Below are 72,089 nucleotides of genomic sequence, written 5' to 3' on the forward strand. Positions count from 1 at the left end.
AGGGAGCTGCTTCCTCTTAGGTGAAGTGCCTCTTTTTTTTTTTTTTTCTTTTTTTTAAAGCAAAGAAAACTTTCTCAGACTTCCCCACCAGTAGACACCTCTCATCTCATTAGCCAGAATTGCAGCAAATGCTCACTGAAAAGATCAGTTTCTAGCAATGGGAATGAGAATAGCATGACTAGTTTAATAAAGCACAAGACTGTCTGTGTATACGTGTGTGCTCAGTCGCTCAGTCATGTCCGACTCTTTGCAGCCCCACAGACTCTAGCCTGCCAGGCTCCTCTGCCCACGGAGTTTTTCATGCAAGTATACTGGAATAAAGTGCCATTTACTACTCCTGTGGATCTTCCTGACCTATAGGGATCAAGACCATGTCTCTTGTGTTTCCTGCATTGGCAGGCAGATTCTTTACCACTAGCACCACTTGGGAAGCCTGTGTATAGTATGTGGGTCCAAAGAAAATCTGACGTTAGGAATTCTAAGTAGCCAACAGTCTGCTAAACTTGGGTGCGAGCAGATGTGACTGAATACAATGCTTCAAACAAAAGCAAACAAAATGCAGAAGATACTCAGTCTCCCTCACTCAGTGGTTGTTAGGTGCCTTAGAAGAAACAGATTTTCAGGGGCTTCAAAAGAAAGTGTCTCACCTTCTGTGAGTCCTGTAAGGAGCTTAGCTCCAAGATAGGAAGCAGGGAACTCTGGAAGCTCTGGGGGTGGTGGATGGGGACCAGGAAGTTTGGGGAGGCTACCAAGCTCCCAGAGGCCTTGTAAACCCCTGCTGGGTGAGGGCTGGGATTCCTGGGGAGGGGATGGAAGCCAATATGCCAAGAGGAAAGAAAGTGCTAAGTGAACAGAGCAGGAATGGGCTCTGAAGCCTGAAGTGGTTTTTATTATTTATTTTTCATTTATTCTCGGGAAGTTCAGGGAATTCTTGTACTTTAAAGCAGTATTTCTTGTACTGGAAAACAACTTTCTAGGAAGCACTAAATGTTTTTTCAAGTTTTGACTCTCTTTTCACTGTCTGTTCATTCTACTCCAAGGAAATGACTACCTTCTCCCTACCTGAAACTCTCACTTTCAATATTTGACTGGACTTGAGTTCTATTTTCTAGAAACTCACAGCAGAATTTTGAGGTACAGATGGTTTTTGAACACCAAGAATTTGCAATTTATCGAAAATAGGATGATAGCTCAGTTGGTAAAGAGTCTCCTGCATAGCAGGCAGATCTGGATCGATTTCTGGATTGGGAAGATCCCCTGGAGAAGGCAAAGGGTACCCACTCCAGTATTCTGGCCTAGAGAATTGCATGGACTATATAGTCCATGGGGTCGCAAAGAGTTAGACATGACTGAGCACCTTTCACTTTCACTTCACTTTCAGGACACGATTACACAATCAATAACTATACTGAGTCAATGAGCTGATACCCATGAGTCAGTTCTTTATCAGTCTTGAGAGCTCAAGGTCAGTGGTGACTGTATTATAGATATTCCTTGAGACATACAAAATTATGGGTTTTGATGTACAGCAGACAAATCAGAAAATGAGTTGTGGATCTTGGCTTTATTCTCACTGAGTGACATTTAGAATTAACTGAGTTTGGGGTTCAGGATTCATCATCTGTAAAGTGAATATTATTAATATAGATCCATTCAGTATGCTCAGTATGTGTTGGCTCTCTTTCTTTCCCAAATGTTTCTGTGTCTGAACATACAACAAGGGAAAGAACCCACTCAATTTATTGAACACTTGCAAAAGAATCTGTAAATCAAAGATATTATACATATGAAAGGGATACAATTATATATTCGTATATAATGTATAAATGTTAACACAAGATTTTTATAATTTATTATATCTTAGTTCAGTTCAGTTCAGCTCAGTCGCTCAGTCATGTCCGATTCTTTGCAACCCCATGAGTTGCAGCACGCCAGGCCTCCCTGTCTATCACCATCTCCCGGAGTTCGCTCAGACTCACGTCCATCAAGTCCGTGATGCCATCCAGCCATCTCATCCTCTGTCGTCCCCTTCTCCTCCTGCCCCCAACCCCTCCCAGCATCAGAGTCTTTTCCAATGAGTCAACTCTTCACATGAGGTGGCCAAAGTACTGGAGCTTCAGCTTTAGCATCATTCCCTCCAAAGAAATCCCAGGGTTGATGTCCTTCAGAATGGACTGGTTGGATGTCCTTGCAGTCCAAGGACTCTCAAGAGTCTTCTCCAACACCACAGTTCAAAAGCATCAGTTCTTCAGTGCTCAGCCTTCTTCACAGTCCAACTCTCACATCCATACACGACCACAGGAAAAACCATAGCTTTGACCAGACGGACCTTAGTCGGCAAAGTAATGTCTCTGCTTTTGAATATACTATCTAGGTTGGTCATAACTTTTCTATCTTAAGTTTTAAATCATGAAGTTATAATTTTTTTAGCTGAAAGAGTGTTATCCTTTCCAAGCTGAATGCCTACCCTGTAGTCAGTGTGGTTTTTCTAAACTCTGATCATGTCATTTCCCCGCTTTAACCTTTGAATGGATTCTTATGTCACTCTGTAGAAACAGGAACCTGTCTCTGGTTTACTCTTCTGGTAACCCCAAAACCTAGAAGGATGTGTGGTCCTTAGTAAGATCCAGTAACAGTTTCCAAAGGAAAGAATCAAGTCCAAACTCCTTTTGCTCATAGGCAAAGCCCCTAATGGTGGGTCTAGCTGCTTCCTACCTTTCCATCTCCCCTCTGCCCACTCTCCAACTGCCTCTTCACGAACTAGCCAGACTAAGCCAGTTTCACAAGGGGCCAGGGAAGGGCCCCTCAGGTTTTTCCCTGGCAGTTCTATCTGCCTGGGATGCGGCTCTATCCTCTGTGTATGCCTGCTTTGCTTGCTAACTCCTATTGATCTTTTATGCCTCTGCTTTAGATGTCACTCCCACAACTGTGCACCCCTTTAGTACCCCTAGAATGAACTGGAAGCTCCTCCATACACTCCCATGGCATCCTCTGTTTATCTTTTTACAGCAATTATCACACTATTGAAATTGTCATCTTGTTTATTTCTTCCGTCTGTGCGTGCATGCTCAGTTGTGTCTGACTCTTTGTGAACCTTTGACAAAGGCCCTCCAGCCTCCTCTGTCCATGGAATTCTCTGGACAAGAATACTGTAATGGGTTGCCATTTTCTCCTCCAGGGCATCTTCCCAACCCAGGGATGGAACCAGTGCCTCCTGTCTACATTGCAGGCAGATTCTTTAACCACTGATCCATCAGGAAAGCTCACTAGACTGTAAACATCATGAGGGCTAAGATATATTGATAACTAATAATAAGTATTTATTGAATAGACATAAATATTCTAGATCAATCCCTTCATTTTCTTCTTCTCTTTTAAAAAAATTGGTTTGGTTGCCCTGGGTCTTACTTGTGGCATGGAAACCCTTACTCAGCATGTAGACTCTAGCTCTCTGATTAGAGATTGAACCTCAGCTCTCTGTACTGGGAATGCTGCGTCTTAGCCACTGGGTCACCGGGTTAGTCCGCTTTATTTTCTGCTTGAGGAAACTGAAGGCCAGATAAGTTAGTAACATGTCTGATGCCACCAGCATTTTGGCCTCACAGAAGCTGGGCCCTGAATTTAGTTTCTCTGCTGTCTGCTATTTTCTTGGCTGACTTGCTCTAGTACTTAGCTAACATTGTTTCAGAAACTGTGGAACAATTGTAATTTAACATTTGAAAAATGTGGTTAAGAACTCAAGTAAATAAAATAATAATCATATAATTAATTCAAAGCTTCAGACACAAAAGATTTTTTTTTTGAAATCCTCTGTTATTTTAAATTACCCATGTCATTGTTTTCCTCCATTCTGGAGTTGTTGAAAGAATGTGGCATAATAGTGTGCTCACTGTCGGAGGCCTGGGTTTCTGTATGACAGCCAGGATGTAACTCCATTCTGGCAAAATCTGATGTTATCGCTCAGGTTTTTGTTGCACTGAAGTTAGGACATCTTCTTCTGGGAGGATCCTGGTGGGAAAAACATCCAGATATCAAATCGTTCTCTTCAGCAGTGCCAAATAACAGAGCTTGCAATGAAAATGAGAACAAAGCAAGCCTGGATGGTAAAAAGAGCAGAGGTTTTGAAACCATGAACACCCTGATTTAATTCTAGTTTATCACTTTGTAACCTTGGGCATAATATTTTCTCTGAGCATTTGTTTCCTCATCTGTAAAATGGGGCTAACTGGAAAGTTAATTTAAGGCTGAGTTTATATAAAGAGTCTAATCTACTATCTGGCTAAGGGCCCTATTGCAGTCACTCTACCAATTCAGGAATTCCTGCAGGACAAAGATCTTCACCACAGGGCCTGGTCGGAGAACCTGTAGGTGCTCAGTAATACGGAAAGATTCATGATTGTAAGAGAGGTGTATTATCACAGAATAGCTAAATTCTTGCTTCAAAGAACCTGAGGCTACTGTCTCTTCCTGTCTATTTTCTACTGGGATATGGGCAGATGTGTTTACTCATGTCTTTTAGACACTATCTTTACATGTGTATACCTCAGAAAGAATTGCAGTCTGGTTAGGCTTGTTACAATGATAGTGGAAGACAGAGCTGTGTGAAAAAATTAAAAATAAAAAAAGGATACAAAAATCTCAACAGAATGCAGATTTTGCCGTCTTTGCTTGCTCAGATGATTGAGCTGGGTTACTCAAATATATATATTAATTTATTTCATGAAGTGTCTGAATCACTTAAGGCCTTTATTGAAAAAGTGAAAAAGTTCTGTTGAATCCATGGGGACTTTGGAAAAGTGGCTGTATACCCTTCAGATGGGCTTTCCCATTGCCTCAACTGTTAATAATCTGCCTCCAATGCAGGAGACTCAGGTTTGATCCTTGGGTGGGGAAGATCCCCTCGAGGAGGGCATGGCCATCTATTCCAGTATTCTTGCCTTGAGAATCCTGTGGACAGAGGATCCTGGTGGGCTACAACCACAGGGTCACAAAGAGTTGGACACAATCGAAGCAACTGAGCATGCACCCACACACCCTTTAGATAATTTTCTTGAGCACTTTGGGGTGCTTTTGGGAAAAAGTATTACCACTGACTTGCTTGCTTACTACTCCAACCCATACCACTTTCTCCTAAGGCTAACCCATACTGCTTTTTGAAGTATACTCTTGGTGTTTAATTATATACTGTCTTGAGTCTGTCCTTTAGAATAAGATTTTGTTTCCTGAGAATGAGGACCAAGTCTTTTGCTGAGGCAGTATTGGAACTTCTAAGGAGATCAAAATAAATTGTTTACTAATTGCGTGAGTCACAACAACTTATGTTTTTCAGCAACTCAAGAGTAGGTATTCTCTCCATATTACAGATGAGAAAACGATTTTCATAAGCTCAAAGTCTTGAGTTGGAATTGCCATGAAGATCTTATCTCTTACCTTTCGGCAAATTGCTATTGTTCTAGGCCATTGCTTTGGCAGGATTCCTTTGAGAAATGTAAGAGGCATTATAATTTTAAGCCAAAAAACATGAATTCTAATTTGTTTCTTCTCATTTTAAAAAATGAATGTGGAAAGGAACACATGATAAGCAATGAAGAAAGATACAATATCAGGTGAGAGAATTAGGTGGAGAAAAACCAAAATCATTTAGCAAATGGATTGCAGCTAGCCAGAATTTCACTATGTTTTAAAACTTGAGCCCCACAGAACACAAAGGGATGTGTGTCTTACTGTGTCTTTACTGAAGGCCATTTAACACTGGGAATTTTTCCAGCAGTGTAGTTCAATAACAGCAGTCCTTACAACATTTGGGACTTGCCCTAGTGAAAATCAATATGTTCAGTGTCTACTGAAACTGCACATTTGTTCTCTGTGAGATGTATATAGGATGACCATATAAATTATCCTCCACACTGGGACATTTTTTCTGAGTGAAAGGGAGAGCCGTTAATTGCACCAGGACAATTAGTATAAGTTGAGACTATCCCAAGAAAACTATGATGACAGAATATGTCAATTATAGAAACATAGATTTGTATAGTCTCTTTCTAAGGAAGGTTATTACATATTTCCGTGAATATATTTCTGTAGGCGTAAAAGAACAGGTACCTAAGGTATTCAGTTCATGATGGTGGTGGAATTGACCTGAATCATCTACATGTTCTTAACAAGTCCTTTTTTTAAGCTGGGTGCTACTTGCTGGGCTGTTGCCTGCCTTTGCACACTCCAGTGCAAGCATCACAACTGGCCACTTGGAAATTGAACCCACAATCTTGCTTTCATCAGTTTAGTTTGTAACAAGTTTTAGATTCTGCAGGGCCCTATCAGTGGGTCATATGCTAGACTACAAGATCAAAGCAAAAACGCAGAGGGTTCTGGGCTTTTCCTGTAAGGCCCCAGATTCTAGTTCTTTGTTTATCAGTAACTAACTGTGATTTTTGGCAAGTCACGCAACCTGTGTTTTGGTTTCCTTATCTCTAATGCGGGGTAATGTGCAGACCTCAAAGGTTTATTAGGAGGACCCAGAGAGGTGATGTATGCGGAAGCCTTCTGGAAAGTGCTATCCATATGTGAAGTGTTATCATTCCTAGGAGAGAAGGGGCACATGAGATGTGAGGGGAAAACAGGGCTTTCAACTCTAACTGGCCTTGCAGATTAGGCTTGTGCAAACAAACGATGAAAATAAGGCCACAGGAGAGACATTGTACTCTCTTTTATGAATAGGAGCAGGGAGAGAGAAAAGTGAGGATAGGGACCGTAGCCAGCAAGACCCACGGACCATAGGGTGAGATGGCTTCCATTCGTTTTTTTATATCACTGTTGTCCCCAGGGCCTGTTAAGACTGCATCTAATATGGACTTATTGGAGAAAAAGAAGACAGCTGGGCTCCAAGGTTATGAGGATACATTAACTCATTCCTGATTGAAGGGGTTGGCTTTATTCTATAGTTCAGTAGGAAGCAAAATATCATACTTGCCTTTCTTCTCCTGTTGACTTTTTGTTAAGATTAAACAAAATCATTTATGTAAAACTGCTTTATGGACTATAAATTCCAATAAAAGAAAAAATAAGAACTTCACAGGATGAGTCTGTTGATGATAGTCATTATTGGGTTGGCCAAAAATTTCGTTTAGGTTTTTCCATGTGCTGGTATGTAAACCTGAACGAACTTTTGGGCTAACCCTATATTATAGTAAGAGTCAGGTTAATTTTTTTCTTCAAAACGATAATTACTTAAACATTTTTATTTTTAAAAATTCACATGTGCTTATAAAAACTTAGATATATGAAAAGGTATAATAAAGGAAATAAAAACCACACATAATTCTGCTACCAAGAGATAACCAAATGTTTTGGTAAATAGTCTTTCAGACTTTTTGACATTTGTATAAAATTTTTAAAAAATCAAAATGGAGTTTTTGTCTTTCATTCTTTAATTTGTTAATGATTATTTGAATATTGGTAGACAGAAATGTTAATAAGCTAGACACCAGGTCCTTTTTCATGTGGTTTATGTTTTCCTGGGGGAATACAGACACAGAACAGATAATTATAATATCATGTGAAGCACGTCACCATGGGGAAGCAACAGGTGTTTTGCAGCAGGCTTAGGTAATCAGGAGAGGCTTCCTGGAGGAAGAGATATTTAGGTTGAGGCCAGAAAAATGACTAGAGTTAACCAGACCGTCATGGATGTTGGGGTGAGTCACCCAGCTCCTCCTTAAGGATGCAAATAGTCCTTCCCCTGCTGGCAGTAGAGCTACCTTTTTGATGATTCTCAGCTGAGGTGTTTCCCTAGGAATTGCTCTCTGCTGAAGGAAGCTACCTTACTCAAGGTTATCTCAATCTCTGGGGGCAGCTGAGGTAAAAGGACTACCTTTTTACCTTCATTCAGACATCTCTGAAGGGCCATCTCAGCTCCAGAGCTCCTCAGAAGATCAGTTGAGGCTTCAATTGCCCCTGCATTGGAGATGAGCTTTTCCTTCTGCCCAATCCCACTTCCCTCCCTATTCACAGGTATTGGTCCTAGGCGCACTGCCCAGTAAAAATTCTGCACAAATAAACCATCCCCTATGAAGACAAAGAGTGCAGAGAGAGTGTTACTAAAAGATGGAACATCCTATATAAGGCCTAGAGGTGTTGGAGGAGTTAAATGTGTGTGTTTTTTTTACAAAGTCTGCAAAGTAGTGAGTGTAGTCAGTAGAAGAGACACAGTTCCAAAGAGGGAGTCATCTGTGTCAAGACGATGGAGAGACTGGACTCTATCCCAAGGCCAATGGGAAGGCCTAGAAGGTTATAAATCATGGGTGAGACATGGTCTGGTTTTCTAATTTGTGTTTTAGAAAGATCATTTTGGCCACTGTATGGCACCATTAATTAAAACTCATTACTGACGATCATCATATTTTTTTATTAGAATATTGGAGTGACTGGTGACCTCCTTGTGCACTCTACACCTTTACAGAATGAATGGTAAACCATATGTCCCCCAGCAGAATCATGTAATGATCACCAGTACTGTAGCAGTATTATTGGACCTTTAAAACTCTGAAGGGATTCAATTATAGTTCTTTGTTGTTGTTTTTTAACCTGATTAATACTGTTTTAATATTTATTGAGCACCAATGACATGCCAGAATGCACTGTGCTATTGCCGTGGAAGATCAAAGACAGAAGCTCTCAAGAAGAGGGCCATCGCTGTCTCATCCATCACTCTGCCACTGAAGTGCCTGCAAATAGTGAGTGCTCCATAAACAAGCAAACAAACAAAAAATGGAAGGAGGAGTCTCAGAAACATGTGAGAATTACTTAGTCCTCATGAGCACAAAATGGGGATAACAGTTTCTCACTTCCCAACATTGTTGTGAGAGTGGATAGGTAAAACACCTACTCCAGAAGCTTAAAATAGTAAAAATTGTATTTACTCAAATAGTTCAAATACTGTTTGCTATTCTTAGTATTGATAGAAATAAATCAAGGCCTTAAATGATTACAACCAAACTGATATCTATTTCTTTCTTGTTCTCTTTGTCCTGTAATATCACTTCAAAAAAAAATGTGATTTGCAAACAAAGTTAAAAGATTTAGTCACTCACTGATATAGTCAACAGATCTTTTTTTGAGGTCATCCAAAATGCCAGGCGTGGGTTATGCAGTGATGAGCCGAACAGACCATGTCCCTGTTCCTGTCGAGCTTATAATTTAGAAGGAGAACATTTAACAAAGAAAATCTCATCAGTTATTACCAAAACAATCTGTCACTAGAGAAAATATTAATAGAAGCTAATTTAGTAATAGAAAGGTAAATCTTCTCTGAAGACATAACCTTTAAACTGGGAACTAAGAGTAGGAGTTTCATTAAGAACAGGGAATAAAGCACCCTAGAAAATGGGAAAATCCTGTGCAAAGACCCTGTGGTAGAAAAAAGCTTGGCTTACTGGAAGGATGGAAGGAAAGCCAGTGTGGTAAAGTGAAGGGAGATGAAGCCAGGAAAAAGGCAAGGCAAATCTAGAAGGGTCTTGGTTGCTATGTGGTCTTCTTTTATCCAGACTAAATAGAATACACAAACTGCCTGAAATTTGTTCCTGAATGGATCAGTATGGTTCATGATGTCTGTAAAACAGGAAGATAGGTAAACTGCAGTCTCAATAGTCACATCTAAGCCTTGGGAAAGTTGATTATTTTTTCCCCTCTGGTTATCATGATAAATGAAGAGGCATATAACAAAGACACGTAGTTGTTTGTTGAGAGTGCTTATAAAAAAATACATTTTTACCCCTAGACAAAATGGAACTATTAGAAAGTCTTTCTTTTCTGCTTACCCCTTTTTTTCTTTGATGTGGTTCTTCCAAGGTAAACAACCAGTGGGATCAGTGGACAATTTAGAACAGAGATGCTGTGGTGGTTTCCCAGGAGACGTAGGACAATTCTGGGTGTCATCAGTGTTTGGGTGGTGGCTTACCCACTGGATTTGCTCAGAGAGGCCTCCATTTCCCTCTCAGTGATTAGAACAACCTGTGTTCTGGAATACAGTATTTAAACAGCAAGATTGGTATTGCTATCTTCCAGAATGGTGAAGGCTTAATTAACATTTGAAAATGCTTTGAAATCTTTGGATAAAAGTGTTCTGGAAGCATGAAGTGTTATTATCTTTGGAGTGATACAGGTCATGTGACACAGGAAGTGGCTTTGAAGGAAAGGAAAACCTTTCATCAAGCAAACTCCTTGGGGTGGTTTGAGCCTGTTTTGAGTGACTCAACATGCCCGTGTCATCTCTCCCTAGACTGTGAATGAAAGGAATAAGTTGGCCTATAGCTTAGCAACTGCCACCGTCATTAACTGAAAGAATTTAGTGAGCTTGTACATGAAACATACTACAAATTACACAGAATCCTAAAGCATATAGCACAGTTGTCTCTTATAAGCACTAAGTAAATATTAGCTGTTACTATGACTGTTCTCCATCAATATAGTTTAAAACCTCTGGACTTGTGTTTTCTGAACTTAATGCCTTTCAACCAGAGTTCAATATTCTTCTGTGATAAATCAGTCTTACTTTCATTTTAAAGACTCGGTAAAGAGCAAAATAAATGAAGACTGTTAACAGCTGAGGCCCTAATGTGGGAGCAACAGATAAAGCACCTTCATTGCCTAAGACCCTTCCTGGCATGTAACATTAGCTCAAAGCTGGATTCTAAGTCCTTCCCTTTCTCAACAAGAAGGACTCAAAATAGAAACTGGGTTTCCTAACTTCCAATGATTCCTCGGGGTCTCCAGTGAACAGGATTTCAAAGAGAACACTTTAAAGCAGTCCCAATTTATTTAATGGCAAAAGGGCGGAAAGATTTCATCTTCTTCCTTCCATTAACTTATATGTCTTCATAATACTTCCTGGAATAAGTAGAAGTCAGAACACGGGCGGAGAGTGAAGAATAGGAATATGGATCACTTGAGAAAAAAATATTTTTGAGCAATATCAAATCAAACCTGCCCATGTGTGTTTGTTAAATTAATTTTACTGTCTGGATGACCAGAAGTTTTTTTCTTTAAATGCACACCTGCCTCAAATATAATATTTTGACCACGGTATTTTGGGAAGTAGTACAGGAGAGAGAAGGAATAAGAGAAGGCTGTAGGTAAGAGGATATAAACCAAGTAATAATTGAGTAAGGGCCCCAGGGTAGCCGGGATGGTGAGGTCGCCAGGGGCTTGCTGGGATAGTGGGGCCCTCCAGGGCATGCTGGGATAGCGAGGCCGTGCAAGGCATGCTGGGAAGGATTCCGGGGCTGTTACCTGTACTACCCGTGAGTAGGCTCCTCAGACGCGGGCCCAACAGTTCTGTGTGGTCAAGCATCGAGCTGACCGAATTGAAAGCTCATTACACCAGCACATCCCCATTAACAGGCAGACTCTCGCGCAAATCCTTCAGAGCAGGAGCTCTTTCTGTTTCCCAGACACGGGGCCTGGAAACTCTGGCCAGTTAAGGGATCTCCACGTCTGTGACCATCAGGTACAGTTCCTTTCTGGCTTATTTCATATTCTAGTAAATTAGTTTTATTTGCTCTGAAACGTAACAAAGAAAGCTCTCCAGTCATCACATGGGTAAAAATAACAAAAGGATAAAAGAACGCGTACTTCACCTAATCAGAAACAAATAACTAAATCTCCCTGGAAAATGAAGCCTTTCCCGTCCCGTCCTTTTCGTGGGATTTTGAAATTTCCATTCTATAGGCATACGGTGGGTACTGGCCTTCCCTGCGTTGTATTTTGTATAACTGTTGCCCATCCTGACAGAAGATCTCAAAACTTCAGTATAAAGTTGGTAAATGATCCTATTGTTTGGGAGGTGGGGGTGGAGATGGAGTGGGAGCTGAGGGTTTATCTAACAAAAAAAAAAAAAAAGGAAAATGCAACCTAACCAGGCTCAAATTAACTGAAATGGATCAAAGTAAACAGAGACATCTAAAAGCTTTTGTGAGTTAAAAGTGGCTATCTGTTGCAGGTCTTGCCTCATTAACTGCTGATTGAAGCTCTGCTTGGCCCTCTGGGATACCTAACACCCTAGGCCTATCACCAGAGGAACCCTGGTTAGCTGCTTTTGCCTTTCCCTGTGTTGCTTTGCACAGCTCCTTGACCTCAACCTTCATACAGATCCTTTCTACCAGGCAAAGGGAGGAAAGTGTTGTCCTTGAGAATCTTGCTGGGAATGTCACTTCTAGCCAATGAGGACTTGTGGGAAAAGAGAAGTGGATGGCAAAGATGTGGTATCTCTGCAGATCTGTATTCTGAAAGGTCGACTTGCAATTCTGATATTTTAAGTAGAGCCTCTGCACAAGGTTATGTTGGGGAAAGAGCCCAGTTTGTTTTTCCCATAGGTGTTGGTCTCATCTCCATGTGTGAATGGTGAAAGGTGACGATTAGACCATATGCTTTAAGATGCAGATATCTCTTGGCTCCCATCATCCCAGCCCTTCAGCAGGTCATTCAGCTGGGACAGAGAGCCAAAACTGAAAGGGTTTTCTAGGGAAGAAAGAGAAAATAGTGGTGGGGGTGAGTTGGGAAGTTGGTGGGGTGGAGAGGGGGAAGGAGGAGCAGGGCTCTTTTGAGTAGGACCAGATAGGTCTCTGTGTAGAGTAATATTACAGCTCTTTCTCTCATAAACAAGCTGCATGCCTGCTTCTAAAGACCCATCTGGCATAGCTTTGAGAATGGCAATAATTACAAGCTGATGATGGACACGGAAAAAAAGCCCTGCTGAGCTAACTCATAAGGAAGTACAGGCCAGGACTGCAGGGAAATTACAGGCTGAAAACCTTTCTAGTTTAGGCCTTTTGGTGTTCTTAATCACAGACTTTAAATGTTGTAATAAACACTGTTGCATTTTATTGACCAACTCCCATGACAGGCAAATCTTTTTCATTTTATTTTATTTTTACCGTTTGCTCTTTGGAAAGCTGCTTAGCAGTGACTGTTTAGGCCATGACAATGTGCCTTTAGTTTTTCTGCTTATAGGAAAATTGGTGATCTTTATTTAGTTAATGGAAATGTGTATATATATATATATATACATATATATATATAACATTTTTTCCCCCTTAAATTGCTCTCTGCATTCTATGGTTCAGACAGACTCTCATATTCAATGCTTGAACTTTAGCTATATAAGATATGGTCTGGATATTTGAATCAAGAAAACTGAAGAGATAAAAAGAACAAACTTGGGAAGAATAATCTATAATTCTGTACAATCAAATAGTGTTTCTTATATAGAAATAAGTAAAAATCCAAGTTAAATAATGTACTGTTAGGTTCTGGCTTTGTTTGTAGAGATGATCCTTATTTCAGGGATGAATTTGATATGGAAAGGACAATCTTTCTTAAAAGTTTTAGAACCTAATATTTTACAAGGGGATCTAAGACATTTTGTCCTCTCAAACATTTTAGATCATTTAATGGAGCAAATGTTTTCAGGAAATCATCTTAGGAAGAATAAAATAGGAACGCTGGAAATTTCCTTTCCTCTGAAACATGATTAACTTTGAAATCTATAGCTTAAATATCATGGCAAAGGTGGTCTTGAGTATAACATTATTACCATTTGCTATTATGAGATTTTGATATCTAATGTAGGGTTGATTCTACTTTAACATGTTACCAGTTTCCATGAAAATAATTTGATCTTCATTTTATACATTTTATACATTATACATTTTATACATTAACCTAAGCCTGAGGTTAGAAATGGTGAGTAATGGTGTCAATCAGAGTTTTTCAATGATTTGATTAACTTATTATACAAATAAATCTTTATTCAAAAGATACCTTTATGGATTTTACAGCAGAGGATGTAAAGTTTGTTGTTCTTTAAGCACTAGGTGCTGCATTTGTAACTTATTTTCAAATCCCTTCCTTCTTTGCTACAGTTTCTCATTCATATTCCTTAAAGATTTGTATTTTATTCTTTGTGTTTTGCATATCGTCCTGGCCACCTTGGATGGATTATTTACTTCTGTCCTTTTGTATTTGATTACTTGTTCAGGGACATAAAGTTTTGAGGTCTATGAAGTTAAAGCTGTGAAATGGTTGTGTAATGGAAATTTACCAATATAAATTCAGGCTCTTGTCCTTTCATAAGCATTGCTTTACCTGAAGCTTCCTTGTCAATGAGAAATTATTTCTTTATATCTAACTGCTTCTTTTCCTATACAGGCTGGAATTGTTCCTAACAAAAGAAGCATGAATTGGTGGAAACTATACATTAAATGCAAGACTGTTTGTCTAGTTTTCATTAGGTTGCTGAGTGAAAAGCCTTAATTCCTGTCTTTTCCCAAGGTACTCAGATATCCATGAAGGCCCCCTCATCTCACACTATCATTTCTCTCACTGGGCACAATCCAGCTTTAAAGAATTCAACACTTACTAGTCTTTAGAGAACTGTCAGCAATGACAGCAACCAGGGACATGACATGTCTTACTGTTTACAAAGGATGAGCGCAACAGGGCCTCTCAGATAACTTGATAAGCCTTGCAGCTTCTCTCTCCCTGATTCTGGTCTCTCTGGGCCAGCTGCCTTTTCGTGGCCAGCTAAAGACACAAGTTTCCAAACTTGATCTAAACACTGACAAGGCAGCAGACACAGTGGCAAAGATAAACTAGGGCTGCTCAAGGTTGCTTTGTAAAACAGTGTAAACGGAAAGAGAAACAAGAAAAATCTCAGTCCCTGATTTCTTAATGCGTACAGTTTTCTTATATACTTAAAGTTTGGTGAAAAAATCCTGAAATAGCAGTAAAGTAAGTTCATGGATTATTATCGTGGTCTTGAATATTTAATCTCTTTTTCTCATTTCAGCATCCCTCCATCCCTCTAGAAATGTCAGACAATGTTATAGTTAAATTAAGTTCAACTTTTATTTCTCACTGTTTTGTTTTTAAGTATTTGGAACATACTCTTCTGTGTAGGGAATCCTGAAATGTGTTAGAAATTGTACAAATGCATGGACTTTTCTTCATTCCTACTTTGTGAAGAACTTTCTTATCAGGAGGGGGATGACCCCAGGAAGTTGAAATTCCTTTCTTCCTTCCCTTTTGCTGCCATTCAGCATTGAACAAATGGAGGAGGAAAGGAAAGTTTCATGTGCTTATGTTGCCCTTGCGTCAGTGCTTTCGTAAGTGGTATATATCCTAATTCCACCAACTCCATGGGGATTTAGGAGTATTGTTTTCCTTAACTTCTTTGTAACTGACTGGGACAATGCTGCTATCTTCTAAAGGTGCTAGACTGTTCCCAGAAGTGATCTCTTCCAAGGTGCTTGGACAAAAGATTTTTACAAATTGTACTCCCACCCCTTTGTTTCTTCTTTGTTATAGAAATGCCATTATTGAAAATAATGTATGCCACAGTCAATAGAGCAAAGCACCTTTCTTAATTTTAGTAGTTTAAAGGCCACATCGATCACACACGTTGTGATTTAGTGTTGCAACAGAAAGGGATTCAGTCTTAATTATGAGGCAGAATCTTCCTGGTTGTGGCTAACAATCTGCTCGGTTATTTCTGAACAGTTCTCATAAGATGATTGCCTAGTTTTTTTTTTAACCAAAGCATCATTGCTTATAAATCACTGCTTCATAGCTATTGAGTCTCAGGATGCAAGTGAAAATGGCTATTTCCTTTTTAATAGATGGGGCTTCCCTGGTGGCTCAGATGGTAAAGAATCTTCCTGCAGTGCAGGAGACCTGGGTTCAATCCCTGGGTGGGGAAGATCCCCTAGAGAATAGAAAGGCTATCCACTCCACTATTCTTGCCTGGATAATCCTATGGACATAGGAGACTGGTGGGCTATAGTCCATGGGGGTCACAAAGAGTTAGACATGGCTGAACGACTAACACTTTCACTTTTTAAACTTTTTTTTTTTTTAAACAGATGGTGAAATTACAGTTCTTGGAACCATCTTGCTCTATGTGATACAGTGTGAGTGACATCATGAACCCAGGGTTATGTGCTTTCAGATGTTTCAGCTGTGCTTTTTTCTCCTGTGAGCCCAGTTTGAAAATGGAGGCACCGTTCTAACTGGGACACTCAGAACAGTAGGCCCATTGGTAGAGGCTCTGACAGTGATAAGCAGTGGAATGCAAAACTGCAAGCTTATGGCTATTTGCCATCAATAGCACCGTCTGAAAATGCCGAGAACAATAGAGCAATGTGGCTAGGAAATGATACAAAAGAAGACTTTTCACTCCAGCTCAGTGTTTGAGCCTATAGAATTATTGAATACTGTTGACTCTGATGGTAACCTGTACCACCTTGATATGCTGGGGTGATTTTCATCCTAAACAAGTTAAGTGCATTTTTGTGATTTCACAGGCTAAAGTGTTAACTGTTACTGAAATATCTGTATTTGGAATTGTACAAATACTGTCTTTTCCATACACTGGGCTTAACTTTCTTAAAAAGTTATCCAAATAATTTATTGTCTCATCAGACCATCATTTTAGAAATACTTTTTCCTTGGTACCAGGTACAGAGTGAAGTGAAGTTGCTCAGTCGTGTGTGACTCTTTGCAATCCCATGGACGGTAGCCTACCAGGCTCCTCTGTCCGTGGAATTTTCCAGGCAAGAGTAAAGGAGTGGGTTGCCATTTCCTTCTCCAGGGCATCTTCCCGATCCGGGGATCGAACCCAGGTCTCCCACATTGCAGGCAGATGCTTTACCCTGTGATCCACAGGTACAGAGTAGGTAGAGATTTGTGCTTACGTAGGATGCCCTCTGCAGAGGTCTCCATGTGTACATGGGATACCAGTGCTACTTCTAGCAAAATAATAAAGCTACTAATAATTCTCAGGAGACCTCATGGTAAATCAAGGCTCAAAAATTGATATGCCACCTAAGGGATGTAGTATTGCATTTTTAGCCTTTCTTCTCAAGCTCAGGGCTTCCCTTGCTTCTCAGGTAGTAAAGACTCCACTTACAATGCAGGAGACCTGGGTTCAGTCCCTGGGTTGGGAAGATCCCCTGGAGAAGGGAAAGGCTACCCACTCTAGTATTCTGGCCTAGAGAATTCCATGGGTTATACAGTCCACGGGGTTGCAAAGAGTTGGACACGACTGAGCGACTTTGACTTTCACTTTTCTCAAGCTCAACTATTCCAGCTTCCTTTTGCTTCTTCTTTGATCTGGCTGTGGCTTTCAGGTATTTGTTCAGACCCAGGTTTTGTTTGTTTGTATGCTTTTAGCTTGAGCTTGGGGAGTAATTATGTAGCTTGAGGTCCTTCAACTTCTATCTCATCTTGAGTCCTTGTGTCATTTTCAAGACAGAGTTTCTTTCTCAGGTAAATTTATCGGCCTGCCTGCTTAGCTTTGTCACTGTCCGGGCCTCTATCTGCAGAGGTATGAGAACTTGAGATCTGCTAACATGCAAAACAAAGATAAAAGCATTTAAAAAAAATGTCTTCCTGCATACGGGCCTGCTTTATAATAAACCAGAACAGTGCATGAATTAAGATGTTGTTGAAATGCCTGAGTGTCTCTGCCCTTTTATTACATCCAGGGTGATGAGGTCATGGCTTACTGTTTAGCTTATATGGTGCAATTAAGAGATTCATTTCTTAACGTGATTCATCTCAGGAAGAGTTGACTCAAAAGTTTTAGAGTAGAGGCAGAAAGATGTTGGAAAATTATGATTTTCTTTTGGAAGTTTTAGTTTGTTTTTTTCATTCCAGGTGAGACTAAGAACTGCAATTAGTCTGTCTCAGGTTTCTTAGTAGCAGGGAATTTGATTACTTAATGCTAGTAAGGCTAAGGAGATGGTTTCAGTTCTTGGCTTTTTTCCCTTTTTGGAATGAAGGCAAAAATGTGAACTAAATATTTGTTTTATTAAGACATTGTTAGATCTCTATGTAGAGATGTTTAAATGAAACTGAACTCAGCCGTGTTTGTATATATGTAACATATATTATACTTGTATATTTATTATATTTGTATTATGTACATATAGATCATTTTTTATTGTGATGGTTATCTGTTGAACCTTGATTGTGAAGTAAAGTGAAAGTCGCTCAGTCGTTTCTGACTCTGACTAACCCCATGGACTATACAGTTCTTGGAATTCTCCTGGCCTGAATACTGGAGTGGGTAGCCTTTCCCTTCTCCAGGGGATCTTCCCAACCCAGGGATCGAACCCAGGTCTCCCACATTGTAGGTGAATTCTTTACCACCTGAGCCACAACGGAAGTCCAAGAATACTGGCGTGGGTAGCCTATCCCTTCTCCAGCAGATCTTCCTGATCCAGGAATTGAACCAGGGTCTCTGCATTGCAGGCAGATTCTTTACCAACTGAGCTATGAGGGAAGCCGTGAGCCTTGATTGAACCTCTTTTAAATGTAGCACTTAAGTCTTACTATTGAAAAGGAGGTGGTCTCTCCATTTGGTTAGGGTGGCAGTTCTCAATCAATGTCAAACCCTTCTCGAGTATGTGTGAATATAGAAATGTTGAGAAGAATGGATTAGGTCATTTCTCTTCTTTAATGAAAGATGGGTTTGTGGGCCTCAGTTTGGGTGACATTTACTGAGGTTCTGTCCTTCCCTCTAAGCCTTATTGATTGTGATTCTCGACTTAGTCTTTTATTCATGGTTTAGCTTTTAGTGAAAATTGATAATTTCTTTACTGGTCAACTCTAGTATAAGAGCCATTTATAAAATGCTTATCTTATTTAAGGCAACATGCTAGGTGTTCAGGACCACCTTCAGAGGGATTAACTGCTGTCTCTTTTAGGAAGAGATGGAAAATTAGTGTATGCAAGTCAGACTTCTTAATGTGATTCATCTCAGAAAGAGTTGAATTGTAACAAAGAGGTAAAAACACAGTGTTATATGTGCTTTGAGGAGGAAGCAGTTTATTTTTCCTTGCAATCAGATGAGGCCTTCTAGAGATCAGACATTTGAATTAGTCTTTAGAAGAGAAGCCAGATTTGAATAGATGAAGCTAGAAGAAAAATACAAAGTTCTAGAAGTGTGAAAGTCCATGACATGATCCAGGAAAGGAGATGAGTCTTCTTTGGGTAGAGCATTAGCTGTGTGTGAATAGAAAATGGCAGATAAGTTTTGAAGTATGGGACAGGTTCAGTTTATTAGTGGCCTTGAATACTATGCTAAGAAATTTGACCTTTGTTTCAGAAATACCCCAGAAAGCTAGTAAAAGCTTTTGGACAAACAGGATATGCCATGATTATAACTACACTGCAGAAAGGTAACTGTTAGGGATGTGAAAGCTGACTTGAGGCAGAGAGAAAGCAAGTGGTGCCAGCAGACTCACCGGGGGCTATTATAACAAGCCAAGTTAGATGGCGTGACAGGGGCAGTGACAGAGAATCAAAAGCACAGTTGAGCCATTCTAAATCTAAAATTGCATGTGGTAGGAAACACAAGTAACTGAAGTTTCTACTTCGGATGATTGGTAAACGGAGAAATCATGAGCTGAGATAAGGAAATTTAGGAGAAGGTTTGAAGGAGAAAACAATGAATGCTTCAATTGATATTTTTAATAAACTTTGATTATATATACCATGTCTTCTTTTGAAGAAAAGTTTGTAACAGCTATTTGTTCTAGATGCCATTATTAGAATTATACCCTATTTTGCTTTTGATTTAGGATCTTGACACTTCCTAACTCCTCAGAGGAGGAGAAAGAAAAGCTAGATTTTCTTTTTATCACTTCTGAACACATTTCTGTTTTACTGTAATCTCAAGGTATTTCTGAAGAGTGTCTTGAGACTTCCTCTAGATAAACCCTTTGACCTAAAATCCCTTTCTTCAGGCCATACTCTTGAGGATGAGGCAATATAAAATCCTTACTAATACGTACAGGATTCTCAGTTTAGACAGAACTGACCTTTATTAGGCTAAAATTGGAACCAAAATGGATGCTTGGATCACATATCTCCTGCTGGTTACAAAGCTGTCAGATTCCAATCCAGTGGGTGGAAATGGACACCAGCCACCAAGGAAGTGATGGCCACACATGGGCATCTACCACCTCTCTTGCTTTCTCTCCTCAAGGAGGAAGGAAACCGTGGGCTTTTCTAGGCATTTTTCTTGTTCTTTTAACATGGGGGAACTGAGGCGTCTTGGCCTTCAGAGGTTGGATAGAAAACCCAAGACTGGAGGGATTTCCAGAGAGCAGATGGTTCCCATCTTCAAACTGTCATTACTTTCTTTCTACACCCCCTTTCCTGTGCTGTACAATGCATCCCATCTCCAGAACTCTAGTGCACAGTGTTAGAAAGTCTTAGCAGAGAGCCTGGGGTTTAAAGACAATGCAAGGCTACAAGGTAGCGACATCGAAATGGAAGAAAAGACTACACCATTGTGCTTTCTTCCTGCAAATGAAATGTAACTTCTATAAATATTCAAACTCTTTCCTGATTTTTTTCTTTATTATAATAATTTTCATACCGCATATCCAGTGATGACTGGTCCTCTTTAAAGGTAGTGAAAAGTGTTACCAAAATTCCAATTATTTATGTTTCATCTGATAAAGCTGTTCTGCAGTTTGCAGTAAGGTTTGCAGTTTGTTGTTGTTTGGTCCCTTAGTCCTGTCCGATCCCATGGACTGTAGCACGCAAGGCTTCCCTGTCCTTCACTATTTCCCAGAGTTTGCTCAAATGCCCGTTCATCGTGTTGGTGGTACCATCCAACCATCTTATCCTCCGTTGTCCCCTTCTCCTAGTGCCTTCAATCTTTCCCAGCATCAGGGTCTTTTCCAATGACTCAGTTCTTGCCATCAGGTGGCCAAAGTATTGGAGCGTCAGCCTCAGTCCTTCCAATGAATATTCAGGGTTGATTTTCTTTATGATTGACTGGTTTGATCTCCTTGCTCTTCAAGGGACTCTCAAGAGTCTTCTCCAGCACCACAGTTCAAAAGCATCAATTCTTCAACACTCAAGCCTTTTTAATTGTCCAGCTCTCACATCTGTACATGACTACTGGAAAAACCATAGCTTTAACTATAAGGACCTTTACTGGCAAAGCAATGTCTCTGCTTTTTAATGCACTTTGTAAGTTTATCATAGCTGTTCTTCCAAGGAGCAAGCATCTTTTAATGTCATGGCTTCAGTCACCATCTGTGGTGATTTTAGAGCCTAAGAAAGTAAAGCCTGTCACTGTTTGCATTGTTTCCCTATTTGCCATGAGTAGGTGCCATGATGCCATGATCTTCATTTTTTGAATGTTAAGTTATAAGTCAGTTTTTTCACTCTCCTCTTTTAGCTTCATCAAGAGGCTCTTTAGTTCTTCTGTGCTTTCTGCCATCTTCATATTTGAGGTTATCGATATTTCTACTGGCAATCTTGATTCCAGCTTGTGCTTCATCCAGCCTGGTATTTCACATGATGTTCTTTGCATATAAGTTAAATAAGCAGGGTGACAATATACAGCCTTGATGTACCCCTTTCCCAATTTTGAACCAGTCTGTTGTTCCATGTCCTGTTCTAACTGTTGCTTCTTGACCTGTATACAGGTTTTGCAGGAGGAATCCCCCAAATCAAATATTTAAAAATCTCAGACAGCAAATTCAGCTCTGATTCTCTGGAAGACAGTATAAAATGGGTGGATCTAACTAGATTGTGAACTTCAAGCACCATGTGCTTTATATAAGCATTAACAATTTACTCAGGGCATTTTGGGCCCCATTTCCCTCTCAAGAAAATGGAGAATATTATGCTTCCTTCCCCCCCCCCCCACCCCGCCCCTGCCACCAAGTTGTGGCACAAAACAGCTTCTCCAGGTTTTGATTCCTTTGATTATTTCATAAGGTATGGATAAGATAAAATAACCCTTCAAAAAGGACATAAATATGATCTGTTCCTGCGATTGTAGCTGAAAAGGCTTCTGCCTGCAGTGCCTGCAATGCGGGAGACCCAGGTTCAACCCCTGGGTCAGCAAGAGCCCCTGGAGAAGGAAATAGCAACCCCCTCCAGTATTCTTGTCTGGAGAATCCCATAGTCAGAGGAGTCTGGTGGGGTACAATCCATGGGGTCACAAAGAGTTGGACACGACTGAGTGACTAACACTGCTGTACACCTTGTACATTGATGGATGCTATATGGGACAAAAAGAAGAAACAGGGCCTATAGAAGATTACTGCAACCATTTCTGAATGAGGGAGGAGAGGGCTGGAGTTGAGGAAAAGCGAGAACCACTTACCATAATCTCTTTGCTGGGCTTTGATCCCCTGAAGCCCAAGCGGAAGGGAAAAGCTCAGAAGAAAAGAACATTGTCAACCACCCTCCCATTTTAGAGATGGAGATAGCAGGGATGGGGAGGGATAGAAATGGGGTGGCAGACTGTTTTATTTGCAGTAGCCTGGCTTTAATTCTCTACAGTAGTGAGTTTGAGGGCAGCAATGCAAAGGGTGGCTTATTTTATTTTTTGATGTTAGCTTATAAGCAACTTTGACAGTAAAATCCCCCTGCTTTCTTTTTAACTCTCCATGGTATCCCCTGTACAGGCAGCAGGTAAGTGCTGGGGTCCAGCTCTCTAAGAGGCTGATATTCTCCAGACATTTCCATAGACACAAGTAAGTGGAGAGCCGAATCCTCTGTCAGACACATTTTCCTGGTCAAATCATGCCTGTCGCACCTAACTGATACTGATAGTCCTGGGAGCCAGTTGTGATGCTAGCCTGTATTGAACCCCTGGATGTGAACAAACTTCTTAAAGGGCAGTTTGGGCTAAAACTTGACCTTTCGTAGCTTTGGAAGGTGGGCAGGGGAGCAGAGGGTTGCTGAGGGAAGAGAGATTTCCCGGTTATTGCTACAGGGAGTCTGTTTACTTGCCTTCAAGGGTCACAGCCATTTGAATGGGCTCTGCTCTTGGGTTTGGTTTCAGAGGACCCGGTCCTGTGGAATTTTGCTCCCGGTTGGCCCTCCCCTTACTCTGTTAGGCATGGGACTTTTTATCCGTCAATATGATTCAAGCCTTCCCCAGGAACACTGCAACTTGCTTGCAAGAACAGCAATTGGAAAGGCTGTTTTAAGTGGAGTTTACTGTTGTTGTATAAACCTTCATTTAAAATCGACTATAAAATGTTTCTGAACCTGCCAAACACACATTAAAATATTTTGCTCCATTTATGCCTATGTGTAACATTTGGTTTCTAAAGAGCTTTAATCAAGTAATCTTCAAGTAGGAAGTTATTCATCTTTATTGCCAGTCGGTTCTCAGTGGTGGTCGTGGCAACAATCTTTTTATTGCTTCTGTGTTTAGTTGTTCTTTGACATGATAGAAGTCAGCTGCAGTTCAATGAGCTCACTATTTGTGCAACTTAATTGCTTGCTTCCTTCAATACATACTCAATTTTTCCTTTTATGAGCAGGGCTGTTGGAAAAATTAAGCTTAAGGATATAGCCATCCACTGTTAATTAACCTCCTTCCCAAACACATTAGTAAAATAGGTCAAATAACTGCTGAGCGCTGAGTGTGCTGTTCCCAAGGTCCTCCTCGGCTGAGAAGTGAATCCTGTATTAAGTGAACAAATGTTGGAGCTTTGAGCATTTTCTGGAAATAGTGATGACATACGAATAATGCTTTGTAACACAGCATTCCCTGTTGCACCATCTCCTCGAAGTTGAATATATTGTTTGACTTTGTTTAGCTCTACTGTGGATTTAACTTGTTTTGTGTTGTATCAACATTAACAAAAATACATGGTGGCAGCGGCTGCTCCTGCTGGTGTTCCTCCTTTTGTGCTTTCTAGGTTATTGCTTGACTTTAAAGGGACATCATAAGTTCACTTTCCCTTCAGATAGTGACACCCACTCTTATTTTGACTCACAATTCCTGAGTAATCTGAATATTATGAAGATGTATAAATGTTTGTGATGAGTATAAAAATATTCTCAATGAGGTAACCAATCTATCAAAATAGCTTTATATAGAGTTTTTATAATTCCTCTCCATGTCAGTTATATTCAGATAGAAAAATCACTCTAATTGCAGTGGTGAAGGGCTGATTGGAGCTTTGCCAACTTAACAGAAAGTATTTTGAAGTTTATAGACTTAAAAAGAGAAAAAAGAAAATGTGACGGTTCCTGAATTTGGTAGAAGGCTATATATATATCAGGGATCAGTTTATACTTTTAGAAAGAGGAAAGCAAATACAAACAAAATTAAAATGGGAGGATATGCTAGTTAGAGCTCAAGGCTGAAGATCACATTTGTGATCATTATCCTTTCTGTAATTTCCATGTTTAGCCTTTTAATTGGGACGGAGTGGGGAAAAAGAAAGAAACCTAACCAACTCCACAAATAAGTCCTAAACTGATAAATGCAGAAATTTCTTTTTTTTTTTTTCTAATTATTGCTCAGTTGCAATCTAAATCTTACAAGTGTTTTTTTTATTTAGGTAGAGAATCTGTATTTCTAAAATGATATGCTCTGATAAAAATCATTGCCAAATAATGGTTGGTTCAGTACTTGTCCAAGGTTTTAGTGCCTCCCGACTTTGGTGTATTTTCTGTTTTGCACTTATAGTCAGTGAGAAACTTCGTGCAAGCATCTTTTATTCAGTGTCACTTCAGAATATCAATTACATGAAACTGATGTTGAAATGGTAACTGGGTGTCTTAGTCTGCCTACCAGCTAGAGGGATAGTGACCTTTTGCTAGTCTAGACTCCAGGGGCTTGTTAGAAAGCTTGATTAGCTAATGCTTGTCAGGAGCCTTGAAGCAAAAACGTTTTCCCTGTGTGCTACTTTGTCCTACAATAAAATTTGCGAAAATGACTTCATTCATATTCATTAGTTGTGGGTTCTAAAGATTATCCTCTCTTATCTTTTGCCTGGTTGAGGCCTGAGATGCAAATGGCATATTGTTGATAGGTGGGAAATAGTTGAACCGTCTGAAAGGTTGAGTATGGGAGGAGGGGCATTGCATTCCCACAGGCTTGTAGATGCTTTTGTGACTGTCATTTGCATACTGGCTCCTAGATTCCAGGTTAAGGTGTGTGGGGCCATAACTCTGGTGGAAAAGGAACTGCTATGAATCAAAGTCAAGGGATTGAGTTAAAGTTTTATTCTCCTCTAACCAGTTATGATTGCAAACTTCATATCTTTTAAAAGTAGAAGATACTTGTTTAAGGAAGGGAAAAAGTAGAAACCCTGGATTGGTGGGTAAAAGAAAATAAAGAATTTTGGGAAAATTTTTAATTATTTAGCCTTGTTAATCATTTTTTCTTCTTTCTTCCTTCCTTTCCCTTTCCATTCCATTCTCCTTCTTCCCTTCCTTATTTCATTTTTAAAAACATGTTCTCATGTAGAGCCCTCTTTCCAGCCTGCATGAGGCAAATTGCAAATATTCCATTTAACTTTTAAAATAATTGTCTTTTAAATAGCCATACTTTTGTCTCAGGAAAATGTATTGGGTCATATTAACTCTCCATTAATAGGTATCTTGCTCATCTCATTGATTCTTTTATTGTTACTTAAGTGTATGTTCCTATGACTTTTCTAGCAGTCTTTGACTTTAATTAAGTGAATCCAGAAAGAAGACCTGGGAATCATGGAGATACTTCCATAACCAGCAGGTGGCACTGTGGATACTACAGTAGCGAAGAAAGGATTTAGGAGGCAAAGATGAAAGGGGGAAAACTGGGATAATGAGATAACTTAAGCTTGTCTAAAGATCTTTGGGAGGTTAACAGGGCATCTCCGAAAGCTACAAACCGGTTTCTAAATGTAAGAAGGTTGCCATGGGTCGGCCTTATAAGATTATTTTCTCTTATTTTGAAAGTCTTCTTTCCAGCTGTATCAGTTGATATCTGTTTAAGTTACATATATGTTTATATACATGAAATATATGTGTTTGTATACATGAAATACAAGCATATATATTTGTATACATGAAATATTCCCAGATGGCTCAGTGGTAAAGAATCTGTCTGCTAGTGCAGGAGACACAGGAGACGTGGGTTTGATCCCTGGGTTGGAAAGATCCCCTGGAGGAGGAAATGGCAACCCACGCCAGGATTCTTGCCTGGAGAATCCCATGGACAGAGGAGTCTGGTGGGCTACAGTCCATAGCGTTGCAAAGAGCTGGACATGACTGAAGCAACTAAGTACAGCACAGCACACATATATACACACATATATGTTATTGCCCAGGGTTGGAAAAACAAAAACAAACCTGAAAACTTTTCAGAAATTTTAGAAATCAACATTTACTCATATCCTAGAATTGCAGAGTGTAAAATGGAACTCAAACCTAGTGTGCTTATAATATAGAACTATATTTCATGTTCATAGAATATTATTCACTAGGGAAACAGGTTAATTTATTTAGTTATATTAAGGAGACTGAGGAGGACATTTTCCTGACCTTCATTAACCTCTGTATTCTCAGTTGTCTGTAACTCACTTTTCTTTAAAAGATAATTTGGAAAAGACTTCTGTAAATCAGTTTTTAGAGGATACTTTGTTGTATGTGGGTTAATTTTTGCTTCTTTGGAAGCTTATGTAGTGCTGTGTTTAGGTGATGAAGTTGAATAAAGAAATAGCAACAATTCTTTACTTCCAAATAAAGCCTTCCTGAGATAGCAGAGATTCTCCATACTTCTGGGCTCTCTTGTGAGGGTAGGCGCTTGGTCTCTTTTTTCCTGAATCAAAAGGGAACTCCTTTTGTAGCTTAGACCAGAGACAGATGGAGGGCCTGGGAGGAAATGGAATTTCTCTCAATGAATATTTGCTAAGCTGAGGCCTCTTAGGAACTCTAGCCTTTTTATCAGAAATGTATACTTCGCTCCCTGATAAGTTTCTGCTCTCTGGGGCAGATATTTGAAATACTCTTTCCCTCTGACCCCAGGGCTAGAAAGCATGGGTATCCCAATGGTGGTAGAGCCCATCTGCTAAGGGGAAAACTGAGGGGGTTGTGAATATGTGGCTGCTGGTCCAGAAATCCCTGTTGGGTGGATCATCACATCCTATGTGAAGACGAGGAACCAGGGGGAGAGGTGGCAAGAGGAACAGTTAAGCTGGGTTTAGGACAGGGTGGCAGAAATCAGTATCCAAGAGTGGTAGCACAAGCTCTTAGGGGCCAGTTTCAGTGGTTCTGAACTCCTGTAGAGGTCCAGGATCTTCCGTCTCCCCAGGTTCCCCAGTTCAGCAGGAGCTGAGGCAGGCTGCTGGCTTGGTTGCTGAGGGAAGGTATCGTGAGTGGTCTTTCCACGTGACTGGAAAGTCTGACCCATTGAGGGGACCTGGGACTGGAAACCGGTTTACTGTATATTCAGAAACAGGGGTATTTCTGATTCACCAGGGCAAGCTTCTTTCTTATTTCTTGGAACAGATTGCTCTCTTCTGAGCCTGGAGCCTGGGCAGTGGTTGAGCGGCAATGAGGAGCATAAGTTTCCTGTCACTTCCTCTTTGGCAGGTTGTGTCTGCAGACACTGGCTCCCATACCCCATAATTACTTTTTCACATTTTTTAATATAGTAACACATGGTTGGGCTTGTGGTGGGGGAACCGAGTGATGCCTCCGGGCCATGAACACTATAAATAACTTCAGGGATCGTTTTATATGGTTAGGGAAGGAAGCAGCTTCTTTCTTAAGAAATAACTCCACGCAAAGAAACAGGGTTTAGGAATAAATAACTTTTATTTTCAGGAGCCCTTTTGCCTTTTTCCTCTATAGATCGTAAATATTATTAGTATTAATTTTTTTCTAACCATCTGTTATACCACTTTTTAGAGTGGTTATTGAAGCCATCTTGTCATTTAGAGAAAAGTACACATGTTCTGTTTATGAATGTGAAATGAAGCTATCAGGCCCATTATCCAGGGTTAGCTTCTGACTGTGAACTCCTTAACAGCCAGCCATCTGCGGTGTATGTGTTGATTGAAGACCCGTATTGTTGGATGGGACTACAAGAAGCCATCTAAAATCATTCCTTATGACCCTGACAAAAGTTTTAAGCCATCCAAGACACCTCAAACTTAGAGCTTCCTGGGAATAGATATTTAGAACATTTGTTGTAGAGTTTAATATTTACCATTCTGCATTGTCAGGAATGCTTCCTTTCATCTAACCTTTCAATGTATTTTAAATTTTTTGCTTCTTATTTATTGACTAGAGGTTGACAACGGCTGATTTATCAAAAATTTTAAAATACATTGGAAGGTTAGATGAAACCTTCATCTAACTCCAAGAGGTAACATGAGAGAAGGCTCATTTTATCTCTTGGGGTATTGTATAGTCAGTTTGGGATTAGGGACACAAATTGCAGTGAGAGGCAAGTCTGCAGAACTGGACAAGGGACAGTGGGACCATTCCCAGGGAACAAGAAGGAGGAGAACCAGACTCCATAGTGCTTGATTGTTCTGGGTCAGTGTTTCTGAACTCATAGGGCGCCTGGCAGTATGCTCCAGGTTTCCAGTCTGACAAGCAAAGATGGAAGTTCCTCTCTGTTGCAAAAGGAAACTTCATTTTGCTTCTCTCCTGAAGATGTGTCTTGTAGACATCAGAGAGCTTAACCTGCAGGGCCCGTGGCTGATGTGTACACTTAGTACTGTGATGTTTGTGTGCGTGATGAGTCATAAAGTGACTGTGGTTAGATTGTCATCAACAATAAATGATGCCATTTGATAATTTTATTTTAGAGGCTTCTCTAGTGCTGAGACCCTGATAGAGCATATGTTTTAATGTGGTGTGCTGACAGCCACCATATCTATCAGAAGGAACTTTGAGGGACTAAATAGCAGAATGCTTTTCCCTGATGATGTGGCAGCACATACAAGGGAAAAAAGCTTGTACTGTTTCCTGGGCCCTATCCCCTGAATCCCTGCACAAGGTCCTATGGGATTAAGTAGCCTGGCACCAGAACTGAAAGTTCTTTTTCACCATACATACCCTAACACAAACAATCCCTGTTGTAAAGACGTCCCTTTACAAACATATTTTCAGAAAATACTTGTACCTGTTCTCTGCCATGCTGCATTTTTTGAGATGATTACATGCTTATGTTAGGGAATGGCATGTCGCCAAAAGTAGAGTCTGCCTGCTGGAGTTTCAATAGTGCTCATTATGAAGGAGAAGAAGTTTCTATTCCTACCCCTGGAAGGAAAAAGCCACTCACAGATAAAGTGTATGATATGATTACCGTTGCTTTAGATAACCACAAGTATTACTTCCGACATGATAAGGGATTGTTTTCTGTCTCGATCGTACAGAGCTTGGCTCAGCCTTTTTAAAAAGTGGAGGCATTTTTGAAGGCCACTTGATCAGTTTGGAAGCTGTGGAAGCGTAAGTTTGCCATGCAGATAAAAATCAACACTGGTTTCAGCTACCACAGCAGTTGCAGTGAGGGGCAGAGGGTGGGGGTGCTTAGGAGGTTTGGAAATGGGTAGCAGGAAGGCCTTAGTGACTCTGGAAGAGGGAGTTAGAGGCCTTGGGAGCAAACATCGTGCAGATCAGGATCTATTAGATGGTTCCTTTCATTGTACTATTAATAACATGATTCAGATTAAATTCATTGAGTGAGCTGAAATGCCAAACTTCTCAGAAAGGTGTATTAATGAGGCAGATTTACTTTTAAATAGTCAAGCAGAAGTGTTAGCTCTCAATACCTGATGTGGTGGATGGGTTATTAACATGGAAGTTATATGACTGATGAGATTTTAATAAATTAAGTTGCAGCAAGGGAATTTTGGGTACATTCCTGACACATGGGTGCTATGTAATCACAAGTATTGTTTTCATCATTCGTTAGCCTTTGGTGGGAAAACTAGACTAGAAGATAAAACTCTTTAGGCTGAGGGACAGTGTAAAAATCAAAAAGTAAGAAATGGTAGTTACTCCTTTCTGCTTTGGCAAGTAGCTAATGGATGGATTGTTGACTACAACATAGTATTCAGAGGGGGAAAATCAGAGTAAAACCTGAAGATTTAAATTAAGTCCAAAGGCTGGGATAATGTTTGTATGCACACATGTAAGCATGTATGTATGTGTGCATGCAGACAAAAAGAAAAACCCCAGTTTGAATATTTAGTAATTTCCAAGAAGCATCCAGATGTATAGAACAGGCTCCTCAAATGGAATGGGATGGGTATTTTGATGCATTTTGTAAGTATAAGAAAAAAGTTTAAGTAGAGCACATATATTTACACAGTATATTTGTACAGTCTAAGAAAAAAGAACAAGGGATTTAGTTTCTCCAGCAAATCCACGTCTATTCCTATGGTGGCTGATACTATACCCTGTGGAACTATTTTTATGATCTCCTGGTACTATCATTGGTAGACAAGGTGGAAAAGTGGGGGGATTTTGCCTATATGAACACTTTTTCTGGCTCAGCCTTACTACTCAGGATGACACTCAAGGTGTTAGTTTTTCCAAGAGAAGAAAACTCTGTTTTGAATGGTAGTGGGGAAAAGCTGTGCATCCCCCTTAACTTGGTATCTTCAGTTTTCTGTCCTTTCTGAGAGATGCAATTAAATTTGGAAACTTCTCTCTTCGATAAGTAGGGATGTGATTATCTCACTTTTGGCAAAGTGCTTGAGGATTATCAAGATGGAAATGCTATTAAGGGCCAGGTTTTAGAGGGGTTAGCTTTTTTTTTTTTAAATGAGATAGCGCATTTTTTTAAAAAAAACTATTGATACAGTTTATACCAGGGCATTGTGTGTATGCTCAGTCATGTCCGATTCTTTGCAACCCCATGGACTGCTACCCTCCAGGCTCTTCTGTCCATGGGATTTCCCAGGCAAGAATACTGGAGTGAGTTGTCATTTCCTCTTCCAGGGGATCTCCCTGACCCAGGGATTGAACTCATGTTTCCTGCGTCTCCTGGATTGACAGGCACTTTACCACTGAGGCACCTGGGAAGCCCAGGAGAGTTAGCCTTTAAAAAGGAAAATATCTGCAAATAAGCTTTAGTTGTGCTCCTGTTACAGTCTTTCATGTAGGAACTGCTAGTCATGAAAATATAGGCCAGAGGTTTCTAGGTATGCCCCATAGCTTCTTGGACAGTTGGGGAGCAGAGCTTCCAGCCAAGGGGTTGACAAAAAAGCCACTATATACCTTTTTTCATTGTTAGCTCTCTCCGTGGTGTCCATAACTGACGTCTGTATTCCTAGGTTTGTGTTGGAGTTAGGACTCCCCCAGAACCCTAGCTTCTTGTCACATGCCAAGTTTCCTGAGAGTTTTTGTATTGGGGAGACCCTGTGATTATAGGGAATTAGAAATTTGAGAAGACCCTTGGCTGCGTGGCTACCTACATGCTGCTATGAACTGGGTATAACCTCCATGGACTTAGTCTTACTAGTCAGTTCTCAAGTTCTCTGTAAGTTGTATTTCATCTGTCTGTTTTTAAAATGGGCTCTTGCTGGACATCATTCTTGTCACTTTCCATTCTGTCTTTAAACTTCAGCTTCTAGAGTTTTCCCAGCTAGAGACAGGGACTCCCTCCCTTTCTTGGGAGGGGTTCAAGAGCTCACCCAACTCCAGGGTTAAGGCAGATTTGCTGTTGTTGCCGTTGCTGCTTTCTTTTCAAAGCACCGCAGGTCACATGATGACTTCCAGGCCCAGATGGGGAGATGATGTGGATAAAAGTATTTAGCAAGAGATCAAAAACTGGGCTGCACTTCTAAATGGCTTCCCTTTTAGAAAAAGCACATTAGCCTCTCACCCAGATGCGGTTGTGGGTAACTATCAATACGGCACACAGGTGGCATGGTTATCTGGCCATTTACTCCCTGATGCCTTGGCGAGTGCTGCCAGCCCTTCAGAAATAGGAAATGACTAATGATGTGGTGGAAATTATGAACCAGGATTAATAAAACTTGAAAAGGAACAGTCTTCAGTTTTTGATCCCTCTTAGAGGAAGTTAAGTCTGAGCCCTAGATTCTTTTCCCTGAGGTGTTCTTCTGATTTCTTCTGATTACTTGGCTGTAGTGGGAGTGTAGGCTGGGGCTGGGAACAGTGAACCAGATGGTGCAGGAAGCAGAGCACTGCTCCCCATCCCTGAAGATCCAGACGCATGTATGGCTCTGCAGCCCATCTGTGAAGAGTTCAGTTAAAGGAGCCACAGGCACAGAATAGAGATCTAATTTTTAAAGATCGAAGTTTTGTGCCTGCTCATGAAGAAAGTTCTGGAAAAAGTTCATTCACTACCTGAGCGATTTCTATACTTTGTCATTAAAGATAGTTGTGGGAGTCTGACAGGGTTTCAGGGATTTGACATTTTTCTTTTTAGTTTGGAAATCAGCACGCCTTTTCCTTATGATCCATGGCCAGGCATTTTTCAGCAGTACTCAAGGCCTGTTTTCTATCCCTCTTCCTTCCCCTCACATCCTCAGTTTTCTCTGTTCCATGTGGGACAATGCTAAGTAGGCAAAGGGAGAAGGGTACATTTTTTGTTTTCTAGATGAAGTAGGAAGTAGGTTAGGCCAGTGTGAGGTATAGTGAAAAGGAAGCCAAACTGTGGATAAGGAGACCTCAGCTCTAAGTCCCTTTTTGGTTGTGTCACCTCTGGGAAGTGGTGACAAGCTCTCTGAGCCTAAAGGTGCCACTTTTATGGTTATACGTCTTAGCCAGATATCTGCTAAGGTCTCCTTCTCTCATTAAAACACATCTGTGTGGGCTGTTCTGCTGTGAACCAGTCTCAGTTACCTTGTCTGAAAATGCTGTGGTCTTCCCAAGTGCCTATCCTCTCAGTGTCCCATGAAGAGCATCATGGGCAGGGCTATGAATGGGGCTGAAGTATTACCATTTGCTGCAACAGAGTGCTAACACTTGAGTGATTCTTGTAGTTGTAAGTCTTACTGTTGCTGCAGATCAGCTAGTTAAGAAAAATCCCAGAAAGTGTTTCTAGGACCTCTAGAGTCAAAATAGTTGTTGAATTTGTTCATTGAGGCCAACTGGACCACAAAAAAATCAAGCTAAACTGGCCACCTAACGTTTTTGGTGAATTGAAGCATCCCTAAATCTCAAGCTACATCAGAGTTGCCAGGATGTCTCTTGTGGCTTAGCAGGATATTGGGGGTATGTGGTGTTACAGGACCAGGTTTTAAAAGAACTTGTTTTCTGAAGGCCCACAAGGGCATGTGAATGAGAAACTGTGTGTTTCTTATGTGCTTGTGTGTTCCTGAAAACAAGAGAGAGAAAAAAGATGGTGACTGGTTTACAGCAAATTTATGTGAGAACTGGGAACTAAGGAATTAAGCTAACAAAGAAAAAAAAACAGCATATCATCTTGCTTTATCCACTCAGCATCTCCTTCTGGCCTGCTTAAGGTTTTAGGAATTCCTTAATGCTAATAACTATAGCTAACATTTATTGAGTACCAACTACATTCCAGGTAATCTTATAATGAGGTTCTTAACCTCTTTGTGTCTCAGTTTCTCCAACTGTAAAGTGGGGATAACCACAGAACCTACTTCCTGTGTTTGTTGTAAGGATCAAATGGGTTAATGTGGGTGACAGCCTTAGTTAGGGTTGTTAACAAAGATTAATGGGTTATGATTCAGGTAGTGTTAGAACAGAGCCTGGCTTGTAGTATATGCTCAGTAAATGGTAACTTGTTATCTTTAGTTATGCACAGGGAAATGGAAGCTTAGAGGAATTAAGTAACTTCCCTGAAGTCTATAACTGAAGGGAGTTGAACTCAGCAGCCTGACTCTGCAGGCTGACCCTCTGTATTCCTCTTCTGGCCTTCATCAACAATACTGGTCCTTGTTGCTGAACTTTGTCAAGTTAATGCTAGCTGGATCCTTGAGGGCCTTCGGAAAAGAAGTTCCTTTAAAGCCTGGTTCTCTAGGAAGATGAATTAAAAATACTTTCTCCCACTCTATTGCTATCTCAGGGGAGAAGGAAATGGCAACCCACTCCAGTATTCTTGCCTAAAAGAATCCAAGGGACAGAGGAGCCTTGGTGGGCGGCTGTCCATGGGGTCACACAGAGTCGGACACGACTGAAGCGACTTAGCATACATGCGTGCATTGGAGAAGGAAATGGTAACCCACTCCAGTATTCTTGCCTGGAGAATCCCAGGGGCAGAGGAGCCTGGTGGGCTGCCGTCTATGGGGTCGCACAGAATTGGACACGACTGAAGCGATTTAGCAGCAGCAGCAGGATTGGTTTCTCAAGGCCTTTTCTCTATGCCACCCTAGGACTGCATGGACCTGTCGCAGTTGTCCCTCTCCAGATCTTTGAGTCTGGTGTGAGAGAAAGGCTATATGTTTAAAATAAATCCTTAAGCTTCTTTTGGCTCTTGCTCCCAGCCTCACATTTCTGTCAATCAGCTTTGCACAATAATGAAAACAAATGCTTTTAGCAGATTTAATGGTAGTTAAGATAAAGACTAGTTGAAATACAGTAGTTAAAGAGTATATTTTCCTCTTGCCTTGTGACCTTAGCTATGCCATTACAAAATCAGGAGGTTAAAAAAAAAGAACAAAAGTTGAGAGCCTAAATGTCTGAAAATACAGCATTTCTTTGAATACATGCTTTACTTTGTTCTTTAATGGCTGAGTCTTTACATTAGAAATGCCAATGGATAGGCTTGTAAGAGTTTCTTCAAATTGAAGATGCTCTTCCTGGTTCCTGGGAAAGTGCTGGCCATGAGACTAGTGCTCCTGCACTGATCAAGGCAATGAGAGATGGGAAAAAAGCAAGGGTGAATCTCTAAGCTTCCCTCATATGGTATGTCTGCTTATAAATGGTGGACGTTGCTGGGAGGGAAGATTGGCTCTCACGTGGCTGCTCAGAAGGGGAGTCCAGGCACCACTCCAGAGCTGAGGAGGGACCATGCCTAAGGTGGGAGCCAAGTAGGGGTGAGGTGCTGGACAGTGGGGAAGTTGTGGTCAGTCTTCTTTTATCCTTCTTCTCATCTCTCCAGGAAGTCTTGAGAAATTTTGTTCAGGGGAAATAGGATGAAGTAAACTCTGAGGATAGCCTTGAAAGAGAAAGGATGAACGGATGTAAGAGGGAGCTTAGATGGCCAGTTGTTGCTAGACAGCCAGACCTTGTCCTTATGCTGTGCTGGATGTGCGCACAAACACTACAGGTCTTCTTTAAGACCTTCTGGCAGTGCTGCCTCCAGGTCTCTGGTGCCTGCCAAGAATTCTGATTTCCTCAGCAGCCCCAAATCCAGCTCTAGGCACAACTGGTTCAGTTGCTGAACCAGCTGCCCAGTTGTGTGCTGAGGCCGTGTGCTATTCTGGCTCTGCCTTTGGGTGCCTATCTATCCTGCCCTTGGTTCTGGCATCCTGCTTCAGCACTTAGCCTAAAGGCTAGCCACCAGATTTGTGGAGCTGGATTTGAAGTGGCCCTGGTCTACTGCTTTACATAGATTTGCTTTCTTCCTGTCTGTATGGTTGCCTTCAGGCTGGCACTTGAAGGAGCCCTACAGGCCATTGCAGTTGCACAGGCAAACAAAGATCTTTTAAGAGAACAATTGTTATTTGTTTCCCAGTTGGCGTTTCTGGAGATTTAGTAGGATAATCTTGGATGTACGTCAGCAAGCATGAGCAGCAATCATCTTAATCCTTAACAAGGCATACAAATGAATTGAGAACTCAAGAAAAGTGTACAAGGAGTTTTTCTTTCTCCTTTCTCCTCCTCCTTTCTAACTGTAGGGTGTTGGCAGAGGGGCAGTTTTCTTTTGATAGAGCTACCTGCTGCAGAGGTGAGGGTTCAGCTTTAGGGATATTCTGGCCAAACGTACACTCCTTTTCCAGGAGAGGGCTTCTGTCCCAACTCCTGGCACATGAGGATCCCCTGAGATCTTAGCTGGGAAACATGGCTCAGATTCTTGCAGCTCTTTCTTTTCTTTTATTTATTTTTTATTTTTTTACTTTATTTTACTTTATAATACTGTATTGGTTTTGCCATACACTGACATGAATCCACCATGGGTGTACATGTGTTCCCAAACATGAACCCCCCTCCCACCTCCCTCCCCATAACATCTCTCTGGGTCATCACCGTGCACCAGCCCCAAGCATGCTGTATCCTGCGTCGGACATAGACTGGCGATTCGATTCTTACATGATAGTATACATGTTACAATGCCATTCTCCCAAATCATCCCACCCTCTCCCTCTCCCACTGAGTCCAAAAGTCCGTTACACACATCTGTGTCTTTTTTGCTGTCTTGCATACAGGGTCGTCATTGCCATCTTCCTAAATTCCATATATATGTGTTAGTATACTGTATTGGTGTTTTTCTTTCTGGCTTACTTCACTCTGTATAATTGGCTCCGGTTTTATCCATCTCATCAGAACTGATTCAGATGTATTCTTTTTAACGGCTGAGTAATACTCCATTGTGTATATGTACCACAGCTTTCTTATCCATTCATCTGCTGATGGACATCCAGGTTGTTTCCATGTCCTGGCTATTATAAACAGTGCTGTGATGAACATTGGGGTACATGTGTCTCTTTCAATTCTGGTTTCCTCGGTGTGTATGCCCAGCAGTGGGATTGCTGGGTCATAAGGTAGTTCTATTTGCAATTTTTAAAGGAATCTCCACACTGTTCTCCAAAGTGGCTGTACTAGTTTGCATTCCCACCAACAGTGTAGGAGGGTTCCCTTTTCTCCACACCCTCTCCAGCATTTATTGCTTGCAGATCAAGACAATATGGTATTAGCACAAAGACAGAAATATAGATCAATGGAACAAAACAGAAAGCCCAGAGATAAATCCACACACATATGGACACCTTATCTTTGACAAAGGAGGCAAGAATATACAATGGAGTAAAGACAATCTCTTTAACAAGTGGTGCTGGGAAAACTGGTCAACCGCTTGTAAAAGAATGAAACTAGATCACTTTCTAACACCATACACGAAAATAAACTCAAAATGGATTAAAGATCTAAATGTAAGACCAGAAACTATAAAATTCCTAGAGGAGAATATAGGCAAAACACTCTCCGACATAAATCACAGCAGGATCCTCTATGATCCACCTCCCAGAATACTGGAAATAAAAGCAAAAATAAACAAATGGGATCTAATTAAAATTAAAAGCTTCTGCACAACAAAGGAAAATATAAGCAAAGTGAAAAGACAGCCTTCTGAATGGGAGAAAATAATAGCAAATGAAGCAACTGACAAACAACTAATCTCAAAAATGTACAAGCAACTTATGCAGCTCAATTCCAGAAAAATAAACGACCCAATCAAAAAATGGGCCAAAGAACTAAATAGACATTTCTCCAAAGAAGACATACAGATGGCTAACAAACACATGAAAAGATGCTCAACATCACTCATTATTAGAGAAATGCAAATCAAAACCACAATGAGGTGCCACTTCACACCAGTCAGAATGTCTGCGATCCAAAAATCTGCAAGCTCTTTCTTTTAAACTCTTTGATGTAAGTTAGCCTCAAAGACGGAGAAGGCAATGGCACCCCACTCCAGTACTCTTGCCTGGAAAATCCCATGGACGGAGGAGCCTGGTGGACTGTAGTCCATGGGGTCTCTAAGAGTCAGACGCGACTGAGCGACTTCACTTTCACTTTTCACTTTCATGCATTGGAGAAGGAAATGGCAACCCACTCCAGTATTCTTGCCTGGAGAATCCCAGGGACAGGGGAGCCTGCTGGGCTACCATCTATGGGGTCGCACAGAGTTGGACACGACTGAAGCGACTTAGCAGCAGCAGCAGCCTCAAAGAAGTGACTACTAGATTCCTGATCCCATTTGGTTTTACAAAGACAGAAAAAACCCCAAACCCCCCAAACCAAAGAAACTCCCTACCAAAAACAAACAAACAAACAAACAAACCAGCTACAAGTAGAAGACACTTTAACCTCTTTCTTCCAAAGGGAGCGAGAATAACAAAGGTGTTCAGGAGTCTCTTCTCCATAGTCCTTCCCTTCCAGCACCACCAGCACCTTCCAGTTGTGTCAGACCCATCTGTGGAGGGAGCAATTAGTGGGGAGTGTGAATATCTGTTACCTTGTCTGCCCTCAGACTGAGATGCCATAGTGCTCATGATGCTAACAGATCCTTCCTTGAGGAGGTTGGGCCAGAGAAGAATGGACTGTGTGGATCCAGCATTCTTCGCTCAATAAATAGTGCCAGAGTTGTCCTTTTCTTCTTTACTATATGATCCATTGTGCTTGTTTTTGTTAGACTCAGTTTTTCTAATTTTATCTAAGCAGAAAATTTCTATCAAATTTACATTCTCTAGGGTTTTTCTCTTCATATTTAGGCAAAGAATTTTATTATTATAAATAGAATAAAAAGTTTTAGAAAAGTGACACTTGCCTCTAAGCAGTTATATTTGATGTTGTGTTTTTTCCCAAAGAATTAACTGAACATTGAATCTGAACATTTACACAATTTGCAAAACCAGGGATATAATCATTTTTAATCCCTTAGATTTGAAATCACCATAGGTTTTATTATGGGTTCTGTCAACCCCTAACCCATGCACTCCCTCAGGTGAAAGATCTGTGTATTTTCTGTAGATGAGGTAAAATCCCTAGCGAGTCCTCATTTTTAATTCTTCCTCTGTGCTATTGTTGAGTGGAAAGCGAGAAACTCTGTAAAATACATGTCCTTCTTTCTACATGTCCCTCTAACTCTTCTCAACTCCTTGCGCAACTCTTACTCTCTTAATAGTAGTTGAAAAAAGTTAATGAGTTAACAGATTTTTTTCTAAAGCTTTATTTGATCACCAGTTATAACTTTGACACTTAGCAAACTTTTATTCTAATTGTTTCCAGTTAGCTATAATAACTGATCTAAGTTTTCACTTCATCTTCTCATACCTAACCAGAATCACATAAAATTTTAGAATTGAAAGGCACTGTAACATTTAGTCCTAGGATGTCAAACATTTCAACTTGTTAACTCCAATCTGTTGGTCAGGACTGTCTGTCGGAAAGTGCTGTTTGAGAAAGACTATGAGGTCAGGTCTGGGCTTGGGAGGGAAGATCTTTATGATCAATTAAGACAATAGTCAGTAATGCCTAAAATATATAAATCAAGAAATATTGTTGTTCAGTCACCCAGTTGTGTTCAACTCTTTGTGACCCCGTGGACTGCAGCATGTCAGGCCTTCCTGTCCCTCACCATCTCCTGAAGTTTGCCCAAGTTCATGTCCATTGCATTGGTGATGCCACCCATCCATCTCATCCTCTGATGCCCTCCTCTCCTTCTGCCCTCAGTCTTTCCCAGCATCTGGGTGTTTTCCAATGAGTCAGCTGTTCACATCAGATGACCAAAATACTGGAGCTTCAGCTTCAGCATCAGTCCTTCCAACAAATATTCAGGGTTGATCTCCCTTAAGATCGACTGGTTTGATCTCCTTGCTGTCCAAGGGACTCAGGATTCTTCTCCAGCATCACAGGTTGAAGGCATCAATTCTTTGGCGCTCTGCCATCTTTATGGTCCAGCTCTCACAACCATACATGACTACTGGGAAGACCATAACCTTGACTATATGGACCTTTGTCAGCAGAGTAACATCTCTGCTTTTCAACACACTGTCTATGTTTGTCATGGCTTTTCCTGCCAAGAAGCAATCACCTTCTGATTTCAAGGCTGCAGTCACCATCTGCAGTGATTTTAGAGCTCAGGAAGAGCCCATCTGTCACTACTTCCACCTTTCCCCTTCTATTTGCCATGAAGTAACGGGGCTGGATGCCATGGTCTTAGTTTTTTTAATACTTAGTTTTAAGTCAGCTCTTTCACTCTCCTCCTTCATCCTAATCAAGAGGCTCTTTAGTTCTTCTTTGCTTTCTGCCATTAGAGTAGTGTTATCTGCATATCTCAGGTTGTTGATGTTTCTCCCTCCTATCTTGATTCCAGCTTGTAACTCATCCAGCCTGGCATTTCTTATGATGTGCTCAGTATAGAGATTAAATAAACAGGGTGACAGCAGACAGCCCTGTCATACTCCTTTCTCAATCTTGAACCAATCAGTTGTTCCATACAGGGTTCTAACTGTTGCTTCTTGACTGATAATACAGGTCAAGAAAAAAAAAATATATATATATATATACACATATACACTCAAGAAATATATATATATATATATATATACATACATACATACATACATACATATACTCAAGAAATATTAGCATCTAGAAATGCTAATTTGTTTAGAAATATGGAGTTGAACATTCATTTGTAGCCATGGTGTAATAACAGGGATCAACTTTACCCTCCTGCTAAAACAAAAAGCTGGACACAGTACATGAAAAAATATGTTTCAAAACATTGGGTATCAGGCAGAGAAGGATAATGATTTGTGAGAAACAGGAACTAAATGAGGTGAGTCCTACCTATGGCCGCCTTACTTTACTGCCTTGAGAGGATTGTGTGGGGAGGGGGAACCCAAGTGGAGTCTGACAGACTCCCTAAGTTGAGAAAATGTTGCCGGGGAGGGAGAGTAGGTTATCCAGAATCCTCAGGGTAGGATACTAGAGAGAAGAAAGTAGCACAGAAAGAGAGCTCCAGAGATCTGCAGAAGGTCCCCTTTTCACCTAGGTACTGATAAGAATTTGCATATGAGAAAACTAATCAAGTTTAGGGATAGAACCATTGGAATAGATTAGAGGGAGCACTGTTCAGAGCTCACGCAGGGCCAGGAACAGTTCCTGTTTCTACAAGCCGACGTGGGGAACCTCAAAATTCACAAAGTTTAGGCAGACAGTTCAGAAGGGTTTTACTTCAGTAGTGGAGAAACAACTAGCTATAGACCAAATATTGCTCCTAACAAAGCTTCAAAGCAAGACCTGAAAAGATTATTGTTTTCAAGCATGAAACTTAAAGGCTTCCCAGGTGGCACAGTAGTAAAGAATCTGCCTGCCAGTGCAGGAGACTCGGGAAATGCCAATTCTATTCCTGGGTCAGGAAGATCCCCTGGAGAAGGAAATAGCAACCCACTTCAGTATTCTTGCCTGGGAAATCCCATGGACAGAGGGGCCTGGTGAGCTACAGTCCATGGGGGTCACAAAGAGTTGGATATGTTGAGCCACCAAGCATGCATGAAACCTCACCATGGTACAGAACAAAACTTAAGAATATTGTAGGAATATAAAAATATAGAACACTTAACAGCACAATATTAACAAAATCTGGAATCCATTTAGAATCACCAGGCATGCAAAGAAGTGGGAAAATATGACCCATAAGGAAGAGAAAAGTGAGTAAAATGACAGAGGTGATATAACTAGTAGACAAGAATATTTAAAATAATTATTATGATTGCATTCTGTTTGTTCACGAAGCTAGAGAGAAGACTGAGCATGTTAGAATCATGTAAGATACAAAAGACTGAAATTGAACATCCAAAGATAAAGAGGAGATTGAGAAGATTTCCACCTCTCTAAACGCAGTTATGTAGATGTCATTGCCTACTTGTAAGAGGAGATAGTGCGACACAGTATTGGAGACCAAAAATCTTTGTCTAGGGCTTCCCTGGTGGTCCAGGGAAGGATGCACCTTGCAGTACAAGAGACACTAGTTCGATCCCTGGTCCAGGAAGATCCCACGTGCTGTGGAGCAGCTAAGCCTGTGTGTTGCAACTACTAAAGCCCATGCACCTAGACCCTGTGCCCTGCAGTGAGAGAGAAACCAGAGGAACGAGAAGCCTGTGCACTGCAGTGAAGAGTAGCACCCACTTGCTGCAAAGCCTGCATGCAGTAACAAAGACCCGTCACAGCCAAAAAATAAGTGAATCCTAAAAAAAACGATCTTTATCTAGTTGAAATAATGAATTCTCATTGAGCTACTTACTGCTTTTGAAAGCTTTTCAGGAATCTTGGGGAAAACCCCTAATTTTAAAAGACACCATTGTTCAAATGTAGACTCTCTGAATTTCTGCTCTAGTTCACAAGATTCCTTGAAGTTTTTTCTATGCCCACTTTGAAAGGAGCATCTTACCAAAACCCGTGAAGTGTGTACTTGTGTGTATATGTGGAGGGAGAGTAGGGATAAGAGGAGAGGACTTGTTTTTCTCAACAACATATTCTATTCTCTGTTACTTCAGCATTTCAAGAGAGAGCACCCTGAATGGAAAGAAACATGTAAAGAAATGACTTATAGATTTATCAGGCTTGAACTGCTAGATTATTTAAAGTAAAACTTCAGAAAAATACCAAGGACTTGATTTTTTTCTTCTACTCTCTACCTCAAGGTATTTCTTTATACACGAACTTCTGGGGTTTTATATTCCAAGATTGCCTCCAGATGGTTTGAAGTGTTCTCTCTCAGCCATTTCTTAGTGGCATTCCTTTTCTTACCTGGGGAGAGGTACCACAGAGATCAATGCCAGAGGGCATTATTGAAAACATTGACCTAGAAGGCACACTCCAGGCCACTGGAAGCATCTGCTTCACAAATGTCAGGCTGGGGGACATCACCAGATGTTAGTGTTGAAATACCGTTCAGAAGACAAACATTGACTCCAGGGGCCAGAGGTCACCTAAACAAAGAGCCAGACTGGCAATGAGGCTCAAAGTGAGGGTACAAAAACTAGATTCATGTGGCCATGTCTCTTTACGTGTTCTAGCTCATAGCTCATCAGACATCCCAGGATTGTAGAAGCGTTCTGCATTGTTTTCTGAGGCTTGGATTCTGAGTCCTATCTGGTATGACATTGGCTAAGAGGAGGGACAGGGAATAGGGTGGGCATAAATTTAGCATGAAGATAGATGAATATAATTTCTTTTTTATGTGGAATATGGAAGGGGATCTATAGGGTGTCTCACCCATGGCATAGGGTTAAGTGAGGTCATTCCTTTTCTTTGTGTTGAGGAAGATACTCAAATAGCCTTTCTGAGACAGAAAGGATGAGCCTTCTTTTGCCCTTTTGCTTACTGCTATAGTCCATATTCTTAATTCTATCCAGTTTAGAGGCCAAGGGATTATGAGCAGGTAGACAGAGTATGTTTCTCACTTCTTCTTTTTATTCTGCTTCAGTCATGCATTCTTTTATGCTTATGCATTCAAGACATGTTTACAAATCATAACACCATGTAATAGTTATCTTGTTGGATTCAGATAGAGAGTGGGAGTTGAGTCAAAATGCAGACTGGGATCAGTTCAGTTCAGTCACTCAGTAGTGTCTGACTCTTTGCCACCCCATGAACTGCAGCATGCCAGGACTCCCTGTCCATCACCAACTCCTGGAGTCCACCCAAACCCATGTCCATTGAGTCGGTGATGCCATCCAACCATCTCATCCTCTGTCGTCCCCTTCTCCTCCTGCCCTCAATCTTCCCCAGCATCAGGGTCTTTTCAAATGAGTCAGCTCTTCGCATCAGGTAGCCAAAGTATTGGAGTTTCAGCTTCAACATCAGTCCTTCCAATGAACACCCAGGACTGATCTCCTTTAGAATGGACTGGTTGGATCTCCTTACAGTCCAAGGGACTCTCAAGAGTCTTCTCCAACACCACAGTTCAAAAGCATCAATTCTCTGGCCCTCAGCTTTCTTTATAGTCCAACTCTCACATCCATACATGACCACTGGAAAAACCATAGCCTTGACTAGATGGACCTTTGTTGACAAGGTAATGTCTCTGCTTTTTAATATGCTGTCTAGGTTGATCATAACTTTTCCTTCCAAGAAGTAAGTGTCTTTTAATTTCATGGCTGAAATCATCATCTGCAGTAATTTTGGAGCCCAGAAAAATAAAGTCAGCCACTGTTTCCACTGTTTGCCCATCTATTTGCCATGAAATGATGGGACCAGATGCCATAATCTTGCAGACTGGGATAGAAAGAGGAAAATGAAGAAAGGGCTGACTTCCTGTTTCTTAAACTAAATACACTAAGACACTATGAAAAACCAACAAGATTCTAGCTTGACTATGAAATACCTTGACCACCACAATGGGAATTTGGAGACTTTTATTCATAACATCCCCTAATACTTTATTATACTCAGAATAGTAAAGATCAATCATTCAAGTATTCTGTTCTGTATCTGTGCAACATCCTCCCTAAAACGGTCTTTGATGTAGAGCAGATTTGTAGAGAATTATAAAAAAAAAAAAATTACCTGTTAAATATTTTTCACAGACCTGAGAAGAATATGAGGTGGTAAAATCAATAAAGCTGGCATTCTTCTTTTTTACTCATCTGGCACACATTGCTTCTTGGCCCAGGTGAGAAGACTTGCAAGAATGATGACATTATATTTGAAATGTTTTTATTTCAATAGAATGTCTTTTGGAAGAATCTTGGACTTTCAGTCTTTTTTTTTTTTTTCTTTTTTACTTGAGAGAAAGCTGAAGAATTTAACAGTTTAACTTTCTAGGCACACAGCTATAAGCCAGCAAAAGAGCTCAAAGGGCTGAGACCAAGACTCCTTAATTTTTGACTGATTGCATCAGAAGAAAAATTTAAGAGTTGGGTTGCTCTGTTTTGGGCCATTAAAAATGAGGTTGATTGAGTATCAGTGATTCCAGTCAGTTTCAGGCATGACTAGTGGGTGCTGGAGAAAGAGCAAAAACCGTCTACCATGGAGGGTGCTTAGGTGACATCTGTGGGCCATCGGGCCTATGAAGCCTGCATGGTCATTACTTCAAAACAGAACTGCCTCTTTAAATCAGTGAGTTCTCCTGGAGGCCCAGTTCTCTGCTTTCTGCCAGAGAATTTACCTGGACAGCATCCATTTACCCACTTCTGGAAAAAATACTCTGAATTTTCATGGGAACCTGCCCCTCCTCTACTGTCAAACCATGTTACTTGGATGAACTAGATTCCATTTCATGCTCCAGGATTGGCCGTCTCAGGAGATTACATTCTTCTAGCCACTGTGACTGACTCAGGATGGGCATGTGACACAATTATTATGAAGGAGACTCAGTTCTTGGAAGCAGCTGGAAAAAGAGAAACTCTTTCTGTAGAGGATTGTTGAGAGGATAGAAAAATGGCCTGGAGCTCTTGGCTTCCGTCTTGCCACTGTATTGGGGGATCCTGCCAGAGAATGGAGCCAACAAAGAAGAAGGCTGAGTCAAGGCACAAAGAGGCAGCTTCATGAAAAATTGTTTGAGCACCTGGACCTACCCATAGCTGAGGCCAGGATATCCTTAGATTTTTGTTTTAATAGGCCAATAACTCCCCATCAGTGTTTAAGGTAGTTTGAGTTGTTTTCATTTACTTGTAGCTAAGAGAGCCTGAGTAACACTTATCCAAGCAAGGAGGAGAAATGAAATATCCTTTTACTTTTCAATGTTTTCAGATATGTTAATCTGTTTTATGTCTAAGGAAATCCTTTACCTCCTTTAATAAAGCCAAATCCAAATTGTCTAAAATTATCATTAGGGAAAGGCCTTCACACTGGGAGGGAACCTTGATCCCCACAAATTCACCTTTCTCTTAGAGATTTCTTGCTCATCCTGCTGTTGCAATCCACATGAAAAACCTTTCTTTTCTCTTAATAAACATATGTCCAGGTTCTGCAAGTTTGGCAGTGGGGGGAGAATTTCCCTGTTGGAGGGACCAGCTGGACCTCATAGTCTCAATGCCTATTTCCCTGATGTTTGTCTTTCATTGATATTATTAAAAGAGTCAGCATGTTTCCTCACAGGCTTATGCTGAGCAGATGAGGAAAGTGGGCCACCCCCGCCTCTTGTTTCCCCTGACCTGACTCATCCTCACCCAGGATTTATATATACAATTGCACAACCTCTCCCTTTCCTCTGATCATAATGAAGCCAGGGTGGACAGAAGAAGCAATTGCTGCAGCGACATGCTCCATGCTGCCTTGCTTCCTTTTCTTTTCTGCTCCTGTTAGGAAACCTCTCTCTTCAACTTCTTATTTGAGATTTATGCGCTCAGTTTGACCTTGGAAACTTCTTAGTGATTAAAGGGTATAGAGTTGACATTTTTTTTCCCAGTAAAGGTTTGGAAACATTCCACAACTGCTTCATTTTTCTTACAGAGTTCCTGAGCACAGTGTTGCTCCATGAAATAGACTGGTTACAGTAGATTCTTGATGAGATTCCATTCTTTGTGTCTAAGGTACGTGTAAGCTTATATGTGATAATGTCCACTTTGAAATAATTGGCCATGTCAGTACAGATTCTTCTGACAGTTCTAACATTCATGTTCTAATATACCAGTGGAACTTTTTGCACAGAACTTGGCTGGTCCTGCAGATTATTCTAGAACCAGAATTTTGTGGTAGGCCCGGTTATATGACCTCTGAAAAGGCTTTGAAGTTAGTTCTGAGGCACAGCCAGGTTGAAAAATCACTGGGCCACAACTTCAGGCCTTGGGGGATTCAGGGTCAAAATTATTTGAAGCTGGTTTTGAGCTCATTAAATAAAATGTAGTGTCTTACTTTGACTCTCTACTTGTTTTGGTTGTCCATTGATTCATGATAAATAACCACAGTCTCTTTAAACAACAGTGATTTATAATTTTTCATGAGTGTACAGATCATCTGGCAGCTCTGCATAGGGTATCTCTAGGGACACTGCAACAGGTGGAAGGTCCCAAAGGGCCTTATGGCCATGGCTGGCAATTTCTACTGGCCTCAGTCTGGGAGTCAATAATGGGGGCTGTGAACCAGAATTCTTGAGTCTCTTCCATTTTGGCCACTCCATGTGGTGGCTGGGTCCAAGAAGATACAGTCCAGGAGAATAAGGATGAATGTGCAGGGACTTATCAAGCTTTGCCAAAACTCATCACGTGCAAAACCTAGAGTCAGTGTTAGATGGAATGACACTGTACCATGAATTCTGGAAGTTTGGTCATTAGGGCCACCAGATTTCAGCCTGCCACACCACTTTCCATGTCTTCATGATAAGAATTCTGATAGAACCTATTAGAATGTGTTGCACATGGTAATTCTCAAAGGTGCTGAGCGAATTAACACACTTTTCCAGCTGTATTGTCCTTTCCCTCTGTTTATAGCTCTATGATCCAATCAAAATGTGTATGTGAATGCATATATGATATATATGTGTGTATTTGAGGAATTGATACTTTTGAACTGTGCTTCTGGAGAAGACTCTTGAGAGTCCCTTGGAAAGCAAGGCGATCAAACCAGTCAATCTTTAAGGAAATCAACCCTGAATACTCTTTGGAAGGACTGATGCTGAAGCTGAAGCTTCAGTACTTTGGGCACTTTATGTGAACAGCTGACTCACTGGGAAAGAGTGAAAGGCAGAAGGAGAAGATGGTGACAGAGGGCGAGATGGTTGGCTGGTATCACTGATTCATTGGACCTGAACTTGAGCAAACTCCAGGAGATGATGAGGGACAGAGAAGCCTGGTGTGCTGCAGTCCATGGGGTTGTGAAGAGTTGGACATGACTGAGTGACTGAGTAACAACAAATGTGTGTATTTACTTATATATATTTTTATTGAGGTATAATTGATTTATAATATTAGTTTCCTATGTGCAATACAGTTATTCAAAATTTTTATAGAGTATACTTCATTTATACTTATAAAATATTGACTATATTCTCTGTACAGTACCTTATATCCTTGCAACTTACTTATTTTATACATAGCACTTTGTACCCCTATCCTGCCCCTCCCCTCCTCCTTCTATCCCTGGTAACCACTAGTTTGTTCTCTGTATCTGTGAGTCTGCTTCTTTTGTATTCACTAATTGTTTGTATTTTTTAGATTCACATTATAGGGGACTGGAATGCTAAAGTAGAAAGTCAAGAAACACCTGGGGTAACAGGCAAATTTGGCCTTGGAGTACAGAATGAAGCAGGGCAAAGGCTAATAGATTCTGCCAAGAGAATGCACTGGTCATAGCAAACACCCTCTTGCAACAACACAAGAGAAGACTCTACACATGGACATCACCAGATGGTCAACACCGAAATCAGATTGCTTATATTCTTTGCCGCTAAAGATGGAGAAGCTCTATACAGACAGCAATAACAAGACTGGGAGCTGACTGTGGCTCAGATCATGAACTCCTTATTGCCAAATTCAGACTGAAATTTAAGAAAGTGAAGAAAACCACTAGACCATTCAGGTATGACCTAAATCAAATACCTTATGACTATACAGTAGAAGTGAGAAATAGATTTAAGGGCCTAGATCTGATAGATAGAGTGCCTGATGAACTATGGACAGAGGTTCGTGACATTGTACAGGAGATAGGAATCAAGACCATCCCCAAGGAAAAGAAATGCAAAAAAGCAAAATGCTTGTCTGAGGAGGGCTTACAAATAGCTGTGAAAACAAGGGAAGCTAAAAGCAAAGGAGAAAAGGAAAGATATACCCATCTGAATGTAGAGTTCCAAAGAATAGCAAGAAGAGATAAGAAAGCCTTCTTCAGCAATCAATGCAAAGAAATAGAGGAAGACAATAGAATGGCAACGACTAGAGATCTCTTCAAGAAAATTAGAGATACCAAGGGAACATTTCATGCAAAGATGGGCTCAAAAAGGACAGAAATCGCAGGGACCTAACAGAAACAGAAGATATTAAGAAGAGGTGGCAAGAATACACAGAAGAACTGTACAAAAAATATCTTCATGACCCAGATAACCATGATGTTGTGATCACTCATCTAGAGCCAGATATCCTGGAATGTGAAGTCAAGCGGGCCTTAGGAGGCATTACTACGAACAAAGCTAGTGGAGGTGATGGAATTCCAGTTGAGCTATTTCAAATCCTGAAAGATGATGCTGTGAAACTGCTGCACTCAATATCCCAGCAAATTTGGAAAACTCAGTAGTGGCCACAGGACTGGAAAAGGTCAGTTTTCATTCCAATCCCAAAGAAAGGCAATGCCACAGAATGCTCAAACTACCACACAATTGCACTCATCTCACACACTAGTAAAGTGATGCTCAAAATTCTCCAAGCCAGGCTTCAGCAATACACGAACCGTGAATTTCCAGATGTTCAAGCTGGTTTTAGAAAAGGCAGAGGAACCAGAGATCAAATTGCCAACATCTGCTGGATCATGGAAAAAGCAAGAGAGTTCCAGAAAAACATCTATTTCTGCTTTATTGACTATGCCAAAGCCTTTGACTGTGTAGATCACAATAAACTGTGGAAAATTCTAAAAGAGATGGGAATACCAGACCACCTGACCTGCCTCTTGAGAAATCTGTATGCAGGTCAGGAAGCAACAGTTAGAACTGGACATGGAACAACAGACTGGTTCCAAATAGGAAAAGGAGTACGTCAATGCTGTATATTGTCACCCTGCTTATTTAACTTATATGCAGAGTACATCATGAGAAACGCTGGACTGGAAGAAACACAAGCTGGAGTCAAGAATGCCGAGAGAAATATCAATAACCTCAGATATGCAGATGACACCACCCTTATGGCAGAAAGTGAAGAGGAACTAAAAAGCCTCTTGATGAAAGTGAAAGAGGAGAGTGAAAAAGTTGGCTTAAAGCTCACCATTCAGAAAATGACGATCATGGCATCTGGTCCCATCACTTCATGGGAAATAGATGGGGAAGCAGTGGAAACAGTGTCAGACTTTATTTTTGGGGGCTCCAAAATCACTGCAGATGGTGACTGCAGCCATGAAATTAAAAGACACTTACTCCTTGGAAGGAAAGTTATGACCAATCTAGACAGCATATTGAAAAGCAGAGACATTACTCTGCCGACTGAGGTCTGTCTAGTCAAGGCTATGGTTTTTCCAGTAGTCACGTATGAATGTGGACTGTGAAGAAGGCTGAGCGCCGAAGAATTGATGCTTTTGAACTGTGGTGTTGGAGAAGAGTCTTGAGAGTCCCTTGGACTGCAAGGAGATCCAACCAGTCCATCTTAAAAGAGATCAGTCCTGGGTGTTCATTGGAAGGACTGATGTTGAAGCTGAAACTCCAGTACTTTGACTACCTGATGCGAAGAGCCGACTCATTTGAAAAGACCCTGGTGCTGGGAAAGATTGATGGCAGGAGGAGAAAGGGACGACAGAGGATAAGATTGTTGGGTGGAATTACCGACTCAGTAGACATGGGTTTGGGTGGACTCCGAAAGTTGGTGATGGACAGGGAGGCCTGGCGTGCTGCAGCTCATGGGGTCGCAAAGAGTCGGACATGATGAGCGACTGAACTGAACTCAACTGATAAGTGATATGATACAGTATTTGTCTGACATATTTCACTAAGCATAATACCCTCTAGGTCCATCCATGTTATTGCAAATGGCAAAATTTCATTCTTTTTGAAGGCTCATGAGTATTTCATTTGTGTGTGTTTATATATGTATATGTATGTATGTATTAGGTGTGTGTGTGTATGTGTGTATACATATATATATATATACTTTTCATGCAACTGTTTGTGCTCCTGCTCGGTCATGTCTGACCCCATGGACTGTAGCCCACCAGGCTTCTCTGTCCACAGGGTTTTCCAGGCAAGAATACTGGAGTGGTTTTCCATTTCCTTGTCCAGAGGATCTTCCTGACTCAGGGATTGAACCCACGTCTGCTGCATTAGCAGGTGAATTTTTTACCCACTGAGCCACCTGGGAAGCCTATATTTGTGTGTGTGTGTGTGTGTGTGTGTGTATGTGTATTACACAATATATTGTGTAATATATTAATATATATACATAATAATATATTACATCTTCTTAATTCTTATTCATTTATCTGTTGATTGTTACTTAGCTTGCTTCTATACCTTAACTTTTATAAATACCACTGCTATGAACATTGGGGTGCACGTATCTTTTTGAATTAGTGTCTTTGTTTTCTTCAGATATATGCCCAGGAGTGGAATTGTTGGGTTCTGTTAGTCCTATTTTCAGGTTCTTGAGGAGCCTCCATAGCATTTTCTACAGTGACTACACCAACTTGCATTCCCACCAACAGTGTATTATGTATTTTCTCCACATCTTCACCAACATTTATTATTTGTGGTCTTTTTGATGATAGTCATTCTGACAGGTAGGAGGTGATATTTCATTGTGGTTTTGACTTGAATTTCTCTGATAACTAGTACTGTTGAGCATCTTTTCATGTGCTTGTTGGCCATCTGTGTCTTATTTCGAGAAGTATCTATTCAGGTTTTCTGCCCATTTTAAAATTGGGTCTTTTTTTGATATTGAAATGTATGGGCTGTTTATATATGTGGGATTATTACCCCCTTATTGGTCACATCGTTTGCGGTTATTTTCTCCCATTCAGTAGGTTGTCTTTTTGTTTTGTTAATGGTTTCCTTTGCTGTGCAAAAGCTTTTAAGCTTAGTGAGGTCACATTTGTTTTTCTTTTATTTTCATTATTCTAGGAAGTAGGTCAAAAATGATCTTGCTGTGATTTAGGTCAAAGAGTGCTGGCTCACTGGTGGATGGGGCTGGAGCAAAAGGGATTCTGGGGCTAGTGCCTATGCACTGGTGGGTGGGGCCATGTCCAGGGGAGGCCGTGAGCTCAGGAGACTTAAGGCAGCCTGTCTGCTGGTAAGTGGGGCTGTGTTCCTGCTCAGTTGCTTGGCCTGAGGCATCCCAGTACTGTTACCTACAGCTAGGGAAGGGGAACTGGTTCCTGAGGTGAATAAACCAGGGGGAGGATTTCAGAATGGCTCTTGCCAGCACCAGACTCCAAGTGGCAGACTGAGCGCCCCAAAATGGCTGCTGTTGGTGTTTGTATCAGTTGCTTCTTGCCTCTCCAGGAGACTATAAGATAAGCATAGTCTACCTCAGGCTTCCTTCAAATTACTGCTTCTGCCCTAGGTCGTCAAGAATGTGAGATTTCATGTGAGTCTTGTAAGAGTGAAGTTTCTATTACCCATAGTCTTTTGGGTCTCCACTGGTCAAACTTTCCAGGATTTGTCTTCCCCTAGGACCAAAGAGCCTGATATAGGGCCCTTGCTTCTTGGGAAAAACCTCTGCCGTTGTATTCTCCCGTTTGTGGATCACCCACCTGGAGGTATAGGATTTGACTAAACCACAGCTGTGCTCCTTCTGTCTGTCTCACTGTAGTTCCTTCTTAAACATTAGTTGTAGTAGACTTTTTTTGGTGGGTTCTGGTTGTTTTTTATTGATAAATATGCTGTGAATAGTTGTAATTTTGGTATGCCTGTGAGAGGAAGTTAGCTCCGGGTGTTTCTACTCTGCCATCTTGGGGATTCATTGTATGTGTGTGTATTTGTGTGTTTAAAACCATCATCTCTGCTAGCCTCAAGGTTAATCCAAATGCAGTCTCTCATCTTCAGTTTTTTCCTGTTCCTTAGCTGGAAGCCATCTCCCTTCCTTAAGTTGTTGTTAAGCGGCTAAGTCATGCCGACTCTTTGAGACCCCATGCACTGTAGCACAATATCATCTTCTGTCCTCTGCTGTCTCCCAGAATTTGCTCAGACCATGGACGGAGGAGCCTGGTAGGCTACAGTCCATGGGGTCGCTAAGAGTCAGACACGACTGAGCGACTTCACTTTCATGTTTCACTTTCATGCATTGGAGAAGGAAATGGCAACCCACTCCAGTGTTCTTGCCTGGAGAATCCCAGGGACAGAGGAGCCTGGTGGGCTGCTGTCTGTGGGGTCACACAGAGTTGGACACGACTGACGTGACTTAGCAGCAGCAGCAGCAGCAGCATGTTGACTGAGTAGGTGGTGCTATCTAAGTATCTCATCCTCTGTTGCCCCCTTCTCCTTTTGCCTTCAGTCTTTCCCAGCATCAGGGTCTTTTCCAGGGAGCTGACTCTTTGCATCAGATGGCCAAAGTATTGGAGATTTAGCTTCAGCATCAGTCCTTCCAATGAATATTCAGGGATGATTTCCTTTAGAATTGCCTGGTTTGATCTCCTTGCTGTCTAAGGGACTCTTTTTTTTTTTTTTTCCTTTTTTTTTTTATTAAATTTTAAAATCTTTAATTCTTACATGTGTTCCCAAACATGAAACCCCCTCCCACCTCCCTCCCCATAACATCTCTGTGGGTGATCCCCATGCACCAGCCCCAAGCATGCTGTATCCTGCGTCAGACATAGACTGGCGATTCAATTCTTACATGATAGTATACATTATAGAATGCCATTCTCCCAAATCATCCCGCCCTCTCCCTCTCTCTCTGAGTCCAAAAGTCCGTTATACACAGCTGTGTCTTTTTTCCTGTCTTGCATACAGGGTCGTCATTGCCATCTTTCTAAATTCCATATATATGTGTTAGTATACTGTATTGGTGTTTTTCTTTCTGGCTTACTTCACTCTTAAGAGTTTTTTCCAGCACCACAGATCAAAAGCATCAATTCTTGGGTGCTCAGCCTTCTTTATGGTCCAACTCTCTGTATATGACTAGTGGAAATATCATAGCTTTGACTATATGGACCTTTGTCCACAAATTGATGTCTTTGCTTTTTAATACACTGTCTAGGTTTGTCATAGCTTTCCTTCCAAAGAGCAAGTGTCTTAATTTCATGGCTGCAGTCACCATCCATAGTGATTTTGGAACCTGAGAAAATAAAATCTGTCATTGCTTCCACTTTTCCCCCTTCTGTTTGCCATGAAGTAATGGCAGCAGCAATGGACTGGATGCCATGATCTTAGTTTTTGAATGTTGAGTTTCAAGTCAGCTTTTTCACCCTCCTCTTTCACTCTCATCAAGAGGCTGGAATCAAGATTGCTGGGAGAAATAGCAACAACCTCAGATATGCAGCTGATACTGCGCTAATGGCAGGTGAAGAGGAACCAAAGAGCCTTTTAATGAGGCTTGAAAAGCTGGCTTGAAATTTTCTTAAGTATTCCCATGGTATTTTAATTGTACTTTTCTCTTTGGCATTTATATGATTATTTTTATATTTATAATTCATAATTCTCCATATTTCTGTTTCTGATGACAAAATTCTTATCTGAGCCATCTTTCTCTCTTTTTCAGTTTTTTTAAAAAAATTATTGATTTTAATTGGAGGATAATTACTTTGCAATGTTGTGATGGTTTTCGCAATACATCAGTGTGAATCAGCCATAGGTATACCTGTGTCCCCTCTATCTTGAATCTTCCTTGCACTTCCCTTCCTATCTCATCCCTCCTGGTTGTCACAGAGCACCAGCTTTGGGTGCCCTGCATCGTACATCAGACTCACACTGGTTATCTATTATACATTTGGTAACGTTTATGTTTCAGTGACATTCTCTCAAATCATGTCACCCTCTCCCTTCTCCCACTGAGTCCGAAAGTCTGCTCTTTACATCTGTGTCTCCTTTGCTGCCCTGCACGTAGGATTATTGGTACCATCTTTCTAGATTTCACATATATGCATTAATATATGGTATTTGTCCTTCTCTTTCTGACTTACTTCACTCTATTTAATAGGCTCTAGGTTCATCCACCTCATTAGAATTGACTCAAATGCATTCCTTTTTATAGCTGGATAATATTCCATTGTGTGTATGTACCACAACTTCCTTATCCATTCATTTGCTGATAGACATCTAGGTTGTTTTCATGTCCTAGCTATTGTAAATAGTGCTGCAGTGAACACTCAGGTACATGTGTTTTTTCCAGTTCTGGTTTCCTCAGGGTATATGCCCAGTGGGATTGCTTTGTCATGTGGTAGTTTTAGTCATACTTTTTTAAGGAATCTCCATACTCTTCTCCATAGTGGTTGTATCAGTTTACATTCCCACCAGCAGTGTAAGAGGGTTCCTTTTCTCCACACTCTCTCCACATTTATTATTTGTAGACTTTTTGATGATGGCCATTCTGAGATGATACCTTATTATGGTTTTGATTTGCATTTCTCTTATAATGAGTGGTGTTGACCATCTTTTCATGTGTTTATTAGCCATCTGTATGTCTTCTTTGGAGAAATTTCTGTTTAGGTCTTTTACCTACTCTTTGATTGGGTTGTTCGTTTTTTCTGGTATTGAGCTGCATGAACTACTTGTATATTTTGGAGATTGGTTCTTTGTCAATTGTTTTCTTAACTATTATTTTCTCCCTTTCTGAGGGCTATCTTTTCACCTTGCTTATAGATTCCTTCGTTGTCCAAAAGATTTTAAGTTTAATTAGGCCCTATTTTTTATTTTTATATCCATTACTCTAGGAGGTGGGTCACAGAGGATCTTGCTGTGATTTATGTCAGAGAGTGTTCTGCCTATGTTTTCCTCTAAGAGCTTTATAGTTTCTGGTCTTACATTTAGCCTTTAATCCATTTTGAGTTTATTTTTGTGTATGGTGTTAGAAAGTGTTCTAATTTCATTCTTTTACATGTAGTTTTCTCTTTTCTTAATACAATATCCTACATCTAGTAGGATGTTAATTGACACTGGATGACTGAATAAGTGGATGGATGCATGAGTTGACACACTGTTGACTGTGTCCCCAGATCCTTCTCAGTTCTTTAATGCTACCCTATCTGAAGTTCTCAGGAAGACAAGACAGACAGCCAGGCAAATGGGTGCTGTTTATTTCTAGCTGGAAATTTTGCCTTAATTCTTAGGTTTTCTACTCTGTTGAGGTAAGACAGACAAAGCAGAGCCATCAAGGATTCTCTCTCCCATTCTCCCCTTGTGCCAAAGACGGACAGGCTGAGTAGTTCCTCACCACGTGCTCTTTCTTCTTCTGGCCCCTCACTCAGAGCTCTCTCCCTAAAGAAGGAGGAGTCTTTAATCTCGATTTTAGTGAGCCTCAGCCAGAAAGGGGAAAGAGAACTCATCTTGATAAAGAAACTATCACTTTGTTGTTTACAACAAAGGCTCCAACCTTGGTGAGATAATTCTCGACTTTGGGCACATGATTATATTTGTGTGTGTGTGTGTGTGTTTGCATGTGTTTTGACATGGAGAGTGATACAATATAGTTTTAAAGTTCTTTAGTACATTATTTATGGTTTTCAAAGAACATTAGTATACATCTTTTATATACATTATACACATGTATAAGCCACAGGAACTCCTTTGGATGGTTGCCTGAGCTGCCCATTGCCCAATCTTATTCTTAGTCCAAAACAACCTTCATGGTAAAAGCTGTCATCTGTTTCATTATACAGTGGACATGTGGGAATACTGTGATGCCTGAAGCTTTTTAGCTGAAAGAGACTTTGGGCCAAATCCATTCCTGGGGCATTCATGTGTAGATCCTATATATGTGGCCCATACTGAGTAACCTGTTTACAATTTCTTTGTAAAAAATAGAAAGCATATGGCAGCCAGTTGTCTTTTGCCTTTTTCATTTGGAAAGGCACATGGTAACTAGCTCTTTGGATTTACTGATATAGGTTAGCTGAAATAGTAATATACAAATGTGGCATGGTAGTTCTGCTCATGGCCAGTGCTGTGTTTATTTTTTTTGTTTTGTTTTGTTTTTTTTAACTTTTCTCAATTCACATTAATTACTGTTGCTTCTATATTATTTATTCAGAAAAAAAGGCCTTAAGAAGTTATTTTGTAAAATGACTTTGATGTACAATTTATTAAAATTTTAAAGGGAACTTTGTTTTAGGGCATTAAGAGTAATTCTAATTCAAGAAAAATCTGATATCTATCTGAGAAACTCATCTATTTGCTTAAAAGATAATGAGGCACAAGTTAGCTGTGAATTTAATTATCTCAAGAACATTACTAGGCGCTAGTTGCAGGCCTCCAATAGCAAGTTAGCTATTCCAGAATCAATATCTAGGTAGTTGGTTAATCAACCAAATTGTAATCTGGTGGTTTAGTCTTTCTAATATTTAGGAAGTACTAATTCCCATTATGTAACTCATGGAACAATTCTCTAGCTGACTGATAAATCAGTCACAGAATATCAAAAATATCTTTAAATGTGCTTTTTTTTTAAAAAAAATAAGAGGCTTGTGAAGTAATGCAAGATCTAAAGCAATAGTCAAGTCATAGGAATTGGGTTAGAGCCTGCTATTTTATTACCTCTTTTGGAAAAAAAGAGCAAATCTAATGACAAAGAGCAAACTGGAAGATCATGAAACAAATTCTTACAGTTTCCTGTCTGCTAATAGCCAATCAAGGGCAAATTTATTTTCTGGGCTTTAATTATTCCATTGAAAATAACAATCAGTGCAAGAAAGAATAAACAAATAGGGTAATATATAATTATTAAACTCTGTCCCAAAGATAATCAACTTGGTTTCTTTATCTTGAGTAAACCAAATGTTAGAATAGTATTTTGGGCTACCTCAGAATACAGAAAAAGTCTTCAACATGAAAGCAATTAAGCTAATGTCTGAAAGTATTTGTTAATATGTTGTGTTAAACAGGTACAGTTACTGCTGTCTAAATGTTTACTTAAAATGAATGAAACAGAGGCAGATAAGCAATGGAACAGAAATAGCGTTCGTCTAGTCAAGGCTATGGTTTTTCCAGTCGTCATGTATGGATGTAAGAGTTGGACTATGAAGAAAGCTGAGTGCCGAAGAATTGATGCTTTTGAACTGTGGTGTTGGAGAAGACTCTTGAGAGTCCCTTGGACTGCAAGGAGATCCAACCAGTCCATTCTAGGGGAGATCAGCCCTGGGGTTTCTTTGGAGGGAATGATGCTGAAGCTGAAACCCCAGTACTTTGGCCACCTCATGCGAAGAGTTGACTCATTGGAAAAGACTCTGCAGCTGGGAGGGATTGGGGGCAGGAGGAGAAGTGGACGACGAGGATGAGATGGTTGGATGGCATCACCGACTCGATGGACATGCGTTTGAGTGAACTCTGGGAGTTGGTGATGGACAGGGAGGCTTGGCGTGCTGCAATTCATGGGGTTGCAAAGAGTCGGACACGACTGAGCAACTGAACTGAACTGAACTGTAGCTGAACAGAGTTTTTTATTTTAAAAATGAAAATGAGTCTGATTTATAGACATGTAATGAAAATGTAAAAATAAGGAGTTGAGAAAACCACCCCCTCTCTAGTTGGATTAAGAAGGCTGGACTTTTATATACTTACTCTGGAAAAATATTTTCAAGGTCCTCTTATTGTATAACTTTCATTTTTTTGTGGGAAGAGGGGTGAGTGTATATACCTCCCCACACAATTATATGTCATATATATAATTTCTGTATAAACATACATATTGAAATATATATTCAAACTAGACTATAAACTGTGTTGCAGAGATTCCCTGCCTTTACTTATGTTTATATGTAAATATGTGTGTTCTGCTGAAACTATAGACATTTCCTTGGTGAAAATCTCCTTCATTCTTTACTCACTTGATACTTTTTTTTCACTCTGACAATTGCCCCTTGGGGTAGAATAGACTCTGATCTAACACAGAGGAGGGGTATACCAGATTTTATCTCATTCCAATTTTTTCAGAGGCTACAAAAGGTTAGCAAAAGACAGTAACCTGAAGTATGGTGTCAGAATTCATTAATTCATCTAGGGTGAGCTGGCTCTTCGATAATAATCCATGTTGGCTGTACCTGGAAACAAAGTGACCATTCTGTAGAACACTTGGAAATGATCTGCTGGTCTGGCAGACTTCCAGAACAATCCTTCAAGAACAGAGCTTGGTTCTCCTTAACACTCTGGTGATATGGAACACCCAGATTCTAGGGTTCAAAGAAGGTAATGGATGAATGGATATTTGCTACCTGAGAAAAGAAACGTAGGAAACCACTTTCTCGGACAATTCTTACTCCTCAAAAGGAAGACAATGTGTGGCGATAGACAATGTTCTAGTCTGCACTTTATTACGAAGAAGTCCCTTTCTGGAACATTTACTTAGTTAGAAGCTCACTATTGGTGAGCTTCAGATGGTAATATGCCTGCAATGTAGGAGACCCGGGTTAAGTCCCTGGGTCGGGAAGATCCTCTGGAGGAGGGCATGGTAACCCACTCCAGTATTCTTGCCTGGAGAATCCCATGGACAGAGGAGCCTGGCGGCCTACAGTCCATGGGATCGCGAAGAGTTGGACGTGGCTGAGCAGCTAAAACTTTCATGCTTTCACTATTGTTGTTTTGCATTACTTCTCAGAGATGAAAATGAAATTTATACCTCAGCTAATGGCTTGGCATATCATTTGACTGTATTTGGGTTGTCTTTTTCCTTAGTGATGAAAAGCCTGGACCTTCTTGACTCATCTCCTTTTACTTTTCCCTTGTTCACTATGCTCCAGCCACTTGGGCATTCTTTCTGTTGCTTGAACAACCAAGTTTGTTTCTACATTAGGTCCTTGGGATTTGCTATTTTCTCTTTCTGAAACACTCTGCCCTAGATCCACAAAAGGTGGCTGTTTTTTGGGCATTCTTGCCTTTGCTCACATAGCACCTCCTCATATCACCTGGTCTGAATTTGCCTCCTCCCCATGTTCTACCAGTCATTCTCTATCATATTATCCTATTTTAAAAATCACTTTCTATAATTAACTTGCTTGTCTCTTTGATTACATGTTTGCTGGCTGTCTCTTGTCTGGTACAGGGTACCCATCCTGCACACATCTGTTTCTTCAATGCCTGGAATAGTGAATGGCATACAGCGTTTTTCAGTAAATATCAATGATTAGACTGAACTTTAATTTACTTTTCCATCCAGCTTCATTGAGTAATAATTAACATTTATGTAATTGTGTAAGACTTACGTTGTGTAAGACTAAACTGAATTTTAGATTCATCAGTAGGTTCCAGCTGGAGGAGGACACAGCAACCCACTTCAGTATTCTTGCCTGGAGAATTCCGTAGACAGAGGAGCCTGGCGGGCTATAGTATATAGGGTTGCAAAGAGCTGGACATGAATGAAGTGACTTAGCACACACATGCATAGGTTCCAGAGTTCATCTCTTCTGAGGAAACTTGCTTTCTTATAGCTAGAGAGTTCCTTTTAAGCATTCCAGATTAAAATACTGGTGGTGGAACAAATGAAACAGTTCTGGCTGATTTTCAGTAATGTTGAGGATGGTTCTTGAAAGGATAGGAGAGAGATAAAAGAAATAAAACTGTATTTAAGTATGAGGTACCATGGATTTTCTTATTCCTACCTTCCTGGCTGACTTAGGACAGATGTTTGTTAGAATTGAAACTGTGTTGTATATTCCCAAGATGTTTGGTCTTTTCTTTTATCATGAGTGGGCCTTTGTGTTGGGAAGGAACTGTAAGACTTCCTGCTTACTCCATCTTAGACATCTGTTAGTCAAACAGACATTTCTCCATAGACTTCAAATGACTACTTTCTTCTTCTATGAACGGAAATGTGCTGACTATAAGAGGGCCAAGAACAAAAAAATTTTCCATCGGATATCCTTATAAGGAAAACGTGAGACATGTGCTTATAATGTGCAAACAGCTATTACTCTGAAAAAGAATTATTAACATGTATTAACTTTGATAAAAATAAAAACTAAATCATTTCCATTGATATAAACCATTTGTTTTTCAACTGGGATATTCATAAACTTCAATTATAAAATTAATGACAGATGCACAAGAAGTTATATATCTGGCTTCCACATGCACGCTCTGGAGTTAGCTTTTAAATGCCCATTTAAAAGCTCTCCTTTTTTTTTTAAGGGCTGAAGTAGTTTAGAAATTATGAGCTTATTGTTTTTACCTTGCTATTTAATAATAATGTAGATAATTCATTTAATCTGAACTGTTTAACTTCTGCATTTTCACTTGTACAACTTCTGCATTTTCACTTGTTCATCTTATACCTATTCCAAAGTATTTAATTTCCTTAATAGTGCCAGGGTTAAGATTATGAACCACCCTTTTGTGAAGAATCAAGGAGGAGCTTCTCCTTCCCAAAGATCATGTCTTCATGAGCAATGAAATTCCTGAAGATGTGCAAAGTGAAAAAGAGCGATACTTATATTTAATGTTTTAGGCTTTTTTGTTATAAAAAAACTTTAAATTACTTTGAAAATAATGTGAAATATCTTTACCTTTATTTATCTTCATTCAGTTAAATGAGACTTTTTTGGGAAAGAACCTTAAAACTGAGTGAGAGTCCAACCAAAAGGAAAGACAATCAAAGGCAGCAGGAGTCATGCCTTCTTTTAGATAGGACACACTGCAGGACAGCACTGAGGCATGTGGAGAAGAACTGTAAAACTCACCTTGCAATGTAATGAGGGATTTTTGTGCCTCTATCTTATGAGCCTTTGGAGAAGGCAAGGGCAACCCACTCCAGTACTCTTGCCTGGAAAATCCCACAGACGGAGGAGCCTGGTAACTGGCTGCAGTCCATGGGGTCACTAAGAGTCGGACACAACTGAGTGACTTCACTTTCACTTTTCACTTTTCACTTTCATGCATTGGAGAAGGAAATGGCAACCCACTCCAGTGTTCTTGCCTGGAGAATCCCAGGGACAGTGGAGCCTAGTGGGCTGCCGTCTATGGGGTCGCACAGTCGGACACGACTGAAACGACTTAGCAGCAGCAGCAGCAGCAGCAGCAGCAGCAGCTTATGAGCCTTTGGGGATGTATGGATAAGAGAAAATTATTTAGGAAATTAGGTTTTCAAGGATAGGGATTTACCACCTAAAAATTTCCAGGAAAATATGAATACCCATGGATAAGTCAGCTTATTCTATGACTCCCTGAAGTTATGTGCAGAATTTGATGTGCATGTAGCTTTATGCTCTCATTTTTCATTGTTGATAAGGGGAATGGTCAGTAGCTTTTGTTTGGTTCTCAGAAGGGTGTGTGACTCAAAAAAAGTGAAGACTTATGGCAACAGCGCTAGGCCAGCACTCCCAAACTGTTGGGACTTAATGGACTATATGATGTCATTAAGTCCACATGTGGTTAGATAAGTTTGGGAAACATTGTTTAATGTATCTCACCTGTTAGAGATTCATAAAACGTTAACTTATTAAAGGCTCTAATATATCCCTCAGTAAATAAGCTTGTTTTGCTTTATTTAAACTAGTATTTTTATTTGACATGAAAACTGTTTTTGTAAAATACATGTAAACATCCCATGAGCACTAGAGTTCCATGCAATGAAGTTTGAGAACTGTTGATCCAACATGTGTTTCCCAGATTCCCTGCCACTCAATATTAAGAGCTCTACTTCAGGGCCTGTTGTTAAAAAATTCTTTCTTGTGTATTCTAAGATGAGACTTAACTGATTAGAACAGTCATACAATTTGAGGGTTGGGAAGCCACATAATTGGAGGTCTCTGTGTAAATACAGGTCATCTAATTAATCCTTCATTGGATACTTAAACTATCTCCATGAACATTACATAAAATGGTGTTTCCATGATTTTGCAATCCCTTCCCTAATAGAGCATTCACTAACTATGAGGCTATCACATCATTTCTAGGCTGTTGCATCTCTGATCTGGTTCTTTCTCCTGTAAATGTATCTGTCTTCAAACTGATAGTTCATCTGGCATTAGAAGAGAGGCAGCAGCAGCTGATCTTCTTCAAGTCTGCTTCTCTGGAAGAGTAGTCACAGTTCCTTCCACTGTTCCTCATGGCTTGGGGCCCCTCACGTCCTTGGCACTGATGTTTGGTTTCTCCTTTCCTGAGCTTCACACAAGGCATTCTGCCCACCCGCCTTGCCAAGGTGATTGGAACATTTCATTGAAAGGGTGTATCCTCTTCCATCCCCCTTTCAAGAAAATTCACACATACATATTTCCATCTGGTATCTGTTGCCACAACCACATGTTCTCTGAAAATGAGCCCAGCCACCCACAACTGGGTTGTAGAACTGCTTTTGAATTACTTAACCCTGCCAGCCGTGGTTGATGGACTGGGGATGGAGCTCTGACTTCATCTGGGCCAACTGAATGATCTGCCCTAATGATTGAAGTTGGACCTATTCTGTCCTGGTACCAGAGGTTTGTGTGATCAGTAACTATTGGGGGAACCAAATCTATGGAGAAGCTGAGAAACAACTGTAAGAGAGAATGAGTCAGATGGGCAGGGAGAAGCAGAAGTGTGCATGTGTGTGGTGAGGATGGCAAGGGTGGGTGTGAAGAATAGCCGTTTCCCATCCTCTGTTTCTTATAAGGATCTCCTACTTTTAGGTCCACCAAACACTCTTGATTCTTTTCAATAAATTCTCCTTTTTTGCTTGTGCAAAAATGTGGATTTCTACTGTTTATAATTAAAAGATCCTTGACAAAAAGAAACTCTTAAGATGTTGGAAGAAATGAATGGCATGCAAGGACAAATTAGATTATTGCAGAGTACTAACCTGTCTCCTTCCATTCAGCACCTTATCCCATCTTCACTCAATTTACTAATTTGTTCTACTTTCCTGCCTCCGCTTATGCTGTTTTCTCTTCTCCTGTGCCATCCTTTGCCCTTTCATCTATCTTAATTCTACTTCTCCTTTAAGGATAAAATTATTCCTCTTTTCTGAAGGTTTCCCTGACCACTCTGTTAATATGTGTTGAATAAGAAGAGCTAATCTGATTAAAGGAGTAAGTAATGGTTCCAAAAGTAAAGATGAAAATATTATAGACATTTTTTTTAGCTAGGTAAGAAGAAGAATTGGTAACTCAATGGCAAAGAGTAAATAGAGGATTGTTCTATGAACTGAAAATGGAGAATGATGGCTTCAGCACAGTCAAGTCAGTGAGGCAGGACTTGCATCAGGAACAACAGTCTTGGATCTTAGAAATAATTTCTCAGTCTTTTTGGGATTCATTTCTAGAGCAGTTTTTCAAAAGATTGTGGGTTTTCTTGTAGAGGTTTAAAATAGCAAACATTTTGTTGGACCCTTCTAAATAAGTGACTTCTTAGGGCTCTTTGTAGCTTTTGGAATCTCTTCATTAGCACTTGGTGCATAGAAGATGTTTAATAAACATTTGTTGAATAAGGAAGGGAATGAATGAATACACTTTCATCTGTGCAGTTCAACTGCTAGACAAGAAAAAGGCTGCAATTCGTTTTGAAGAAATGCCTTATCTAGTGGTTAGAAAAGAAGCCAAATATAATCTGACATGTATAGAAATGCACACAATTCTTTAATTTCCAGAGTTAGGCAACTAAAGTAGTTTTAGAGTTGATATAGGGACAAGCAGGTCTGATACTTAAATGCATGAGCCACTAAAAACAGCCACCACATTCCTGAATTGTTGTGCTCCTTGGCTGGGGAACCAGCATTCCAAAATCCCCAGAACACATCTCCGCCATTGGCCAGGGAGTCAGAGTCTCTGCTCTCCACTGTGGTATCATATTTTAAAGGGGGAATGAAGTGACTACCTATTTATCTTTCTAGCTTATTTGGGGCCACCAACACAGAGCATAGAGCAGGCACATCTGAGGATTAGCAAGAATCCAGCTCTGTCACCAGCTCTCTTAAAGAGAGCCTAACAGAAGGAAATGGAAGTTCACTTCCGTTCATCAGTTTCGAGATGCTTTATCTACAGAAAGTGAGAGGAAAATGGCAACAACAACAAAGCCTCCTTTGGAGTATTAAGGGGTATGTACCCCAGAGTTGAGGGGAAAATGCTAGCCAAGAACCCCAGCCTAAGGTTCTCAGATCCCAAACCCCCACCTGTGGGCAGGAGAGGACCAGCATTACTGGATAGTGTGATCAGATCATCTGGTGGGAGCAGGATGCCAAAGAGTGTGGATGTCTAACCACCCCACTTCCATTCTTATGGGTACAGATTGAGAGCCATGTTTCAATTAAATTCTCAGTGGTTGAATACCCTATATGAGATAAGCAACAGATTCAGACAGTTAGGCCCACAGACTAAGTTGATTTTTATGAGAGAGAGGATTTTTTTCCATCTCAATTGATGTTTACACTTAGTTGTTTGAACTATGTTAAATCCTGGCAAAGCAATTGAGATACACAGTTGAATGATTTATATGTGACTTGGGAAAGGAGATGATTACAAAGCTATTTCTAATCTTCACTTACAAAATGAACTTTTTTCCTTTTACTCCTTTCACTCAAAGGTACTCTGGTCTGAGCAATGATTCCAACTTCCAAAGTGGTGATAGGGAGTCAGGATGATTAAAGCTTTCCCTTTTGAATTCTTTGCAGACCCGGCTCAGATTCCATAGGCCTTCCCAGCCTTTTTCTGTATGAATTCAGTTTTCAACCTCTCTTCAGTTTGCATTGTGGTCTTTACTGTTGTCATCCTAGGACTTTTTGTTCTCCTTCCTGTTTGAAAAAAATCTGAATTTCCATTAATCCTAATGAGAAACTTTAGCTTTAATGGTATAAAACAATGATTCTTATGCTTCTCTGGTTAGAGTTGTATTTAATTTTGTCAACTGAAATACACTCAAAGTACAATCTGGCTCTTAGTTAGGTCAAGTGCATGAAATTAATCAGATACCAAAGAGGAGGTTGATGCCCAGACACAGCAGGAACACTCCTGGACAATTGAGAAAGAAAAAAAAACCCATTCCAAGATGATTTATCAAGGGAACATATGGGGAGTGTAAAGAGGTGAGGACTAAGGGAGGATTGAATGTCAAAGATAATGTCAGTTATTCACAAAAAATATGTAAATGATAAATGTTTTTTTTTGTTGTTGTTCTGTTTTGTTCTACTTTTTTGTTTGAAGAGTGAGGACTTCTTCCTATGGATCATCTCTCCAATGTCATGAAAACCTCATGTTTAAGGCTGTAAGTTCATTTCAGTCACTCAGTAATGTCTGACTCTTGGTGACCCCATGGACTGCGGTACGCCAGGCTTCCCTGTCCATCACCAACTCCTGGAGCTTGCTCAGACTCATGTGCATTGAGTCGGTGATGACATCCAACTGTCTCATCCTCTGTCATCCCCTTCTCCTCCTTCCAGCTTCAGCCTCAGTCCTTCCAATGAAATTCAGGACTGATTTCCTTAAGCATTGACTGGTTTGATCTCCTTGCAGTCCAAGGGCTCTCCAGAGTCTTCTCCAACACTACAGTTCAAACGCATCAGTTCTTTGATGCTCAGCTTTCTTTATGGTCCAACTCTCACAGGTATACATGACTACTGGAAAAACCATAGCCTTGACTAGGTGGACCTTTGTTGGCAAAGTAGTTTCTGCTTTTTAATATGCTGTCTAGGTTTGTCATAGCTTTCCTTCAAAGGAGCAAGTGTCTTTTAATTTCATGGCTGCAGTCACCATTTATAGTGATTTTGGAGCCAAAGAAAATAAAGTCTGTCACTGTTTCCACTGTTTCCCCATCCATTTGCCATGAAGTGATAATATTGGATGCCATGATCTTAGTTTTTTGAATGTTGAGTTTTTAGTCAGCTTTTTCACTCTCCTCTTTCTCTTTCATCAAGAGGCTGTTTAGTTCTTCTTTGCTTTCTGCCATAAGGGTGGTGTCATCTGCATACCTGAGGTTATTGATATTTCTCCCGGCAATCTTGATTCCAGCTTGTGCTTCATCCAGCCCAGCATTTCTCATGATGTACTCTGCATAGAAGTTAAATAAGCAGGATGACAATATACAGCCTTGATGTATTCCTTTCCCAGTTTGGAACCAGTTCATTGTTCCATGTCTGGTTCTAACTGTTGCTTCTTGACCTACATACAGGTTTCTCAGGAGGCAGGTCAGGTGGTCTGGTATTCCCATCTCTTTCAGAATTTTCCACAGTTTGTTGTGATCCACACAAAGGCTTTGGTATAGTAAATAAAGCAGAAATAAATGTTTTTCTGGAACTCTCTTGCTTTTTTTCTATGATCCAACGGATGCTGGCAATTTGATCTTGGATTCCTCTGCGTTTTCTGAATCCAGCTTGAATACCTGCAAGTTCTTGGTTTGTTGAAGTCAGTCTGTTGAGAAACCAAGCACCACACTTGGACAGTTGGAGAACTCAGGTTTATTACACCGGTGGGCCCAGAGGAGTTAACACTTCCAGCTCTGAGCCCTGAAGAAGGGAGTTGCAGAGTTTTTATAGACAGTGCATGATACCAGATTTTAGTGGGCAGTGCTGACTGTTATAGGCTAGTTCCAACTAGGGTTTTCTTCAAGGAGGGTGGGGGGAACAGCTCCAGAACAGTGGTTAGGACACAGCAGGGGGGAGGCCTGACCTTTACACAAACAAACATGGTTAAACAGGATTATAAGGGGTGGGTAATTGACAAGGGTGAGGCAAGTTTCTGAAGAAGGAAATGGCAACCTACTCCAGTGTTCTTGCCTGGGAAGTTCCATGAACTGAGGAGCCTGTCAGGCTATAGTCTATGGGGTGGCAAAGAGACAGGTATGACTTAGTTACTGAGCAGGAGGTAAGTTTCAGCTCCTAGAATTGTTATAAGCTCCTATTCCATCCCCCCAACCTATGTAACTTACATTACTTTGCATGGAGCTATTTGAGTTGCAGAAGCAGAACAAGCATGAGGTTATTTCTAGCTGGGTGCAAGCTTTAAATTTTCCTCTTCAGATTCATTTACTGTTGAAGCCTCGCTTGAAGAATTTTGAGCATTACTTTGCTCATGTGTGAGATAAGTGCAGTTGTGCAGTACTTTGAACATTCTTTGGCATTGCCTTTCTTTGGGATTCTGGAGACGGAAATGGCAACCCACTCCAGTACTCTTGCCTGGAAAATTCCATGGATGGAGAAGCCTGGTAGGCTACAGTCCATAAAGAGTCAGACATGACTGAGTGACTTCACTTTCTTTGGGATTGGAATGAAAACTGACATTTTCCAGTCCTGTGACCACTGTGGACTTTTCCAAATTTGCTGTCATATTGAGTGCAGCACTTTCACAGCATCATCTTTCAGGATCTGAAATAGCTCAACTGGAATTCTATCACCTCCACTAACTTTGTTCATAGTGATGCTTCCTAAGGCCCACTTGGCTTTTCACTCCAGGATGTCTGGCTCTAGATGAGTGATCACACCTTAGTGATTATCTGGGTCATTAAGATCTTTTTTGTATAGTTTTTCTGTGTATTCTTGCCACCTCTTCTTAATAATACCTTCTGTTAGGTCCATACTGTTTCTCTCTTTTTCTGTGCCCATCTTTGCATGAAATGTTCCCTTGGTATATCTAATTTTCTTGAAGAAATTTTTCCCATTCTTTTGTTTTCCTCTATTTCTTTGTATTGATCATTGAGGAAGGCTTTCTTATCTCTCCTTGCTATTCTTTGGAACTCTGCATTAAGATGGGTATATCTTTCATTTTCTCCTTTGCCTTTAGTTTCTAACTCCTTTGCCTATCTATAAGTAATGTCCCCATTTTGAAGAACCAAAATGGAGACTATATAAGCATGAGAGACTTTCAGAGTCACCTGATTGGTGGCTTTCTCTTTCTTTAAAAAGAATGTTATTTGGTGGTTATTTTCTTTGAGGCAAAATTGAAAATAAATTTTTTCCTTACAACCTGCAGAATTCCTAGTCTCATGAAGGCAGGAAAAATGTCTGTTTTGTTTGGAATTATACCATCAGGGCCTAGTATGATGCCTAGTCCATAGCATATCTTCTATATATATTTATTAAAAATAATGTCTAAATCAATAAGTTTCATAAAGCTGTAAACAGTTATGGATTAAAAACCACTGCAAATTTTTTATGGCTGGTTTCTGTTAGGTATTTGGTAGATTCATTTCTATTTAGTGAATATATGTGATATCCACATTGGTTTTACTATATAGTCCTGAGAATTCATTGCAGAAATACCAGGAAAACCTAACCAACAGCTGTTTTTGTCATTTCAAAAGATTCTCTTTATTGAAAAATGTGTGGTACTATTTCTTTGAACTGAGAAGTTAATCCACTTCTACCTATGATAATTCTAGGGGTCAATCTGTAATATCTGGTTACATGAAATGAAGAGAGTTTGGATATTGATCAAAAAGTAAGTAATATGGAAACCAGTAGATTTTACCTCCAGTTTTATAATAACCTTCATGGAGTTTATTTTGACACCAAGTTTGAGAAAAAAGCTTTTTTATTTCTGATAGATTAGTGCTCCATTGTGTGAAGTGTAAACATTGTCTTTCTAGCAAGGTTTTGTAAGTAGATACTGATTTTGAATAATTCTTTGAAAATATTTCTGGATAGTAAATGTATCTTATCTATTTACTGAATGACTGATGAATAATGAATATAAAACACTTAAAACCAGAGAATGCACTGATTGGCATCTAATGTTGTCAGAAGACAGGGAGCTTTTTAAATCAAATTTATATGCTTAATATAAGTGGCAGAGAAAAAACCTTGCTTAAGTCTCATTAACTTCTAAAATTGAGGCTAGTCACTTCTGTTAATTCAGTAGCAGTAAATATAAAGAATTAGTAATATTATGTTCCAAAGACAACCTGGATATGTTTAGCAAAGTAATTCCTAAAAGGAAAGTTGAATGAAAAATTAAAGTGCCGTAACTTAGCCTCAAATGAAACCCATAAAGCCTTGACCAGTACTTTAGCTCACTTTTACTCATAACTCTTATTATTAATGTCATTCTAGTTATAAGTGTGGGCCTGCTTGCTAGATACAGGGGTTTGCAACAAGGGCTGACCTTTAGGAGTGCAACATGCTAATAAGAGCACATTTCACAGTTCTCCGCATGTAGAGCTGTAATGCAAAACTATTATATAAGGGACAGATCTTTCTTTCAAGATAAAGATAAACCAGCTCAAAACCATACCTAGGCACATAGGAGAAGAATACTGCATGCTGATGGGGCCATGCCATTCTTATCAGTATCCAGGATTGCCTAGCATCCCAGTTCAGGTTTGAATTCAGGTTCAGGTGGAAGAAGTAGAATTCACAATGATAAGGGATTAGACAAAATAGGCATGAACCATCATTCTGTTTGTATACTTCTGGAAAAAATGTAGCTACATGCACTGGAGGCAAAAGAAAATGAATGTAGCACTGTTAAGCTCTCAAGTCAGATTTTTATAATTCATTTCCATTACTGGCAATTACTGAGGTTATTTACTTAGAAATATTTCCCTTTGAGGGCTTCACCAGTGGCTCAGCAGTAAAGAGGTAAAGAATCTGCTTGCAATGCAGGAGATGCAGGAGACGCAGGTTCAGTTCCTGGGTTGGGAAGGTTTCCTGGAGGAGGGCATGGCAACCCACCCCAGCATTCTTGCATAAAGAATCGCATGGACAGAGAAGCTTGGTGGGCTACAGTCCAAAGGGTCGCAAAGAGTTGGACACAACTGAAGTAACTGAGTATACATGCACGCACGCACATTCCCCTTTGAAATAGGTTTCTTTTCAGCAAAGGTCAGAAATCAGTAACACTAGATTATTTTTTATGAGGTAGTTTGGTGATGTGGAGTATTGCTTTCTTGATCCTTTACATTTTTAAGCATCTTTTTCTACCTGTGATTCCAAGTTGGACTTTTATTGAAAGTGGATCATATATAGGGCCCCTGATTTCCTGTGATTCCCTGACCACAGAAATAGCCACAAAAGTGTACTCTGCAGGGATAGCCATGACTTTTTCCGACAAAACAATCCTCTTCCAAATAGGGGGAGCCAGTGTTTATTTAGAAATAGCAGTCAAAATGTAAAATGACACACATTTGACAAGGGCATGGGATTTGGTACCTAGAATTCATTATTTTTCCCGTTAATGGGATTTGTACGAAGCACTTACCCTACCCTCTTTTGCCCACACAGCACTGCCTCTGCCTAGACCAGCTCTGAACACTTTCATTAGTCTGAGACTGATAATTAAAACTCAAAGCCAATATCCTTTGAGCACATAGGCATGGTAAAAATGGCTCTCCTGAGCAATAGCTTAGGAAAATAAATGCTTATTGTATTTAAATTGTTTCTGTTTTTCAAAATTTATTTGTTTTTCCTACCACCCTATTGCAGACTTGCTAATCCCCAGCATTTCTACTTTCCCGTAATGGACAATCATAAATTTCCAGAAAAGTAAGGGTCCATGGGTCTGAAGCACAGTGACATTGTTTGTTCAAGATATTTGGAGACATTGCTAAATGCATGACAAAACACAGTTTATGGCCTTCATTTGGCATTGATTTGTGCTGCAAAGCTCAGAGTATCATTTCCTCCAGAAGGTTTTGCATTTTTAATGAGAGAAAATATTATCTACAACAGAGTTCTTGAAGAACTCGATAAAGTTTAATTTTTGAAAACCCAAACCTTTCAAAATAAAGCAGCTTAAAAATATTATTTTAAATTCTTTCTTGTAAATGGAGCCTTCAAAGTGATCTTTCCAAGGAGTATTCCTTACAACAGTCACTGGTGGTGTACCCTGGGGGACACAAACCGACTTGAAGTACCGGCGGGTGTTATCAATACATACTTTACAAGAAACTGGCGGCAAGAAACATTATTTCCCAGTGTGTATGCTGCAGCTGGGCCTGAGTCAGAACTTTTCCAGTGACCTTAGAGCCTCAGAATAGGTGAAAAGGGATGAATAATCCAGATTTCCAACAAAGATAGCTTCACTCAAGTGTGAACAGACGAGTAGACTCATTATGACCAATGAAAAGATGGTATGTTTCAGGAAATCCACTGCAAATGAATTAGAATTAAAAAAAAAAGAATTAGAATGAAAAAATTAAAAAAGCAAGTCAGTTTCTCAGATAAGAAGAGAAATGGCCCGTTACCCATAGGGATGTGTATGTGTGTGCTCAGTTGCTCAGTCATGTCCAACTCTTTGTCACCCCATGGACTTGTATCTTGCCAGGCTCCTCTGTCCGTGGGATTTTCCAGGCGAGAATACTGGAGTGGGTTGCCATTTCCTCCTCCAGGGGATCTTTCTGACCCAGGGGTTAAACCCGTGTCTTCGGTATCTCCTGCATCGGCAGGCAGATTATTTACCACTGAGCCACCTGGGAAGCCCACCCATTGGAATGAAAAGGGTGAAACAAAGGGGAAAACTGGAGGGGCTTGGCATCCCTCCAAAGGTCACATGTCCTCCACAATATTGACTTCCCTTACTCAGATCCTTCCTTTGCTAGGAGAAACAAAATAAAGCTAAGGAACAAAGCTGTTCGGTAGGCCCAGCCCAAATGTTTAGTCAGCTTTGAAAGAAAAAGTATAATTATAGGTGACATTGGCCCAGTCTGTCACTGGCTTGTCTGCAGGCTCCATCAACCACTTTCCTGCTTATACCCCAGAATTTCTCATTCTGTGAGTTTAAAGTGGTGGGGAGAGTCACACAGTTGGCAATTCTGACAAATACCCAGGTGATATGATGCTGCTTATGTGATACCATTGTTTGAGAATCATTGTTCTAGCATAAATTATTAGCTTTGAGATCCAGGAAATAGAAGCACATGAGTTAAAGGTAATCTTGTGATAGTTGTGGATTTATTTTCGTGTAGGTGTCTGCCCCTGCAAAATACAATAGTGAAGGCATTTACTTGGATAATCCAGGCTTAGAAGACTCTATTAAAATATTTT

Source organism: Capricornis sumatraensis, chromosome 2, assembly GCF_032405125.1.
Source record: "Capricornis sumatraensis isolate serow.1 chromosome 2, serow.2, whole genome shotgun sequence".
Taxonomy (NCBI): Eukaryota; Metazoa; Chordata; class Mammalia; order Artiodactyla; family Bovidae; genus Capricornis; species Capricornis sumatraensis.